The following is a 72,089-nucleotide window of genomic DNA, read 5'->3' on the forward strand; positions in this document are numbered from 1 at the left end:
TACTGTCATCTAGTAATTTTTTTCAAATTACTGAAAATGTAAATTAAAACATAAATTTTAGGAAATATCCCAAAGTTCTATTTCTTTGACCACTAAAACTGACCCTTAAAGAAAGCTGCTTATGAATGAAGTCCAACAGCTGAGTCATTTATTGACTGTACAGAAAGTCCAAACAATAATTACTACTTCAGAGTTCTTATTAACAATCTGGTTTTGGCTGAAATACTTACAAAGTGCATTAGCCTGCTCAGAGAACATGTGTTTATATTTACTTTAAGCAAGATAGGGCTTATATTACATATTCATTTAAGTTGCAAGTACCTGAGATTTATGCTCAATAATTCTCAACTTTCTTAAACAAGCAAATGAGGGAGATGGAGATTAGGTCATTCATAAATTAATTATGAACAAATATAATGCATCAATAACAAACACACAGTTTACATTTTATCTCTGCCTATTTTTATTGTCATATTAAAGACAATGAGAACACACGTGATTTACTGAATACTTTTAACGCATACAAGAGAGTAAACCCACCATTTAAATAGCTGCATTTCACTGTATTTACCAAAAGAAAAAAAAAAAAACAAACCTCCACCCATGTACATCTTTAGAATAATCTTTATTCACAAAAATACCAAGCAGTTCCAGTAGAATTTCCCAAGTTAAAATGAAGTACTTACCAAAAAGAAAGGTTTATGGGCTTTCTCTCTGTTAGGCCCCTACCTGTCTTATACTTACACCTTTAAAACACTGTAGAGCTAGGCTTCTATACAGACAAATCAGTAAGTGGCAATCTCACTGAGATCAAAGAAAATTTAAATTTATTCTGAAATTTCTACTGGGACGTAACAAAATATATATGGCTTTTAAAGCAGTTACTAAATACATTACATTCTCAGTCTTTATCCTGCCAAAAGCTAGGCCAAAAGTATATCTTAGTATCACACTGAAAATACAAAATAATCTGAGAATTAGCTATGTTGAGTTTCACATCAGGTCTTCTCTGCATGAATGATTTAAGAAACACACACAGTGGCACCTTAAGCCTTAAAGCAATAGATTTAGAATCTCTGAATGCAGCCTTACACACTTCTCTTGATTGCTACATAAAGACAAACTGCAGCACAAATTCGTTGATTTTCAAATGCAAGATCATTCCGCAGCCTTCTTTTACTTCATGAGTGCAGAACTTCAGCTTTTTTCTCTATTTTGTTTGTCTCCAACCTTGACCCATGTTCTGAGCACACTGAATATCCAAACAATGCTGAGAAGGAAACACTAAGGTACTTTCCCTTCACAGCAACAGAGTAAGTTTAAACATACTACACAGAAACCATTTAAAGTCTATATTCATTCTGAAAACTGCTCTAGAGGGCTCAAGATTAAAATACTTGCAAATTATTTCATGGCAATGCATGAAAACATCTTCTCTTTCTATTTCTACTTTATATATTAAAATAAAACTAGGTTGTTCAGATGATCCTGCTAAATTATGAAACTTTCCCAAAACTAAGACTGATGTAATTTACAGATTCCAGCAGCATAACAGGTATAAATACCTATGAAAAGGTATTATAAAGATGTTCTTATAACAGTTTTCTCATAATTTAGTTACAGCTTTATAATCTGCAGCTTCTTGCACGTATATCCCAAAGCAGAGTACTGGGGAGGAAAACCATTTACTGGATAATAACTTGGGATAAAAGAAAAACACTTAAAAGAACACAAGCGAAGACCAAATACTTCAAACACTTTCAGGAGTGCTGTTGAAGTTTAACTCAGTATGAATGAATCAGAGACTCGGTTGCAGCTTTCTGAAGCCTCTGTTTTTAAGGGCTACAGACTGACCCCTGCAGCTCCTGTTGAGAGACCATTTCCAAATGCACTCTGGGCAAGCTCACAGAACTCTCTTGCAGCTTTTGTTTTATTAATCACATCTGCATATGCATGCCTAATACCGAGTTAATAACAACCTCCACACACTAACACAGGGATCTAATTCTAGCACATGAAAAATAAAATTTTATCAGCTGAAATCCACTGGAACTTTATTTCCACTCTCTGGTGCAGAGAAGCCTTTCCTTTCACTGACCATTGTAACAACAGGTGGTAAACAATTGGCCAATTCTTTTAATAGTATTTCACTTACCAATTCACAGTGATTGCAACACACAGAACTGGTAACACACATTTCTGAATTTAAATTAGATCTTCTTGCTATTTCTTGTTTTCCTATCTTGTATTATGTCCAAGTACTATGTAACAATGGGTATATGAAATTCATTGTTATCAAATATAAGAGGCCTCCTAGGAGGTGTTGATTCTTTGTCTGCTTTGTGCAACAGTTTAAAAAGTCCTGTACCAATATTCATCGGAATTCCCATGATGATGCACTCAGAAACACCTAGGAAAAAAGACAAACATTTTGAACATCTGAGGAGTAAGGATTTAGAAAGCTATTTTCATTTGCCCGTTCTGTGTGCATTGCCTACGAAATCTCCTTGAACCCTCACACCCTCACATGTAAAGACAAAGGTCTCTTCACTAGATAAATGCTACACGCTTGGTTATCAGATCAGTATGTTATTTAAATTTTAGATGAGAAAAATTCAACCTAACCTAAACACCTCTAGCAATGAAACAGCTTCAGGTTTATTTTTGGAGAAGACACATTCCACTCAGTGCAAACAGCAGAAGCATCAAGGAAAAGTTACTTCATGTTCATTCTCTGACTCGGTGCTAAGACTTCAGTCAAATTTGGCCAAGTTCCCTTGAAACCCCTGCAATTTCCCAGTGAAAGAGGCATACCACTACTTCAGCTATACCACTTTTTGCATTTTTATGATTCAAAAAGTGCTGGAATTGAAAGATTTGGTCTGTCCCAACTATTTTTGATACCTATAGCATTTTGACAGCAATGTACTGACACATTTATATTCCAGATCTATTTTTCTGAAAAATGCTCCACAATAAAAGCAAGTTAAGAGATACCAGTGTTTTTTTCCTTCAGCATACTGTTATGATGCAAATAACACTTTCGCACATTCTCAAAAGTCTAAGAATACAGTCCTTCATGTAAAATTTTAAGAAAATAACAATAAATAGTGGTACCTTTGAATGCACAAAGGATGAAGATTAATTTGCTTAAAATTCTGACAAGATTTGATAGGTAATTTAAATGTATATGAAAGAAGATTCTGTATTTTTGCCCCTTGACCATTGCTGCATTTCTAATATATATCTGCCGACATTATGCACTTAAAAATCTTGTGCAGAATAGAATTTTTAAGAGTTACTGTATATTTAGGCCCACCACTTTGTACAGTCCCTACAGCACGCAGGTTACAATGGATAAAGGAAATATCTTTCTAACACCTAGCAGAATAAAACTTACCTGATTTTGCACAATAACCTTTCAATCTGAGCCAACCACTGAACCATGGAAACTCATTACATTCTGGGAATCCTTCACCGCCTATAATATATCCCTGTATACAACCAGAAGCCCTCCTCCTCACCTCCCTTTTGCCTCAAGGACAGAATAATAGTTTGCAGCATCTGACAGCAGTCATGTATAGCAGGAAGCGTTTGGACATAACATGCTGCTGTAACAATAAAGTGTATGTTATACACGTGCTTAGACTAATGTATGTTAGAGGCCAATGACAATCCCACAGGATGGGTGAAGACAGTGATGCTGTTGGTGGCAGAACTGCCAGGGCAGCACCCTCTGCTCTAATGACCAGCCAAGCCTCCTCCAGTGCAATGTCTTGTAACACCACCCGTTACCATCTAGTGTGGATCTAAGCATCTGGCTGACAGCTATGCACTGCTGCTCTCACTTTCATCTGGAAGCAGCTAGGTAGAGATGAAGCCACTCATACGGACCTTATTGCAGAGTTTATTTCTGACTCTTCCCTTCCAGACTACCTCCTCATAAATGAACGTCTCAGCAGTGATCTGTAGCTCAGTTCCACTCTTAAGCTGGAAATGAGAGTGCAGTTGGCTGCTCTTTGGGTCTCTGGGAAGGGGACAGAAAGGTAAACTGACTGTATCTCTAAGCAATGGCTTGCAGACCGTAGCACTTCCTGCTGATCCTCCTTCCAGCACCCAAAGGATGCTGCTGTAACTGGATATACTCCTCTGCTCTAGTTTCAACCTGCTCTGCCGACTGAAAGATGGCATCACTAATTCTCAAAAGAAAATGCTTGTCTTTATGTAGGTAAAGCATGAACCGGCTGTTCCTCATTTTCCTGTGTGTGTGGGGCGGAGGGGGAGGGCAGAAAAAAGGCATCTTTCAAGACAAAAGGGATTCAAAGGCCACATGGTCTAAAACTACACCCACACATTCAATGCCATTCAGTTCAGCATCTACAGTTGATTCTGGCTACATAATTTTTCTTGGAAACATTTACCATTTTTTCTTGCTCTGGAGATGCAAAACTGTGAGTGTGTAAGAGCCTCTTTTCATAACAATTCAAAGAGATAACTAGTGATGGCTAGGTGAGGCAGTTGCACAGCATTTCTTCATACAAGCAAGCCAGTATCATATCTTCAGTTTTGGAAGACAGACAACAATCTTCTGTTTTGTCCATTCCATTTCCTTATTTCAACTAAAACATTTACATAGAAGGCAACATGAAAAGATCTTTGGTCTCCACATTATTCAAAACAAGATTTTACCAGCTCAGAGGGGTCTTTTTCTTACTGTCAGGGATGGTATCAGACTCCCATAGGATCTTTGCTTTAATCATGGGAAAAAAATAATAAAGAAAAAAAAGAAAGTGCCACTCGTGGAATGCTGGACAGCCAGAAAATGGCAGAGTTCTTAAAATACAAACTAGTGTTTCTAACAGATTCCAGAGATTCAGTAAATATACTGTCCATAAATCACTGTTTAAAACTGACTATGCTTTCTAAGACCACCTACAAATACACACAGACTAGTAAACGTTAACATAATACATTAATATTTTCATACTTCATTAGCACCCAGAAACTCCACATGCACAGTTACAGCTCCAGGATGATATGCCTTACACAAACAGATGATGAAGAGGGTGAAACCTGTTTGACTTCTCTTTTTCTCTGTTTAACCTACTAGATAGAGACTGGTTAACAAATCATTCCAAATAGTATGTAGCTTAAAGGCAAATGAAATCTGGGAGAAATGGGAGCAAAGGTGTTTAAAAAATGCAAAAAATATTTTCAATTCCAATATTAGAGTACATGATAAGTGCAAAATTAAGAGACAAACAGAATGATAAAACTCATCTATTTGAATTTTCTGTTTGGCTGTATGGACATATTCATGTATATATATATATTTTTAAATTTTTATCAGATTCTTTCATAAATTCAGTGAGATGATTCAGTGGATGTTAATGAACTTAACTTTAAAACTGAAAAATGGATACATTTAAAAAAATTTCTCCGGACAGGGATCTTCTCTCTTCTGTTAGAGTACTGCTAAAGACAGCTTCTAATTTAAAAAAATAAACACAATTTTTATCTATTTACATCAGAACTAAACTTAAGAGGTCAAGAATCTTGCCTTTCTGTTTATTGACAAATCTCGTAAGCAATCATTACGCACAGTTTTATATTCACTTATGCTACCTAAATACTGAAGATACACAAACTTTCAGAATTGAAAAAACAGAACTACTAATAGCAGGACAAATTTCCTGGTATTGCACTGTGCTATGTGGCAAGAAGTAAAACCAAATTACTAAAAGTCTATTTTAAGAAACATACAACAAACATCCAATTGATTTAAAGATCTCCGATTCAGATGAGAAGTAGAGAAACATCTATCAAGCTCCTAGGATCAAAAAGTATAAATTCCCCTCAGACCTAAAAATTTTCACAAGTAAGCTGAATAAAAATCTTAACAAGGGCAAGAATCCAGTGCTTTGAAGAGGTTTACAGATACTGGGTAAGGACCACAAACTGCAATAGAATTTGCAATACCTACCACAAACAGAATCCTTCTGTCCAAAGTAGGCAGCATCAAAGAGGTGGTCTGCAGTCTTTTCAAAAGAAGCCAGCATCAACACACTTTCCTTCATTTTTGCCAGTCCAAACCTAGTAATGCCTAGCACTTCACCCTTGATTGATGGAAAAACCCAAAGAAAGACTATCATAATAATGGTGGAGGTCAGCTATATTTGCTAAAGAAGCAAATCAAATGAAGAACAGAAATGTAGTTTGTTAGAATAAAAACAAAGGAAACAAGTAAAAAAAAAATAGCATTGCCGTAATATGGTGCTTTACACATCCTGAAGGTCAATGGTTTGGTAGTAATCAATATTTAAATAAAACAATAAAACACAAATGATTATTCATATACTACAGAAGCTGCTATAAATGGTCAATAGATTTATTTTTATTTTAAGCAAGAATATGGGAAAGAGTGAAAGAAACACGGCCATGAGAAGAACTACAGAATTGTGAACTAGATGGTGAGTCACAAACTTCAATGGGGTCTGAGAGCACTGTGTTGAAGCTACTGCCTATTGTCTACTGATAAATCTGATTTCAGCTGCCAGAAGACGAAAATGTTCTGAAGAGGTGAAACCTTTATTTTTTTAGTTCTCCAGTAATTAGCTTTTTAAACTAAACTAACTTGGTTTATTTCTGCCTCTGTTTCTAATAAACATACTGATTATAACAGACTGTGCACAGAAGCACAAGTCAGAAGTACAGACAAAAGAATGCATGCTAGGAGCCCAACAAGTGCAAAGCACTGCACTCTGATGCCCTCTTCTACCACTGTGTTGCAGCTCTGCACAGCCAGCACTGGGGACTGCCGCAGTACAGTACAACAAAGCCCTACAGTTTTGGGAGAAGTCAGAACTCTTTCATTCATTTTACCCAAATTAAACCCTTGCACTCTGGAAGGCAAAGTGGAAAATCTTACTTCACTAAGTGTACTCATATGTAAAAAAAAATCTATTTGATGTGAAGGAAAAAGTCAATCAAGAAAGAACAATTTTCTACTAACAAGTTCTGGGAGACTGCTCATACTCTACATGTAATCTGATTCTATTTGTAACGTCTGTGTCCTTTGACTCTTACAAACAGTGCAGCTGCTATGAACCACACCCCATGTGGTTTTTCTGCACAGCAAGGCTTGAATTGCATGCATGGTTACCCAAACAGTTGATTTTCATACCGCAATTTTTAGGATTCCTTTTTCCGATACAAAATTATAATCCCCTATTCACTATACCAACTTGTTCTCTGTCAAAATAGAACTTGTCCTCCCTACCCCTAGGAAATAGATTAACTAACCATTTTGTTTGATATACAACAGAATTTGATCATTACGACTTACAATTCTTTAAACCTATAACTGATTTCCATCTCCACAGCTCACCTGTCCTTCTCAAACATGGTAAAATTAATTTGTATTAACAGGACAATGCGATGTTTAAAAAAAGCATAGTACAAACCTTGTAAGTCATCAGATCAGACAGTAACATAACATGTCTCCTGTCAATGCTCATACCATGGTTCACCATCGTATACTGAATTTCATTGATAATGGTCGTCCGAGCAGCTTCAATTCCTAGTGTTTTCTCTACCTACACAAGAAATTATGATAGATCAATGAAGAACCAAACACTCGGAGCGAGTATATTCCTGGAACAAATACCATGTGATGTCAGATAATACTCCATTTCCATTAATATCCTTCTGCATTCCTCATTTTTAAAAATCTTTATACAAAAAGGTTTTTTCTAAGTCAACAGTGCTGCCAGTCAAGTTTTTCTCCTGTGTTAATGGTTTCCCACAACTATTAGTGAAATAAGGCTGGATTAGATCTGAACACAAACCAGCACTTGTAATAAAGATGCTATGGTGAAAAACCCCACTGTGCCATTTGAACATTACCTCGTAAGTGTTGTTAGAGGACGTTTTTGTTCCTTTCACTCCATGAGTAGCCATAACAGCTCGCAGATTATCACCTTCAACTAAAAGTTTATATTTTTCCTTTCCGCTTTGTTCATCAATATGAATGACAGCTCGGGAAACCTCTGGTATACCTTGCACTACAACCTGCACAAAACAAAAATATCTAGTAACTTTGATATGTACAGTAATGCAGTATAAAAGGGTAACCCTTATTGGTGTTCAAACCTATTTAGAAGCTGCAGTCTTTGGAGTAAATGCTCAATCAAAACACATATGAAATAAGATTTCCTGCTCTTAAATACACTGGAGCAAATGTGACATCACACTGTACTATAAATCTCACTCACTACCTACATTTTATACTTCATGCCAGATATCCTCACACTCAGGCCTGGGTCTCTGAATGGTGGTAGATCTACATAACCAAAATGGCATCCTTTCAATAATATGGTTCACTCATCACTATTTCTAAATCCAAAATAGACAGTATTCTCACAGAAAGCTGTAAAAATGCCAGATACTGTAATGTGGTTCAATTCTAGATGCAGCTGAAAGAAGATATAACTATTTCAAACAATGGCTGCCCTCTGAATGCTTCAGTAAATGTTGAAGGAAAGTATCAAGGTGTCAGTTTTATTTATAAAGATTGGTAATGGAGGCTTACTTTCAGCTGTAAAGCAGTAGCATTACAGTCTAAGAGTTATGGATTCAGACTATCTTGACTGTCAAGAATTATTTTGTCTGCCCACTGTAGAACCCCAAATTACTACTACTGATTACTTCCCACAAAAGCATGAGACAGTCTTTATTTTTACCTTTGGTAGCTCTTCCTTCAGGGACTGCAATACATAATACATTGAACTTTTGCTATTTTCACGAGGGGTCACACATACAACGGCTTCTCCATGGACAGCAACATCCCCAGGCTTTACTCTGAGTTTAGATATGCAAATAGAGTAGCGCACAGTCTCCGCATTCACCTGTGGCAAAAGTCAGCCAGCAAATGTCACGGTATCTCTCTTAGCATGTATAAATCTGTTCAAATACATGCATCGGTCTTTCAACAAAATATAAAAAAGTGCAATGCAGAAAAATAAGCAAAAATTGTTACTCTTGTAAGTTGCATGAAACACTCTTTTGTGCTGAGGGTATTGGCCAGACACCAAGAAATGAATGTGTGTTCTCTCATTTCCAGATAAATAAAAATTAATCACTTTCCAGGGGGGGCAAAGAAAAGAGAAGAAAAATCCTGACATAATGTGGCCACAGGACATCCTTCGTTCACTTTCTTTTTTTAACTTTCACTGGTATGATTTCTGTTTCTGAGACAGGATTAAGAGACCCTTTGGAACTTGCCTGAGGCATATTCTGCATAAGAACTGAACAACTCACCTCTAATCTCAGTAGTCTAATGCGCTCTAAAGACAGCTTCACTAGGATAAAGCAATCATCTGGAAGAAATACTTCCTCAATATATTCTGAAATCTGTAAGAGATAAGGACAAAATACTTAGCATGTGAAAATGGTCAAAATGCCCCATAGCAACTGGCTAATGTTTACAATTAAGGCATTAGCCATAATACAATTGTTCTTACCTCTCCTAATAACGTTTTCTCAATTCTTCCTTTAACCAGACGGGCAAAATCAGGATCATCATCTTTGTCCAACTGTGCTGTTATAATAGGGGTGCTACAAAGAACAAACACACACAAAAAAAGTCAGGAAATTGCTCACCTCGATTACAGATGACAACTTGAATTACAGCTTGCCTTATGGAACAAATCCCAACATCTAAAGTAGTAAGTAATAACATCAAGAGACCTTCAGCCTCCTTACATATATTTAAGAAAATTATTGTTCATGTACTTCAGGCTAGTGAAAACGAGCATACACACAAGAGATTATAACCCAACAAACTAGTGACTATCTTCATGGCTTACACTATTCTAGTATTATTTAAGTAAGGCTTCATGGATACCTAGGAATAGGTATGCTTCAAATACTGCTAAACACCAGAAAGTTTCATAATGCATGAGACACACCTAACAATATTAAACTAAGTAACCACTTCATTTGGTTTTCAGAAAAATAAAACTTATCTCTCCTCTGGCCCTAAGCATCACTTAGTTGGATAGACAATAGTTTTTTCTGTGTTTTGGTATTACATGATTTCAATCTTGCCTAGTATATTACTGAGAACAAGGAAACGCTATCGCATATTGCAAATTTACTGGTCAGGTTTCACTTAAGTAAAAGGAAGAAACAAACCAAAACCATTAATACCTAATAGCCTTTGAAGCATTAATGATTTCTTTGATTCTTGGCACACCCAAAGTAATGTTCATTGAAGCAACACCGGCAAAATGGAAAGTCTTCAGAGTCATCTGTGTGCCAGGCTCACCAATACTCTGTGCACAAAGAGCTCCTACTGCAGAACCAGGCTCCATCTGTGCCCTGATAAAGAAATTCTCTCATTAAAAAAGTACAGAAAGAGACATAGAACTCAAAAAGGCATAAAATCTTAAGCAAGCAAAGACAGAAACTAGTCTGGTAGATATATGAGAAGTTTGGGGGTTTTGTGTGTTTTGTTTTTTTTTTTTTTTTTTTTTTTTTTGTTTTGTTTTGTTTTGTTGTTTTTTTTTTTTTTTTTTTAAACAAACATGAGAGGTTAAAAGGTCACCAATACTCAAGACACTGATCTTATGCAAGGCAAGAAGATGCCCAGTATACAGGCATTCCACAGATCCAGTATAACATCCGTAAGAGAAAACTAAACACTTGTCCTCTTCCTCCTAAGCATCAAGCAGTAGATTCAGGATTTTCCATTCAGGGAAATCCCATATGCTAACATTTCCAAAACTCCCCTTTGTATGTTTAAGCATGAGAGATGTTTATTAAGTCTTCTTTAAGAAATTATTATGCATATTACTCTTTAATCAGAATACAACCCAGATATGAATGCCTTCTTGTTTTCATCTTACTCAAAAGCTCTATACTGATGACCTACTTTCCATTCAAGTTATGTATGTAATGGGCTCATTCCCACATTTGCCCCTTTCTAAAATGTATGTACTTTGACAACTGGTTGTACTAATAGCACAAAAAAAAAAAAAAAAATTAAGACTACTACACTACACTCTGAGAGTTCAGAATGAGACGTGAGGGGTGGTTTACATTCTCCCCTACAATGTTGTTCAGATCCTGCAGTTCGCATTCTGCAGCTTGCAGAGTGCAATGTGATCTGCTTTTCTAGAGCAAATACAACCTCTGAACTTCAGGAACAATATCACTTCCTATATCAACCTTACTACAGCAGCTTCTTGCATTTTCTTTGATAAGCTCTTTCCAAGTAACAATGCTGTCTAATAGTGATTTAGCTTGTAACAATAATTCTGGGTGACTGTAAACCAAAATTATTTAAACTGAGGTTATTGTTTTCACTATTATTTGGAGATCTCTTTACATTCATGTCATATCTGTCCTAAAACTGCTGAAATCCCAGCTGAGAGATTTCTCCTGGTAACATGATAATAGTCTATAAAACAGAGTCATCATAGCAGTCAGATCCTTTCCAAGAGTACCCATCTTCCTGTTGTCGGATCAGTGTAATAGCATGCTGAAACAGCCTACTACAGTAAAACAGACAATTAATGTTTAAGAACACTTAAGACAAACTTAAGCAAGTCATCCTAATGACTGAAAGGAAAAACTAGTAATTGCTTTGAAAAAGTTATGTTAAGAATTTAACGTATACATGAATTTTCTAGAGAAAGAAAAAATATTACTAAACAATTGATGCAGGCGAGTGAGGCCACAAAGCAGATGTCACCAATGGCTGCATGCCAATGAATAAATCCAAACAGTCTCGAGTAAATGAAACAACTCTCAACAGATAATAAGAGATGAAAATATCTACACTATCTTATTAAGAGATCAAGAATAACAAAAGCTCCTACAAGTGCGTAACAGATTCAAGAACATGATAGCACCAAGTGTGACATAACTGTGTAGATCAAGAATAACCATCAGAATTTGTATGGATTTGAAACTGATCTATTCAGACACTATTCCACATGGACTCTTTGGAGGTTTAGAACCATCTCCCGCAAGAGGGGGAGGAAGCAAACGTGTCTGCCTTAACAAGCCCACCTGTAGATGGCAATGCTTTTTTCTTTTTGGCATTTGACCTTTGTCTTGCAATGTTTGTATCACTGGGGCCAACTGTTTCTTACTCTTTATCACATTCACAACAGAACCAACATTCATACAGTAAAAAGTCCCAAATATACTCCTAGATTGCAAACAAAGCAATAAATACTGAATTGGGGGCAGGAAGGGGGATAAATTGGGAGAAAACAGGCTAAGCACCTACCTCATGTATTTGTCCCTACAAGTCTCCAGAAACTTCTCTAGTTGTGTTGGAGTAATCCTATCCAACTGATACAAAACTCGTGGCTGGAAAGAGAATAGAACAGTTGGAAAAGTAGTAGCTTATGAAGATTGTAAATAACTACGTAATTACCCCCTTGAAAATATTTACCTCTGTTGTGCCATTGTCATTAATGCCGTATTTGTCCCTAGTTTTTTTAATCTTCTCAGAAACACCTTTGATGAATTTTTTAATTTCCTGAAATTACATCAAAACAACAGTAACCAAAGACATGGTCTTCATACTGAAGTGTTCAGCAGTAAGTTATTTGATTAGAGCTCCAAACTGAACGTTTACAGTAATAAATTAACAATGCACAATATGAGGAGAGGAACATCAAAATTTAGACACACACATACACTAGAATTTAGCAAACCAGATTCACTCTTGTGTAACCACAAATTTGTAGCAATACATGAGGAATATGGTCCATGCTGAATAAAAGCATCCTTCCTGAGCACACACAGAAAACTTAAAACAGATTTGACTTCGGCTGATCCTTCTTTCCTCCCCATCACTTACTGAAACCAGTTCTACCATTAAAAAAAAAAAAAAAAAAAAAAAGAAAAAAAAACAAAACAAAACAAAACAAAACCAAAATCTCAAAATTCTTATTTTCTCTGTTTACTGACACAAACACCTTCTCACTCATTTCTCAGTACACAGAGTAAGTCAAAGCAGAAAGACTGTGGCATGAGAAGGAGTATATAAAGGATACCTGCTGGATAGGTTTCAGAGATTCAAGGTGTACTTTATTTGGGAGAGAAAAAAACCCTCAAAAAACAATATATACACATCAGTCTCTATCTGACACAGTTCAAATAACTTCTCTAGGCTGTGGAGAGGTCTTGCAGAAAATTGCATTTAATATGTCATAGTACCTAAGACTTTCACTCTGTTACCAGGTTTACCCAAAAATAGTTCTAGCAGTCTTCACTGGAACATAAATTGAAACAATATTGTCAGAAAAATATCCAATGTTTCTATTAAAATCATCTGGGCATTATGCTTTGGATATAGTTACATACATTAGAAGTCATGAAATATGAGGTCCACGATTAAACTGTTTTGTAAAAGTGGACTCTGTGAAAATAATTATCATAACACAATCTTATCGAAAACAAAATACAAACAAAAAGCAAGACAAAATCCTTCCCATCTACTTCAACAATGATTTAAGAAAGCCTCTGTGGAGGAGCAAATATTTTGATTTTTACAGTTCTTTTGAAGCCTTTCCACCTCATCAGTCCTGCCTGACAACTAGGATGATGATTACATAGTATCAGCTTTTCTTCACTCAGTGCTGGACTCCTTCCAACCACTGCAGTAGCCGGCACCGAAAATTATTTGTCTTTTTTTTTTTTTTTTTTTTTTTAAAAAAAACAACTGAACTCATAAATCATTATCAAAACACTTCTACTGCAACCTAACACAATCCTCAGATTCTTAAAACAACATTTTTACTGGTATTCAAGGTATTTTCAGACAGTACATTATATTCGGTGCATACTAGAACAAAGTTCAAATGAAAGAACACAGACAACAGAAGTGTGCTGCTGGAATGGATGCTTCAAGTTGTTTCCCCACTTGGATGACAAGAGGATGCATTCATACATTTCTGCCCCTTTTGCCCTGCAGTAAAGTCATAGTAGTTAATGAATTAAATATTTTGCCATTTTAAATGTTTTTGACCCTGAAATCTTTGCATAAAATTGGTGATTTATTTCCTAAATAAGTGTTAAGTAATAATGCATTAGAAAAATTAATCTTTTTATTACAGGTGCATTAAAAAAAAGGAAGATTGCAGGACTTGCAGAAGATCACTTGAACATTTGATCTAGAGGGGAAAAAAAACCCCAACATTCAAGAGAGATTTTACAAGTAATTTTATCTTGAAAGATGCTTTTTCTGTGGAGGAGCAGGAAGGGAGGAGTGGAAGGGGAAGGTGGCAAAACATGTAACACTAACTTCTCCCTCCAGAACACTGAAGACTTAGTTCTTTTAAAAATAAGGTACTCAAATGATACGTTATTCCCACTCACTAGAGTGAAAAAAGGTGAGAAATAAAAGATAAATCTCTGAAGAGACTTTTCATTGTCAAAAGTTTTATTCATGCATAACAACTAAAACAGGAAGTGATCTATTCCCCTCACCTTTAATTTTTCTGTTGGCATTTTATCCAAACTACGGATTAATTTACGCTATAAACAGAAAGAAAACGTAGCTTGCTCTTTGCTGAGTCTGTCAACATGGAAGGATCATCTTCAGTGCAACGCTGTCTTCTATGAGCACAGCTACGTAACTTCCAGAGCGAGCTCAAAAAACCACTGGGTCTTTCACATAGTCTAAACCTATAATGTATTTTAGTCTGGACCTGTTTAACAAAAAGGCACCGAACTGACTCAGTAAGCTCTTGCTTAACATGGGCCTCGTCAGCTCCTGAAAAGCTGATGTTTAGTCAAAACAGCAGTCCAGAGTATAAAGGTTGGTCACTCGGGTGTCTGCACCATGTTTTCCAGCGCTTAAACTAGTGGGATCATTTATACATGTGAAGCACTGCTAATACAAGAATCCTCACAGTTAAGAAGCCCACTGAAATGCAGAGTGGCACAGACAATCCCACAAGATTCAGCAATAATCCAGTCAAGGCAGCCAGGCAGATCCACTAGGTCAGCTCTACATCTGCCAGCACCGACTGGCTGTGCTGAGCCTCTTCCACACTTGCACACCACTCCCCAGTACTCTTATCATCTCAAAAAAACACTGAAAAACAACTTTTTTTTTTAATCTTGTTTTTTGTTTGTTTTTGTTTGTTTGTTTGTTTTTGTTTGTTTGTTTTTTAATTGTGAGGGTTTCTAAGATTTTCCCAGTTTTGCTAATAAAATAAAAATTTCCCTTCACCTGTATCTTGATATACTCAAATACATTAAAATACTAACACAACTGAAACAGTGTCAGCCAACAATCTGCTTTTTCATCAGCTGAATTCCCTCCAGTGAGGTCAGAGTGCTGGCAGAATGAATGCTAGCCTGTTTGAAAACGGTTATTTAGACATACTGTTTTCCGATCAAGATCGGATAAGCCCTTTATAGGAACCTCTTGGTAAAAGAACAGCAATAAGAAATGTCTCTGTTCTTGAAGGGAGAAGTAGGGGAAGGGATAGGAAAACATCAGAAAGACATGCTAATATCCCTAAAGGTTGAAAGAATGAGTTTTGGAAAGGAAAGTCAGGTGCTAAAAGGAAGTCTCCTCAAATTTAACTATGGGGAAGAATTCACACATCATGGCTTTCACCATTAAAAAGGAACTACGTGAATTACTGTGATGAACACCTATAATTTAACAAGCAGTAATGTATATATGCTAATCAGTTACTTTAGCACTATACACACATCTTTAGCTAAAAAGCACTAACATTAATGTTCACACAGTGCACACACATGCTACAATTACCTCATTATACTTTTCATAACCTGTCTCAGTTAATGTCTTCAAGGATGAACAGAAAAAAAAGAAAAGGAAGAAGAAAATGTAATAGGATCTAAAACTTAAACATATTAAGTTAAACTAATTACCATTAAGGTGATGTGGCTATTTTTGTGCTTCTGAAAGTAATAGCAATTATTTAGATTCTCCTGATACAATTAAAAAGATGTACACCTCAAAGAACAGTTTCATCTCCAAACTCTGACATTAGTATATTGCATATTTTTCTCCTTCAGACATGCAATTAAGATTTACAGCATATTTCAAGTATGGATAGAATTATTTTTTCAACTCTGCTCTAGCAAGAGAATTGCAAATCATGTTTATAAACAGCTGCTTACTAGTTTTGTCACCTTCTGCTCTGAAGCATTCTAATCTATTAAAAAAAAACCCCTTCATAGGCAGGCCACTAAATTCATGCTGTTGTCATCACTGCCAGTTATCAGAAGGTTCATCAAGCTTTATGTGTTCACAGGCAGGTTAATTCTACAGCTTTATTCAGTCTCCCCAAGTAGTCTTAAACGTGGCTGCTCTCATTAATATTAAAATTGCTTAATACTCTTTCAAACAAATTGACTTTTACAATTCAAAGTGCAAGCAATCATGTGAACATCCACTCATCCTTAAAAGACAGGTAAGGATTCCCCAGAAGATAAGCCCTGTCCAGCAAAGCACTTCATATAACAGAATCTTTTTGCTGAATTAGTATCAAAAGCAAGCAAGGCAAATAGGCATAAGTGTATAGCTGATGTTTCTATTTCAGGAAAACAAGCAAATGAGTAAAACCAGTTATTCAGAAAGTTGGTAATATCAAAACATATGCATAATAATAAAAGGGTATGAGACTCAGTCCTAGTAGTTTCTTACATAGAGTCAATAAGTATTATTTAATTTCTGACAGCCCAGGGAAAGCACATAAGTACTGTACTATCTTGGTATGGAGAGAAATTCCAGCACGATATATCTCAGATCAGCTGCACCTTCTACTCAAAACAAAAAAATCACTAGATTTTTCTCTCATTTCTAAAGGTCCTGTGGTAAACATGAAAAGCTACCACAATAACAATTAAAATAACTATTCCTGCCTCCCCAACCCCTAAATGTTCAGTAGTATATTTCTGTACAAACTACTACTCCTGCTACTAACACATAGAATTCAGCCATTGCTCCTACAGATTAATAAAGCCATTTTATTTGATTTCCTTGATCTATAAGGAAAAGTTAATCACAGTGTGATAAGGAAGTGAGATAATTACCTGCAGAAAACTGTCTCGGCAGCAAAGAAATTCATTCTTCTTCATGATGGACTCAGATGTTAACACCAATTCATTTTTACTAAGGGCTGGTTCATTTCGGCATGGATATACAGCCTTAAGAGGAAAAAAATTAATTCACATAAAACATACATACAAAACCTTCATTGTAAAGACACAGAATATATATATGTACAGTTGATTAAAAGCATTCTTTAGTTTTGGCTTTTTGATTGTTTTTTGCTAGTTTGGTGGGGTTTTTTTTTGTTTGTTTTACTACATAACACTAGACTATTGTGAAGAGAAGGTCCACATATGCTTCTTACATAAATCTGAAGGTATACACACACACACATTTCTAACTCCATCAGTATATTACACTCACATGACAGAACTCTGCATGGTCATTTCAGCAAAAGGCTTTTCTTTTTGTGGGGTAGCAGGTGGGTATGTTAGGGGGAGGGAGAACAACCAACCAAACCACAAAACCAAAACCAAACATCACCATTCTTTAAACATCCCAGTATGTCCAGAGTTATTCAACAACGCATCAGGCCTCTGACCTGAGAAGCAGTTCAACACAAAGAACATGCATGTCTTGATTTAATAAGGAATTACTTTGTGTAATACAAGTCCAATCTAGCACCCAACTAAGCCAGTAGTAATCTATCTAGTGAGTTGAATATTGGGCCTTAGAACTACGTTTAAGTACAGAACAAAATTGTACTTTTCACAGGTTATACACAGTTTGGTCCTAGTTGCTCTGTTCTAACGTAAAAAAATCTGTAACTCTTAGCTTACACATGCTGAAAGACTGACCAGGACCACTCAAAAAGGGATTTAAAAATAAATTCTTTAACTGAACAATTATCCCTGTAACTTACTACTTCTCCTACATGTTTAATAGTCTTTTCACACTCCCAACAAAGATTTCAGTAATCCTTACTCTGATGTTGTCCAGCACTCGTTTGAATTCCAGTGGTTCATCCTTCCCTTCCATGGCTGCAGGATCCAAGCCATCTCCGCCATAAATAAACTGTATAATGTCACCAGTAGAACTTCTGACTGTCAAATCATACTGTGAGCAAAGATCTTCAAGTGATTTTACCAGCCGTCTCTGAAAGAAAAATAAAAAAAAAAAGGTTCAAGGAAAGTAAATGAGATCTTTTTAAAAATAGAGATTACAAAAAGCATAGGAGCTAGATTCAGGAAATAAATCTGACACAGTGAATATAGGTCTTCATGCCTCCTAATAATATGTTATACGTTATCCCCAGGGCTTTACTGTACATTCCCCAGAACATGAAAGACAATAATAAAATTTAAAGGAACAACACAATTCTCCACATTTATAAATTCCATCATATAGGAAACCTAATGCTAAGCTGCAAGACCGTACTATATTCTGAGGAATTTGACAGCTTTTTAACAGAATATTCATATTCTTCCTATCAGGTTTATTTCTCAAGGGATACAACACTTTTTGCATAAGGAAGTAAAATCAGTCAACAATTATTTTCACTAACAAAAACCAAAGAGCTCATTCATCAAAGCCGGTAGGTGCTATTTTTCGATCAGTGTTAGCTACTTCTCTTAAGATTGACTGACTATATTTGGAATCCCCTTTATTACCATCTTCCTTCCTCCGGCCCCACCAAAAGGCGGCATACTATGACACATTAGTGGTTAATGTTTCTATTGAAATACGACTTAAATATTTTCACTCAAGTCTTATGAATGCTCACAATAGCACGAGGCTTTGCTGGAGGGACATTTATTTTCACAGGAGATACAGCCAAAGACACTGACACTTTACAGAACCTGAAGTCCAACTCCATATGGCCAAGGGGCCTGCTACCTAAAAAAGAGTTTTTAACCATATTTCTATCATCCACACAATCTCTTTTTAAATAACCCAAACCAAACATTTGTGTTTTCTGTTTCTCACTGTTGATATATCATATCCGAAAAAGCACTGACAACTCAAATATACGTTATAATGTACGGACACAACCTCAATTATTCACATGGGTTTTTGGAACAAACACCATGTATAAAGTAGTCCTTGATAATTCCATAGAGCAAGGGCTTTCATCATTCATATTCCAGAGGAAACAGCTTAACACAAACATGTTACTGTACCACTGCCTGAGGTCTGGTTTACAAACCTCACATCTACTGGAGCAGTCTCGTGTATTTCACAGTATAAATTACTGTTACATTAAAAACAAACACACACACATAACACACTTCTTCCCCACCCCTCACCTCAAAAGGTATATAAGAAATATCCTCCTTTTGCAAGGCTGATAAAACCCCCACTCCACTGACCTGCATATATCCAGTTTCAGCTGTTTTTACAGCTGTGTCAACCAGACCTTCTCGACCAGCCATTGTATGGAAAAAAAATTCAGTGGGAGTCAACCCAGAATAGAAGCTATTAGCAACAAAGCCTTTTGCTGCTGGGAGCTACAGAAAAGAGCAGGAAAAAAGGTTAAAATTAAATGTACATTTTGTACGCATGTTACAGAAAAACATGTTGTATGTCATCTAAATTCTTTCAGAGAGTTAGCCAGTACTTACACAAACACAGAGCAATTGGTTCAGCTGCATTTAGCTTCGAAGTTCAATGTTTGTATTTTAGATCTGAAAAAAGACTTCAAAACCCTTGCCTAGTTCTTCCAAACTAATCTAACAGACTGACTTTCTCCTCCTCCAAGCCTCATCACTCTTCTAGTCATTCCTTGCAAATACTACACCAACTTCTAACACTTCTGTCTCCCCTAAAGTTGGAAAGACTGAAAGGGCAGTAAGAATGGACCATTTGCCACAGTATAACAAAGGTATTTGCAGTTCTGAAGACTAAGGACTCCAGAAAAAATACGACTGGATGTATGTACATAACTAACTTCTTCAAATAGCTTGCTCTCACCTCTGAAAAGGGTTCTTGCCAATCAACTTCATGCAGGCATCCCTTTAAGTCATGTAACACCAAACTGCCTCCATGATCACACAGAACAATGTATAGTCTATGAAGAGGTTTATCTTAGAAGATCACTTTTTGCTCTTATTTAAGAGGTTGTTCTTTCTGTATCAGTCAAAAAGCTATAGTTAAATTTTAACTTTTTCCTTCTCATCTAATTCATGAAGTATTTTTTTCTTCTTTAATATGCAAGTGTCATGGCTACTATCCAATACTTGAGTTACTTAACACACTAACAAGATTGATGGCTGGTACATAGAACCTTCTCTACCAATCATTAGATTTCATATAGCCGTTTAAAATAACACTAATATGACTGAATTTTATTAATAAGTGCATGAGACTCCCTATTGCTTCATGTGGAACATAACCCAAACATGGAATGTTCAGAGTAGCCTGTGATATCTATCTATCCTAGTGGTAAAAGAAAAAAAAAAAAAACAAGACTCCAGAATGGTTTGTCTGGCATGTTTCACCTGTCTGAAGATACCAACACACACCCAGCAGTTGTCCTGGAAAGTCTTAGAACAGTGAAACAGAACACAAGAGAGAAACTTTAAGAAATTATTTGTAGGACTCTCAAGAGAGCCAAAAATGTATCATCAGACTTAATTTAATTTTACTAAATTAGAAAGGTCTAAGCAAGGCTTAGCGGGAAAAATTCAAGCTAACTAGACAACCTACGGCAATTCACTGCTGTTAACTCCCAAATAACATTCAAAACATTTTACATTCACCGTATGTGAGCCTTTCCCTTCTCCATATAATGACAACACATCCTATCACATGTCCTTCTTAAAATGGTTTAAGGCAACTTGTTTCACCTTTCTTTATAGTGTACTGTAAACATACAGAATTACCTTAGAATGCTTCTCAAAGTGAGGCAAGGATCTATTCTCAAATCCATCAGGAACTCGGGACCCACTGATAGCCTGCTGACCCACACAAGCAATCATCTGGGATATATTAATGAAGGAGCCTGAAAAGAAAGAAATAAAAATTAAAAATTCTCACTCACAAATGTGGAATATCAGTGCACCTCTGATGAGCTGTCTTCACTTATGTGAAGAACTATTATTTAGCTTCACAATTTGTCAAAATTATTTAGCTTTCTAACTTGTGAAAAATGCATTTAGAATTACAACAGTTAAAAAAGTTTTTCTGCTACTTAGCCTGTACATTTCAGCATTTATGCAGAGACTGGCAATGAAATCTACGATATAGCTACAACTCCTTTTAAATTTTGTTTCTTTGGGTTCTAGACATTCCTGCCACCACTATTTGACTACAGTCCTTACATTATCCTGTTTTGTATTATGGAATGTGTTTTATACAACCCATGATCCTAACCTACATATTTTGCTTCACAATTTCTTCAATAAACATATTTTAACAATATTTTTATGAAGGGTTCCATGTCAACCAAGATTCCTAGAACAAATTAAGGCCCAAAGAAACAGATCGGCAACTCAGAAGTTTTATTTGCTGAACATCTTTGCAAACAAGATATTTGCAAACCCTCCCCCAAATTATACGCTTAATATATCTTCCTCCTTCAATTTCAGTATTTCTTTAGAAATGTCACCCTGAGGCTTTCCACAGTTTATTAGAGACAGATAAAGGCAAAGGGTTAAGTGATTTTCTCAAATTCTCACAGAAAACAAAGGAGAGCTCAGATAAGAGTTTGAATATAAAACAAATATTTACTACACAGGTGGTCCTTCAGAAACAAAGCAGTGAAGATGGCTGAAATATTAGTTCCAATTCTTAATACATCTGTTCCAGTTGATTTTCGTATGTGATATAGATACTTGAAGTTAGAAATGCAACTGAAAACTTTTTACTGATTAATTCAAGTCTTAAGAACATTTGAAGGTCCAAGAGGATGTTTTTTCAACTTGTACTAAAATTCTAAAGATACAAAACCTAGCATATCAGCTTGATTTAAATTAACTATACCCAACCTGTACTTACTGAGAAGTCATGTCAAATCTATACGACATGAATTTAATACTTGAACAACTGACTGTATATAGGCTATAAACACAGAACAATTAATGTTGGGAGCAGTGATGGAGCAAGCAATCTACTTACGAAGCTCAGCTACCCCTACCTTTAGAACCACAGAGAGCCATGATAAGGGGACTGTTGCTCTTGTCCAATTCTCTGAGACAGGCACTGCCAGCATGATCTCTGATAACAGAGAGTTCTTTAAGGATTAAGGCCTGAAATCCAAGATTTCAGAGATTCAGCATTCGTTAAAAATACCATACACAAACAGTACCCCATCACTTGCCAGCAATACCTTCAGTAGTCAAAGGGAATTAAAAATCCAACAAATAGGAAGAAACCTTTGGGTTGCTTCGGGTAAAACGAGTTTAAAGTGCATAACTTCCCAGTTTGCTGTGCAGAAAGTCTTTGTTGGGCCGCTTTTGTCAGCAGCATCAGCTTAAGCTAAACTGAGCACTGAACTATGCTCTAAGTCTTGATGGCTACATGAAAGATTACCACAAAAAAAAAAAAATTTTTTGGACTGCTTTCAGAGCAGTCTGCTTATCAGTTTTCCATGCTGGTATCTCCAACTGTTAAGAACATAACAACTGTATCAAAAACCTTTCCAGGACATACACAGGTAGCTGAAAAGAGGAAGAATGGAAGAGACTGCAAGACCCTTCCTTTCAGCCAGAGCATCACTCCAAATTGGACAACTGTGGCAGTACTTCATCATAGGGTGGGGCTTTCTGGTTGGTTGTTGTTGTTGTATTTTTTTTTCCCCTCCTTCATTCTAGGTTGTGTTTTTTTTAAGGCAAAACCTGAAGACTGACTAGCCAAGACAACAAATGTATAAAACCATTAAAGATAATGAAAACAGTGTTGTTCAGTTGACTTAAGTCCCTGTCTGTAAGCTTTTTGGCAACATTCATTGCTTTTCATCAGAATTTCTACATAAAAAAGAAAAAACCCAGCATAACCAAAGTCCACTTAACTTTTGTCCCAATAAGGGGTGAGAAAACACTTGCATATAAACAGATCTGTAACTAAAGGAATGTTTTGCTTCTTCGAGTAGGTTCTTTACTGTTACTGTTCTTTATTAACTTAGCAAATATTGATAAATAGAATTAACTCTGTTCTGATTACCAATGAAACTTTATTCTCTTGTATGTCACGCCAATACATCCAGACAGGAGGGAGGGAGGATATCAGCTATTTAGTATTTAGCTAACATTTTTAGATGCATACAAGCATCTAAATGTTAAGCCTAGACAGACTCAGCTCAAGTTGCGTGCCTAGGGACCATACTTGTATTTTTAGGTATCAGAAGACAACTTTGAACTTCACAATTTACATGAATATATTAATGAAGTCTCTACTCCCTCTATATAGCGATTTAAATTAAAAATTTTACCTCTAGTGTCTCTTCTGCAGTACAACCAGGCTGCTGCTGTAGCTTGCCAGTGTTCAGAGCTTCAATATACTCATCACATTTCTTATAGCCAGCATGCAGGAGTTCATACTTAGCTTTTAGCAGGCCCTGCCCAGGAGTTACATCACCAATTCCAATTGAAAAGCCACGGTTAGCTATTATTAAAAAAAAAAAGTAAAAAAAAAAAAAAAAAGTATGTATGTATATGAGATTGAGCTATCAATATAAGCAAATACAAATTAAACCCAATAAATATTATGGAACTACTATCATTTGGAACTTTAATTTTTCCTCCCATCATTAGCACTTCGTAAGCACAATCAGTTGTTTCATTGTTTCTGCCAGCTTCACAATTAGCTTATTTTTTAATCAGAGTACATCATATTTGAAGAAAAAAATTTGCATGATTGCTCTGTATTTCTGCTTCAAGATACTATTTTACAAAGAAATATACTTACAAAGATAAACAGGAGCAAGTCTGGCTAGTCGTGACATGGCATCCGCAGCTTCTACCTGTCCCCAATCTCTCAGCAATATGTAGAAAATGTTGTTCTTGGATCCTGAACCTAAGGTTCCTTTGTCCATACTGCCACTCATTAACTCACTGTTTTGAATTGTGACATCTAGAAATAACAAGGCAAAAATAATTCATAATTTTTCTAAAACATTACCTAAACTCTAGCAACCAGTTATGGAGTAGGTTTATAAATAAAAGCTCTGTTCATGAAAATAACAAAACTCAAAGACATACATTTAGTGTATTTGTAGAAGTGCATGAGTAAGTATGTAAGGGGAACAGCCTACAACCTGACCTTCCCAAATGATGTTAAAATTTATTTTCCTTCCTCCTTACAAAGGCAACTTTATCCAACTGAAGACTTGTGAGAAACACTATGAAAATCTAAAAATAAACTGTGCTTCATTAACCAGAATAAAATCTTCAATCAATCTGCTCTGTCCAGAAATAAAGTCCTCAATCATGCATGATAAAGCAATGTTATTCTGATACAGTTCAACTCAACCACCTCTGGAAGCATGGCTTAAATTGAAAAGATACTGGACTCAGACGTCTCTCTAATTACAAGCGTATCATAATGACATCTATCTTGCCTGTAGGCCTGTACACACTGCCTCTTTTAGCTTACTTTCTTTTGTTTCATCAAGGAACCTTCCATTTCAGGCACTGAATCTTCCTTATCAGCTTTAGCCTTTAACCAATTAAAAACTGTCTTCTGTACATGAACTTTAGACGTATCTTCTGTGAGAACAGTACAACATATGTTTATCGTCAACTTCCTTATACATCTTACAATGAAGAATTGGCATATGTAGATGGATCCAAATCAAAGAATTTTATGCAGAACACTGTAGATGTTTGCACACTGTACTCTATGCTCAATATTTTCAATGTGAATTGAGGTAATCATCTGCTTGAACCAGAAGTCACTGCTCCATCCCTTACTATATACAATCAAAATATGGTATCAGGATTTCTTGAAATTTTGGAGAATTTGCGGAGAACTTCCTGAAGAGAATTAGTGTTGCTTCAGAAATAAATTTTTTTCAGTGAACTGAACAGAGCCACCAATGAAATCCAAGAGTCCTCTGCATCACCTGATACTGCTGAACTCAGAAAATATAAATTCTTCCCATACTTTCTAAAATGAAAAGACACAGAGGAAATAAGATGGCCTACATTCACATAAGTGTGAACCAAATTGCTTTGTTGCCTTTCACCCCACATTCCTTGGAGGCCGAAAAAAACTGTGCCACCATGTTTATTAACCAGCTTCACAACCACAGAACGGTTCTGTCTTCTAAAGAAATCACTCAGAGTCTGGTGTAGAGTAGATTTCAGTCCTAATTGGTAAATTCTTTCTCACATCAACACCGCGTAACAGAATTACTGTAAAACGATGGTTCCTTCCCAGGTTCCTTAACTCACACCTCTGAGCAGCAAGGAACCAAGCCAGTCCTGCCTGCTCAAGTTCTTTTCCAGGTGTTACCACATGAATGTTAAATTAGTAGCAAAGCCTTGCTCATCTCCTACAGCCTCTTCAATCCTGATGCTCTGCATTCCATCTGCCACTCTGACTTCTCTAGCTGGAAGGATACAGATGGTTTGATATCCTAGGGATTCCCATCTTACCTACGTATCCTAACGCCTTTCACTGTTTAACTTCTAATCCTTGTATCACTACCTCCACTCAAGATAATAAATTCTTCCCTTTGCCCTCTATACAACTACTTCCTAAGCTTCTTTGCTTTTAGATCTCTCTCACATTAAAATATGTTAGTATCATGACAAGCCTAGTACCATACAAAAGAAATTTTATTACAAGAAAACACCCAAGTTTCTTCTTTGGTGTTCAGCATGACTTCAACTTTTGAGAAAAACGGCGTCATTTTATTTTTCACTTCAAGATTACTTAAGTGAAGTACTGCTTTAACTCCTACAGTGAGCTCAACAGCAATGAACTCAACAAAGCAACAGCCACAACTTCTCTAAAGACTTGCAAAACGCAGTTTTAGAAGTGTCACTCACAAGAATCATTGTAACACAGGTCTTCCCCTCTGCCACAGTACTGTTTGCCCTTGGTTCGTAGATTCGCTTTCACAGGACAGTCATCACTGGGTTTGAGAATCAGGCTGAAAACCTGTTTTCCTGTCCAGAGTGTTACAGGCTTAGAGAAACAAAAGGACAAGAATTAGAGTTTATGCTACAACGACAGTAAAAGAGGAAGCAAAAACTTAATTGTATAATTGTTTTCTATACAGAACCTTTCTATACTTAACTATAGTTGTAGAATTGCATAGTAGCACCCCTTTGAGTAGGGAAGAATTAATGCACTTTCACAGATACAGAATCACTGACCGCTGAATGGTTATCCTTTACATAAGGGTATGTGCATGTGTTTAATAGAAAGAAGCTCTATTGCTCCCTCTTATTGTCATGTTTCCTTTTCCAATTAGAAAAGGGAAAGGAAAAAAAAAAAAAAGATGCTGCTGCTGTCATTTCATTTCTCAAAGAGGTTGCGACATTTACAATTCCTTCTTTATATAGTGCCTTTGGTTTAAATTTTTAGGGGGTTAAAGATTCATATAATTATGTACTCCCTTCAGCTCTAATTAAACATAAGCAACTGTCACAGCTAGTGCTAAAATTAATCACTTGAAGTGACAGAAGCAGAGAAAGAATCACTGCTCTTGGCTATTAGCAGAAGTTATAAAATTCACATTCGATACTGCCCATAAACGCTCTGACCTTGTTTGAAATTAGTATTATTCACTGGTATTTCAATTTCACTTTCTGAATTTCCTTAATATTACAATTAATATTTTGAAATTAAATAAAGGATATAAACCCCCCCACACACATACACCCACACTCACTATGTACTTAACAAATTTTAAAATGTACCAAAGTCTCTCCAAACAATTGTTTGCCTCAAATACAAAATCCAGACACCCTTACACGTATACGAAGGCTTACAAAAACCTAATCTAATAAATAATACATTTCTCTTCAAAGTTTGTGACAAATAGACAAAGACTCTGCCCTTCATAATAAATATTCTGTTTATATGATTTAACAAACAAAAAACCCAAGAAAAAACAAAACAAAACAAAACAAAACAAACCCAATAATCACATAGCACTCATCCTCCTTAATCTTGAGCACATTGCCAGGTTAACAACTAAAGCATACTATTTCCCAGGTTTAATATCTCCTAAATTTGGAATGCTGAAACTTAGGACTGTTGAGCATTTCAGAATATTACTTGAGGGCACCCAAGGAATAACAGTTTCTTCACTTGGCGCCATATTAGTCTGCTCAGCTAGTAATAGTGAGGTTACTAAGTACAATGTATCTTCTACTGACTGCCACTAGCCAAGTGGTCTGTCTCTCGGCAGCAGGATAGCATCAAAGCTATGTTTGAGCCCTAAAGGAACCCTGCATCTGCACTGCACCATGCAAGGTCCGACCCCGTTTAGCATCAAGAACTATCAAGTAACTGCTGCATAGCTTTGACCCTGTATTTTGATCCTTGCACTTTACACTTTATAAGTACAAAATCTTGTACAAAAATCCTGTCAGAGAAAAGAAGAGCTGTCTCTGATGAGAACATCACCATGGGTCAAGAGCACACGACAGAGAAAGTCTTAACAACATTAAAAAAACAGTTTGACACACCTTCAGAATTGCTGGAGGTGGAAGACGAACTTTAATCTTTTCATCCTTGCCAACCAGGATAGAAGCAATAATTTGACAGGCTTTGGCTCGATCAAAAAAGGTATCTTTTAATGTTAGAAGATAGGCACCTAGAATGTAAAATATTATTAATGTGACAGACTTAAATGAGATTAAATTTAAAAGCTATTGCATATTCAGTACCAATGATTTAATTCTAATACTAGTTAGCTACTTACTATGTAAAATGACAGTATTTTGGACAGCATCAATTGTAAATCCTTTCCAGAATTGTTTTTTTTTATTTGCTCCACACTCCAATTTCTAAAAATCAGAACCAGGGCATTTCTATAATCTGTTCTCTCTCTCAGACTCTATTCCATAGGTCAAAATTAGGCCTTGGCATTAATTTCTGTACACTCTCCTCCTTACATTCATCGGACATTTCCCAAAGAATTAAGGAAACTTGAAGGTCCTCACTGTAGGTTAAAACTATTTTTTGACTGATGAACTCCTCTATCATATTCATAAGCAGTTTACATGGTCTACCTAGCACGTACAAAGATCCCATTCATTTTCTCTGTTAGAGAAACACAGCAAAATACATGCAAAGGTAATAACAACTGCACCTACAAAGGTAGACAGTATCAGAAGAGATTCTGAGGACATCATTGTATTTCAGACTAACAATGGCCTTACTTTCATAATGGCACTTTGACTTGTGAAAGAAGAGATTTTTTTTTAATTAATACAGCAAAATTCTGGAAAAGAGAAAAGCAATTCTGGAGGAACAACTGTTAAATCACACAGCTCTAAATTAAGCTTATATACACACCTGTGAGGAAATCCTGAATAGCAGCAATAAGAGGTTCTCCGTTTCTTGGTGTTACCAAGTTTGCTTTAGTCTATATGATACAGGAAACAAAAAAATTATGCATCTGAAGACACTGATATGCCTTTTGTTATTCAGAAGGAAACTTACCACTTAAGACAACTATTTTAGCAAACATGGTAAAAGCTTAGTCTAAATCGAAATACAACTTTCTTCAAAAAGATAGAAAAAATAAACTAGACGTTTCAGTTCACTACAGTCCATGCAAATCTACTGATAGTTAAGGAATAATTTGAGAACAGTTACTGGAAATTACATATTCCGTTTCCAAAGCAGAAGTTGCAATCAACTTGATGAGTTTGGTAGTTTACTGTTCAAAGGGGACAGGGAAGGGACACAAGCTAGCTTTGAGTACCTGAGAAGGGACAAGAGAGGTTACTCTCCTTACAGGGAGCTACTGAAATATTGCAAGTTGTGCGGTCCCTACCAATATGTAATAATCAAGCTAGCCACTTCCACTAGCCCCATTTTCTTATGTCTTACTCAGACTTAATCACCCCCACCTATGCAGCACAATTTTGCCTGAAGTGTTCACAGGCCCACACAAACCCAAATCACACGCTTGCAGGGGGAGGTGGTGTTGGTTTATTTTTAAGCTTGCAAATCAGTTCAGCAAGCCAAAACATGCTGCAGCCAACAGCTGAGTTGGTACATCTGAGGTAGCAGCAGCATTCAGTCACCCTAAAGGAGCAGTGTACTGGAAAAATGCTCAGATTGATGCTACTGACTCTACTTTCACTCTACAGATCAATGCCTGAAACCATCAGATCCCTCTTTATCTACCCTCTTTTCTCCCTTTTATCCCTGCCCTAAGAGCCTACTGTCTACTGCCTTCCCTGGTAAACTGCCTTCTCCAGTACAAGCACACTACTGCTGCCTCATTTCCAGTAGGTCTGACCATCTGCAATTGCTGGGCTGTCAGACCAGAAGGCAAAGTGCGTGTCTGTTTAGTAACAGAGCCACCCTATTTTGGTAGCAATCAGTAAGGACAGTCAGGCAGAAACACACTAATTCTATCTACTTACTTAAAACCACTGAGTTTTCCATGGATGCTAAATATAAGTCTATTAGACTACAACTGCCTAACAGTCCTCATTTATTCTAAATTCCCTTTTGCAGAGTTTTCAGACAGCTTCACAGCTGCACATTAACCATACCCAGAAATCTTTATATTTCAGATTTCACATGCAAGTTAAGAAATAGAGGGCTTAGCCCATCTGTCACTAGCAAAATCCCAACTCCAACATTATCTACCTACCCCCATTAAAACAAGCGCTTCTGCTTTTGCTTCTTCTGTCTGAGGAAGGTGAAGGTTCATCTCATCTCCATCAAAGTCTGCATTGTATGGTGTACAGACACATTCATTAAATCGGAATGTCCTATGAGGTTTTACTCTAGCCTGGGAAAAAGAAAAAAAAAAAAAAATTATGCACATGCATTCATGCATGCTGAAAGATGAAAAGCTGTGCCCAAGTGCTTCATTGCAGACTTTATCCTTCTCTTTTATTACAGACACAAGTCCAAATTTCTGATTATAACATTTAACTCAACCAGGAACTGACAGAAATTGTACTCAGGTTATGTTATACAAATGTAGCTAATAACTTCCATTATGAAGAATATGTAAAAAGCACAGAACACATCATGCTTTGCAGAGATCACATCAACTCTACAAAAATGAAACGCTTATGCAAGAACAGATACGGAGGTCACTTTTGGCTATTAACAGAATTGTTTAGACAGCACACTGCAAAGTTACATGTTGCCTCCTGTGCAAAAGCAGAACTGCACTGTATTCATGCTTGTCCCCACGCAGTGTTTCAGAAGAAACTGTTTATTTTTGTGTGTGTAAGAGTTAAACACTAGCAGAGGTAAAGCATCTAATATACAGGGATGCAGCACCTGTGTGTTAGGCTGTGTGCACACTTACAATGTGAGCCATGATGCTCAGCTTATGGAGAGAGGGTTGTCGGTTGAACAGGACTATGTCACCATCTATAAGATGTCGCTCCACGATATCACCAAACTTCAGCTCCTGGGCCATCTTTTCTCGGTTTCCGTATTTCAAAAACCTTATAGTAACACATAACAATGGAGTCAGAAATAGTCAGAAAGATGTAAAACCAATCAAAAATAAATTCCGTGTTTATAATGCAAGTTCTTCCATTAAATGTTGGAGTATTTGTATTACAACAACTAGAGAACAAAACTCATGTGGATTGCATCATTAAAAACCAGCCCTGTTGCTATTTTAAATAATTAATGTATTTGTGACATGAGTCAACAAAGCTACAGTTACTAGTACAAGTAAGAAAAAAGTCTACTTATAAAAATAATTTGTTTCAGTTGTATCAGGGAGTATAGGGAGTTTCATTCATATACTATCACTTCTAACTACCTGTAAACTGACTGCAGATTAGCTCTCGTATGAAAACAGCTAGTACAAGGCGCCCAAAACTGACTGCTTTCATTTACCTCTGTACAACACCCCCCATTTCAAGTCAGAGAGACTTGATTGTAAAAAAAAAAAATTAAGTCATCAGTATTTACACTTGTTTAAATCCAACAGACTATATAAAAAGAAATTGTATACTAAACCTGAAGAGATAACGACATTTTTTTTATTAATGCTCTTTATGAAAGATTCTAAAAATAAATTTTAATCTCTGCAGATACAACTGTTTCCACACAGCAGTAAGAACAAGTTGATGTGCAAAAACAAAAAGTGAATAATTACAGATAAGCATGATACCTTTTCATCTGTGTGTGCCTTTGCTGTATGAAGTTGGCTCCAGGATGAACATCAGGACCATTACGGACAAGTTTCCTCATAAAATTAATATTTGCTTTGTTCACCTGTTGCATAAAGACTTTAATCAGAAACAAATGAAACATATTTCAGGACCTCTTGTTTTTGCTGGTGGCTTTTGTGTTTTCAAATTTCAGGCTCAACTGATAATCCCCCTCACAGCCCCCAGCTGCTGAAGGGAACAGGCAGGAAGGAACAGAGGAGGAAAATATAAGGCAATTTTAGAGCAGAACATTAAAGTGAAATTAAATTAAAACTCTGGGAACTAAGTTCAGAAATAAAAATACCCAACCACTCCTTTGACAGATACACCAACAAACATGAAACTATGCATGAGTTTAAAAAATATCAAGCAAAACTCTTCTCTCCTGGTATGTCACTCCTTACACCATATGCCTTCACAGTACTTTTTGGATACCTCTGATACTGCAACCTTCATTTACCAGAAGCAACAGAACTAGCAAAACATCACTGAATGACATTTTGAACATGATGCAATATATTCACTCCCTTTTAGATGGACGAAACTGAGGTCTGGGAAAAAAAAAAAAAAGGAGGGGGGCAGGGGGAAAGGCATAGGAAAAGTTTTTGTTGTACACTACTTACCTTTTCAGGAAAAGTTAGTATTTTAGCAACATGAATAGGCACTGCTACTTCATCTATTCTTAAGTTTGGATCAGGTGAAATGACTGTTCTGCCAGAGAAATCCACTCTCTTTCCAGACAGATTGCCTCTAAACCGACCTAACAAAATAAGCAAGTGAAAACTCCTTCATAAAAAATGTGACCTGTTAAGACAGCACATTAGAATATCTTTCAAGGTACATCACTGAAGTGTAACAGAATAGTAGCAAAGAGATGCTTTGAAACAGCAAATATTTGTGGCTTAATTAAAAAAAATATATAGCTAAAACCAACTTTGTAGACAAACCTTGCTTTCCCTTAAGTCTCTGAACAAAACCTCTGGTCCATTTTTTAGGTGCCATGTTGAGAGGAATTCCTGAGAGCTCACTATTAATATACAGGGCACACTGCAGTTGAAGAAAATCCCAGTCTTCCATGATCATCTGTGTTTTGGCTCCTGATATCCTATGCTAAACAAAATAGGCATCCAGCTTCAGAAAATAAATATAACTACACATATTAAAAGTAGCAAAGAATTTTTTTGATATGAACACAACTCGTATTTCAAAAGTAACATTAAAAGAACCTTCATATATTGGAATGAAAAAAGGCAAGATAATTTTATGCCTATAGCTTAAGGCCATTCACAAGAGATCCCAGCAAAATTTCTTTTGACTAGCATTGGCTTTAGATAAATGCTGACAAAACTATGTTTTTGTTTATATTTTTCCCAAGCCACTGAACATAAGCTAACGTAACTTCACAGTCAGAAGAATTACCAGTAGTTAATAATTTTTTAATCACGGGAGAGTTAGTGCTCACTTGACTTTGTTTGCCTGACAAAAGACCAGTTTTAAAAAGTCTGAAAAGTTTTAGTCTAGTAGAACTGCTCTTCTAAAGAAATGATAAATTGTCAAATTTACTTTTAGTCTCAATTTGATAACCATGCTAACTGAAGCCTGATTTGTTAAGACCAGCTGGTGGAATAAAGAAGGGATAAACATGTAGTAAAAAAAGCGGAAGGTCTACATGGAAAAAAAAAATAGGTATAATGTTTTCATTTTAAGTGACCACTCAAGAAGTGTCATAGTCATGAGAGGGAAAAAGAGTGCGAGAGTGCACAAAAAGAGCGGGGGAGGGGAAAAAGAGAAGAGTTTATGGACCAGAACTCAAACAAAAAACCATTTCCCATGATCCACCAGCAGATCTTCAACAGGTCCTATACTGCAAGCAGCCAGTCAGCCAGCTCCATTTGAAGTAAGTTTCTCTCGGTCTTTCAATAAAATGCCAAATGACAAGGCAATAAAGTACAAACTGCTTGCTAGACTGTAAGCAGTAAGACAAGTAAAACCACTTGCTATATTCAGTTCTAACCAAATCCTTTCAAAGGCAACAGACTCTGAGAGCTTGAAGGATGACTTACCTTTTTTATTACATCATTGAGGAAAATTATCTCTGTCAGTTTCATTGTCAAGTCATCTTCATTGGTGCCAGACTTCAAGTCACTCACAACAGAGGGTCTGATACACAGTGGAGGCACTAGGAGTCGTGTGAGGATCAAATCTGAAGGTTTACCAGCTTCTGGGTTCATCAGAAGCAGAGGGATGTCTTCTGCTGGGATTCTTTTAAAGATGTTCAATACTACCAAAGGGTTCAAGTTTTCCTACAAAAATCCATTGACGAATGGGGAGAACCAGCTGTCATGTAACAGTTTCAGTGCTTCCCTCCTCCCCTCATTTACTGACTGTTCTAAAATTAAGTATTTTAAAACGACAAATAGAGAAAAACTGTTCATGCAAACAAAACTGTTTTGGTCTATTTATCCCGAGCCAATGCTTTTAGCATATCAGATACTAACTTGCTATATTCTTTCCTTTCTTTTTTTCCTTATACATCAGTGTTTATTTCTCATCATGTTACTCTCTTTTCTAAGAAGTTAACTGAGAGTATTTCACATTTATTTGACAAAGCAGCTCAATAAACCTCTCACAGCAAATTCAGAGTACATTGCATTCATTTTATTAGTAGAAACTCACATGAATTACAGTACTTTCTAGACTATTTTTTAAAACTTCCTTTTTCTCTTAGTACAGCTACTGATGTAGTATAAGAAACTCCAGGTATTCACTACTTTTTCTGTCCAAATATGTCCCCTGAATCTTCTCAGCTTGCAAAGAGCCCAAGGAAACAAAACTGCACACAACGCAAAGCTGAGTGAAACAAAAAGGTTAGATAATTAAGTCTCCTCTCTCCTTCTCAACATTAAGTTCTTCAGAAGAAAAAAAATAATTCTGTGTATTGTAACCATCTGGGAGTTACAATACGTCTATATGTACATGCAGCATTTTTATGGGCCTGTATTTCTTCTCCCTTTTCTAGCTTATGGACGTAAAACACAACAAGAACATCCCCCCTCTTTACAGACAGAAAGCCATATATGAGAACATATAAGTAAACTAAGTTTCTCATTTTAGCATAGTTAACCTTACTGCAATAAATACAAACATTCTTCAAGTGTTTTCTGGTATATGAAAATCTTGGACCATCACAATGCTAAAGCTGCTACACTGAAAACCTTTGAGAAGTTTTATTTCATGCACAAAAACCAGCATAAAAGTTGTCATAATAGAATTCACCTGAGCTCTTCCCAGTAATGGTTCTACTTCTTTGTTATGTTCTATGGCAGTTTCAAAGGACTGGAGAAAAGTAGACACTATTGGATCCATGACTTTCTTATTCGTCTTGTACTTTTCATGTATTATTTTCAACAAACCACACTTCTTCACAGTTCCTGCAAGCAAATAAATGGGGGTTGTTTAGTTTCTTTTTTTAAAAAAAAAACCAAAACCACTAAGCTAAACTAGTTCTCACACTAAAAAGAGGACTAAGATGTGCCATTTATATATCATCCACTGTCATCTAAAGTAATTCTGGAAATTAATGGTCAGAAAAATCTGAGAAATATTTTTGTGTCATGCAGGTAACATTATTCATAAAACTTCCACAGACTAGTACAAATGCTTTCTAAACTCAATTCTTTTTACTGAAGTATGCTGACCTACCACTTAATTTTGTAAATGCCTATTGTTTGTTCCCCCTATATGTATATGTGACACATACAATGAAACAGCTCTCTATTTATCCAGGCTGTTGATCATTATAACAAACAACTCCTAACTTTCAGGAGTCAAAAACCTGAAGTTTTAAGTTCTGAATGAACCATCCATTATGAATTTCTAACATTGAAAGTGCTCTAACAGCAGTATCACTTGAACAGTATACAAGAAGAAAAAAAAAGTACTTTGAATAACAAATGCGAAAATCTGAAGATACTCTGCCCTGAAGAACAAATTCCAGTGTAACCCACAATCACCACAGCTTGAATAGTGCCAAACTGCAGAACATACCCTCTTAGAGGATGACAAGCACATCTAATCCTTAGAAAGATAATTTAATACAATGATGAAAAATTAAGGTAATTCAAAATTACAGTCTACCAGTGCTTCTATGTTAAGATACTGATCACTGACAGTAGCTCCCAATATTTTGTTAAGCAGAGGGATTTTTGCAATTATTCAAGTATCAAATATTGGTTACTGCCACAAAGAGGTACCACATGAAATAAACCATGCAACTAGGACAATGTCTATATCCACATAAATGAAATGTGATCAAGCACGGGCTTGGCATCAAGAAGGTAATTACCAGATTCTTTATAAGGGCCAGAGAGAATACTCATTAGTTGTGGATCGAACATGGACACTCAAGACTTCAGTGCCTATCACAGCCACCAAAGTAAAAACCATTACAGCAGATAGCCATCACTAACTGCTAATGTCAACACTCACCATTAAAGGCACCACAGTAAGGACAAGTGTTTTTCTTTCGGCACTTTTCAGACACTTTCTTTTTTAATCCTCTCTTCTGAAGGTATGTAAGGCCAGGTCGCTTCAGGTAATCCAAAAACTGTTTTTTTTCTTCCACCGACAGCATGATACGGCAACAGGTTTTGCAAATCATCTTAAATGTAAACACATATAAACGCAGTTGTTTAACAGACACATTCAGCCATGTAACGTCTTCTACTGTAACTTAAGTTCTTCAACAGAATGTAGTTCTTGGAATGAAATACAATGGTCTTAGTTGAAAGACCAATTCATATTCTGTAATACACAAAAAAACGTAGATAAAAAAAAAATACAGTCAGTGAGGCAAACCCTTATCTAGGCTCTCCAGGATCTTGAAGAACCATGTAGAGCAAAGAGAACTTTGATTTACTGGGATGTCCTAAACAGCAATTTATACTGCATACATTTAATTCAAACTACTGCAGAAAAAGAATGGATTGAATTAATCAGTCTGAGATTACATAAAACAAAATGGATATACTTATCTCACTAAGACTCGTATACAAATACTTTTATTTCACAGAATACATGATGCATAAAGATAAAATTTATAATACAACTTTATTTTGGTCTTCTCAATTACTCTTTGAAGCATCACCTTTCCTGATTTCCTTTTTCTAGACCATAAACTGACAACAAATCATAATTTTGTTTACCTGTAAGATGCCTATCACAGCTTTGAAATATCCAACATGAAAACAGGGCAGTTCCAAGTCAATGTACCCATAATGTCCTAAACAATCAGCTAAATTTTTTCCACAAGTTTCACAGGGACGGTCTTTTTCACTGGTTCCCTTTGGGAAGAGGGCAACACACACACAGAAAAACATTTTAGCTGTAATCAATTGAATACATAGAAAATACAACAATTCTTAAGCTAGTCAGCTATCTCGACAGCAGACCCTCAGCACTTACTCCTTTTTCCCAGCATAAGAAGCATGTCAACAGCATTACATTCACTCCCATTCTTAAGAAAAGCGTCTTTCACATGCAGGCCCTAGTGATACCAGTGACATTAACTCATACAGCTTCTGCAGCTGATCTACAGCCAGCTAACCTGCAGTATGTTATTTAGTAGAGGGATGTCTCTGGATCTCCCAACAACCAGGCAGAAATAACTTATCTCCTGCCTCCAAAGAATGCTTTCCTGAAATACCCAAAATCATGAAAAAAGTAGCTGTCACTGCAGCTGACAATCTATGCAATTCAAGAAGAGACACATTTGCATGTATTTTGAAAGAGCTGTAAATTTCAGTCACCTCAGCTAATTTTTAACCACTTCAGTTAATTCAAAAAAAAAGTCAGAAAAAAACCCCTCACAAACAGTTCTCACCATGCGATGGTCAAGTACTCCATACTGCAGTGGTGAATGATGGTTGTCTTGACTATACAAGTTTTTGCTCACCACTTGAATGTGAGCTTGCTGACGCATCTCCTCTGGAGATTTCATGCCAAAACAGATGTGGCTTCTAGAATGGAAATTTCACACGTATGTACGCACGCAAATATATGCAGAAATACTTGTAACTACAGACATACAAACACATATGTATTTAAAAGCAATGCAAAGGTGGCCAAGGTGGTTCACAGTATTGCTGAAGCAGGTTCTTCTTGGATAACTACCAAAAGCAGAGCAGCGAGTCGGTGGTTCGTGTATGGGGGATCTATCGACGTTCTTAGGCAAGCCTACAGCTGCCCCATCCCCCGCGGGCCGCCCGCAGCCTGAGCCGAGCCCAGCACGGCTGGGGAGGGCGCCTCCGACACCAGCGCTTTTAACCGTGAACGAGCCGCCTCATCACCCACCCTCCGGTCCCCTGGCCACCAGACTTCTTCCTAGACTCCTCCGTAGGGGCTGCGCCACAGCCTGGGATTTCGGCTGCTCGTCGCCACCACCGCCGCCGGCTGATCTCAGCGCGGGGCGCCGCCACAGCCCCGCCGTGCCGGCCGGCAGCGGAGCGGTCGCCCAGAAGCCTCCCGACCGACCCACTCACATTTTTTTGGCCACATCCGTCTCCCTGAACTGCTCCTTCACCATGATGGCGGTGGCGGCCCCTCAGCGCCCGGCGGCAGTACGCGCGGCGGCGCCCGCCTGCAGCGCCCCCTGCTGGCGCACAAGCAGGGGCCCTCCTCCCCGCCGGGGCCGCCGCAGCCGTGCCGGCAGCCCCGCCTCCGCCCGGCCGCCTCTCACACCGGCTCACGGCGCTCCCCGTGGCCGGCCGCGACACTGTTACAAGCCAACCACCACCCCTCCCCTAGATGCGCCGCCGCGCCCACCACACGGCTCCGCAGTTGGTTTCCCCGCAGGAGCGGGCGCTGGCCACCAGCAGCGGGTCGCGCCTCCCCGCGCTCACGGCTTCTCAGGCACAACTAAGGCACCCCGGCTCCGAAACGGGCAGCCCTACGCGCAGCTCCACCCCCAACACGAAGGCCCCCTGCGCCGCCTTATGATTGGTAGCGGCAGCTTGCATCTTCCTTTTCTGCGCTGGCTGGCCGGGAACCCGCCGCCGCCATGGTGAGTGTCCGGTGCCGCGGCATTGCCATCCACCCTGTGGCACCGCCATCCCGCCCCCGCCAGGCCTCGGAGCTCCCCAGCCCCCCTGGGGAGGCGTGCCTGTAGCGGCTCGCGGGGGTATGGCGGGAGCTGAGTGAGGGTTTCTCTCCTCTCCTCGCTCCGCGCCGCGACCCCAGCGGCCTGGCGGCGGTGCGGCTGTCAGGGGCGAGCCCCGCGGGCTGGCGGGAGCGGCCCTCGGCTTCGGTGGTAGCGTAATACCGCCTTTCTCATGGGGGCCTAAAGCGGCGCCGTAGGTTATGCCCGTCTGTTAGTCTGGTGGCTCTTCTTGCCTGGGACCATTAAGGGAGCAGCAGCGCGTGAGTTAAGGAGATTCGTCCTGTTGTAGTGCTTGGGCTTGTAACCAAGGCATTTCGTTAAAAGTTGCTTCGGCTTCTCCGAATGGCGGAGCTCTGGAGGCGGTCGTGTTTGGAGGCGGTCGTCAGTTGATGTGTATTCAAGAGTGCATATCGCAGTGTGCTTCAGAGGGGTACCACGCTGGTTAGGGTGTGACTTCGTTGTCAGCATTGGAGGAGCTGTTGACTGTTGTTGCACTGTGTGTTAATTTGAACTGTACGTGTCATCATTGCTGTGTCTTTCTATTTTTTCTTGCAGAATGACACGGTGACCATCAGAACGAGGAAGTTCATGACAAACAGACTGCTTCAGCGCAAGCAGATGGTAAAAGGATACAGAAAATTGCCTTTAGCGACTTGTCTCTTAGTTCTGGGCTGCAGTGTTCCTTAGCCACCATAAGGAAGGGGCCCTTAAAATCTCAGATTTTTTTACTGTAAGATCTTACAAGCTTAAATGTATTGATGCATGCTGAAGGTCAGTCTTGATGGTGAGGTATTGAGCTATTTTGTCTTTTGAAGCAGGAAACTGTTATGACCACTTTTGTATCGAACTAATAATACTTTCTGCTGCTAAGGTGGGTTGGTTTCAGTGTTAAGCTCACGTTAAGAACTGTAGCACCTGACTTGCACTGGATATTGACCTTTTGTTGCTCTTATACAACTTATGAAAATTCTTTCTTAGGTGATAGATGTTCTTCATCCTGGGAAGGCCACAGTCCCCAAAACAGAAATCAGGGAAAAGCTGGCAAAAATGTACAAGACGACCCCTGATGTAATTTTCGTCTTTGGCTTCAGAACTCACTTTGGTGGTGGCAAGACAACAGGTTTCGGCATGATCTATGATTCTCTGGACTATGCAAAGAAAAACGAACCAAAGCACAGGCTTGCCAGGGTAGGGTGTTTTCTGCTAACTTGAAAGCAATTAGTATGTATTTGAAGTATTTAGTGGTTCATGATTTACATGTATAAAAGTTTTGTGAAGGTACTGTTGGTTTACTCAGTTATATATGAGGTCTTAAAATAGTATAGGCTAACTTTTGCATTTGCTAAAAGGTTGTTTTTTATTGTTGATTATAGGGGAATTACGAAGACAAAATTGATGTTGCCAGCGATATTCAGCAGTAATAGATAACTAACCACAATTAAAAGTCTTGAGGAATTATAATAAATGAGACTGGTACATGGATTACTTAAGTGCTTATATTCTGTCTTGTATCATGTATTAAGTAGTGAACTTGTTTCACTACTTAGTTAGTATTTCAAATTTACATGGTATTTGAAGAGTCCAGATATACTAAAATTCAGAAGTGACTGAGTGAAGCAAAGTTAAATGCAATTTTAACTGTTTTTTAATAGCATGGCTTGTATGAAAAGAAGAAGACTTCTAGGAAGCAGCGAAAGGAGCGTAAGAACAGAATGAAGAAAGTGAGGGGCACAGCCAAGGCAAATGTTGGTGCTGGCAAAAAGGTAGGATGATAATATATGAAAGCTAGAGTGAGCATGTTGCCTTTCAAATGCTGAATAGAAATTTTTCAACAGAATAACAATGTTTTTTTTCCATTTCCTTCACCTCTTCTACTGGATAACAGAAGGTAATCTGTGGTGTTGTATAGCTTGTTACCAGCTCTGTAGCTTAGTTTTGCTCCTCACTGCTGCAAGCTGAGCTGATACAACATGAAACAATGCTTCTTAAATGTTTTTTTCCTACATATCACCTGAGCTAAAGTTAAACATCGGTAAATCTAACAGTATTGCTCTAATCTCAAAACTCACCCTTTGCAATATACAAACTAGGTAGTCTTAACACTTGTTACTCAGATTGCCTAAATACCTTATGCTCCACCAAGTTAGTGGTACTTATGATGTTATTTATAGAGGAGATTTTGATAAGGACATGTGGTGGTGTAGGCGTTGAGGACAGTGTGTAAATAGAAATAAGGTAGAATGCCTGCTTTATCCTGGTTTTAAGTGACTGACTTCCAAGATACTTTTTTTGTTTGCTCTGGTGGGAGCTTCTTATGCTGTGGCTAGAACTTGATACAGGCTTGTCAGGTGTGCAGCTTACAGGGAGACAGAGTTCCTCTATCATTTAAAAAAAAAAAAAAAAAAAAAAACCAAAAAAAAAAACACCACCAAAACTGGAATAGCCTGGGTGTGAAGACAAGTTACCTTCTCTAGCAGCTTTTTGTCCTCTGAAAAATGTTGAGTAAGCTGTTCAGTAAAGTGGGTTTTTTCAAGTGTTTTAACAAGGAGAGGTAGGGTGATGGGTTTTGATGCTTAGCTCTGTAGCTGCTTGAGTGCTTTGATATCTTGAACTTTAGTAATCTTCACTTTTGCTTTTTTCTATTTTCTTGGAATTCTCCATCAGAAATGAAGTATCTAGAAGGTACTGAAAATGAGCATGAATGTGGTGACTGAATTATACATCAGTGAAACACGTCTGTCCTTTTAATGAAGCACTGTACTGCTTTGCATGCGTGCATGTTGGTTTTAAACTTGCTTCTGTCCTATAAAGGTTTAGATAACTAAATAATGAACTTTATTCAATACAACTTAGAATTAAAATTTGGCTAATAGCAAACGAGATTTTTGTAACTAGTAAAACAACATTAAAATAAGGAAATCCAAATAAGAAATGAAATAAACTCAGTGCTGTTGATTTGAGGCACTGGCTCGAAACATCCCGGGTTCTGATTCAAAGTAGTACAGTGCAATTGCATGTGTAACTTCACCTTTGTGTGAAAGTAGTTGTGCATCTTCATGAAAACCAAGTCATATCGCAGCTGTGCATTTGAGAGAGTGGTTGGAAACAATACAGTTCTCAGCATGAAACTGTATTTAACTATTGACCTGCACTATTCCAAGTTACAACACAAACCACAGTGATTGCTCCATGAAATTAGATTCTTCACTTACTGTGTAAGTGAAGTTCTTGCTGTTGTTGGATAGAAATAAACCAGTGTTGCTACGAACTACTAGATAAGATGTGGAACCCTTCTTTCTGCTTTAATTCTGTTTTAGTAGTGAAGTCTTACAATTGTTTACAGTAGAACAGCACAAATTCTCATTTGGTATAGTAGAAACACTAACATAAAACTTGTTGTCAGTGTCAAGGTAATGGTTTAGTGTTGCACCAGTAGTATGGATGAGCTGCTTCTCTTAAAGAATTTTGTGCTTTAAGGTAGCTATTACTGAGTGTTCATACCAAATGGTTAAATGATTGTCACTTGAATTACTAAAGCTGTCCATCCAGTTCATAGAAATTCTCTTAAAGTGTATAAACACTCCACAAATCAAGACCAGGATTGTGTGCTGCGATAATTCTATAGCAGATGCGACTTCTGTATCGAGTGTTTCTCAAACTAGCACACAATCTCAGTAGTAGGTGAACTGGTTTGGATTCGAGGTTTTCTTATGTCTTTTAAAATGATCTTTTAGTTGATAAGTATGCATGTTTTAGATCTTATTTGTTCACCAGTTTTGTTAATCTTTGTCCTCACATTAGTCTTAAACTAACTAAAACCAAATTAATATATGTGCTTTCTGGAAAACTTAGTTTAGAGCAGTTCTGTGCTCCATCGCAGAGGAAAAAGCTTGTGGCATTCATTTGTGTCTTAAAGGTTTGTCTTGAAACATGCATGTTTAAACATAATGGTCTGGCATGGTTCAACATCCATTATCACAGCCTTGTGGAGGAATTTTTAGTAGGGGTCTTGGAATATGTTTTAGAGTCCACCCACACAACCTGTGAAACCTGTTTATCTCAGAAATGTGTAGGCACTTGATTCTGAAACGTTTTCAGTCAAGTCTGTATTGTTCTAAGAGTTATGTACCATGTGGTCATGAAAACTATTGAAATAGTGCCTCATGCTAGTTCTTATTGAACTTTTAAGTCAGACATCAACTGTGCTGATGTCTGACTTAAAGTTTTGGTGCTTCCTTTTACTTGTCAGTTCTTCAGAATTCCCATTCTATTTTCCCTTCAGTTTCAAGAAGAAAGCACTTTAGTTTGTGTTACGTAATATATTCTGTACCTGTGTAGTTTGAGCTCATGTCCCTCACCTAGTGTTTGCATTCAGAGAAGTGACTCATATAACTGGGGATATTGAAATGCAAAAACCCCACCCTACCCGTTAATGTAACGACTGTAGTTGGGACAGCATTTGACATGTGAGCCTTCTGAATAGAAATGTTTTTTTTAAAAAACTGGATCATAGAGAAGTGTGTGTGGATAGGCACTTTAAGCCATTCGTAGCCTGTAGGTATAATTGAACATGCAGTTGTATTACAAGTATTACTTAAGCTCTATCAGCTATTGTCAGGTCCCATTTTGAGTTTGAGAGAATGTGAAATGTAACTCTTCAGCCTCTAAAGTAGTCAAAACTTTTAGGTTTTCCTATTACATTTCACTGTGGTAATTGAGAAAAGCATATTGTGCTAGTAAAAAGTCTCAAAGCTCCATCTACAGTAGTAGAATTTTGATAAAACTGTTTTCTTATCAATTAATGTTTTTATTTTTCAGTAACTAAACATGCTTCAGATGGAAAATGGATAACAGGTATGACTTAATGCTTCATAAGGTAGACATTCAGTGGTCTGTATTCATTATGATGACATAGGTCTCATGTTGATTTGCACAAAGACCATGGTGCTTGTACTGATGCAGAACCCAGTGCAAGAGTTTAAGACTATGACAGACTTGAAATGTTTATAAATCAGTTATGCTTACTACTCAGTTGATAATTTGTGTGATTTCCACTTAAGTGAAATGCTTGATTAGTAAAAAGACTGAAATAATAAATGAGGCAGTTCAGAATTACTGTTGCTAGAACTGTTGATTACTTAGTCTTACAGTAAGCAAGGCTTGTATTTTCCTTTCGTAGGTATGTTAAGGAGAGAATAGTACACCTTGCTTTTTATTGTCCTAAATAGATTGAAGTAGTATGATTCCTGTTTTGAGGACAAATCTTTGTTTTCTTACAGATACTTATTTCAAGTAAATTCCTTATAAGCAAACCTATACGCTTTTAGACAAGTCCTAGAATGTGTTTATATCTTTGCTGCTGAAACATAAATGAGTTGGATGTGCTGTGGGCAGTAAGTGTTACAGACAAAAATCTGGTTTTATTACAAATGGCTTGAATGAGTCAGTTGCTTTCAACTTAAACAGTCTGTCTGGGAGCTGATGTAGTGAGTATAACGTCTTACATAGAAAGCTGGCAGAGCAACTGTAGTTTGTTGACATCTTCAACAGAAGTGATGTGATCTAGGCTCTCATTCTTCTGACAGTACCGTGAAATTTTGAACGGTATGTTTTTTGAAGAAAGGCAGTGTGGTTCACCTGACTTGTTTGGGAATCAATTTTTCAGGCTCTATAAAGGTATGAGTGTAAAAACTGTTTTAATTGTGTGGCACTGATCTATCTTTTCCTTTACAGACTATGTTATTCTATGAAGAAGTGTAGAAAGAATTATTCTGGAAAGAAGCTGCTCATCTGGCTTTAACATCAAATAAACTATGTCAATAAAATGCTGGTTTTCCCTTTAGTTTTGATTTGAAAGCTACCATTTTGTAAAATTTTAGAAATTCCGGATTGGTGCACTGTTTGCACTGTATTAAAATCTTTTCATAATTAAACAATTCTTGTTTTGAGTATCAGTTTGAAGTGAATTGGAGCTTTATACAGGTAGTAGTATAACCTAATTCCAAGCAGGCAACATTAGTTCATGGAGGTAGGTATGCTTTTGCCATCTAGTGTTCTAACTGTGATTTGGGAAGTCCTTTTAAGATGTGCTTGTTTGACTGCTTATGCTATATAGACCTGTAGAATACAGCTGAAGGGAAAATAGAACATGTAGGCAGAGGTATTCAGAGCTTCGTACTACTGCAGTTAAGGTTTTTGTTAATGAAGGAGTCGGGCATCACTTACCTTTTCCCGAGTTGTCAGGGCAGGCTCTGGGGTCTGACTCTGGTCTGCAAACTGCAGTAGACGGCTAACTTTTCAGCTGGTAGTGTTAAAGGAGTCATTTAAGTTTGGATCAGTGGCTGGATGAGGCATACTGTACGCTAGGAATGTGGGCATTCTGATGCAGGTGTTTCATGTAGGTGTTTCAAAACAGAAGTTTTATACCTTAAATAGAACTGAAATAGAGTGGGCAGCTCTAGCGGCTGTGCTGATGAATGCTCTGACTTAATTATTTAACTACAGTATTTTTTAATTGTACTACCTTTGTTCTGAGGCAGCATATAATAACACAGGTAAGGCATTTTTAGTGCTTGGGGGCAAACCCATCAACCCTATAGTCAGAGTTGTTAAAGTGGTTGCAAGGGGGATAGCATTGTCGTAAACTTCCATACAAGATCTGGTAAGTATAGATAAAGCACTTAAAGCCTCTTCTAGTATCTTCAGTTTGAGTCTGGGAACTAGTTTTTAGCTGTACAGTAAATTTTCTGTACCTCATGCTGTAGTGTTTCTGCCTTTATTGATGTTATTCGGGATTAGTAGGCAGTTGCCCTGGTGAAAGGATAGATTCTTCTAAACAGTTTCTTCTAAACATAGGTGACTAAGGTGGACTAAGGGCATGGTGAAACAGTAATTGCTTGTAAAATAGTTTTAATTCTGAAGTTGTGTGGAAGTTAAAAGGCTTTTTTACTTGGTAGCCAGACCTTCAAAGGTAAGTAGCTATTGGATATTCTTGCCAAAGTTTGGAAGTATATTAAATTCTGAAGAACTGCTATAGGGGTATTAAAAGTCGTATTTGTGTACTTTGATGCAGTATGTGCACTGAACTCTAGAGTCTGTAGATAGGTTTTGAATAAGTAACAGTAAATTCCTGACAGTCAAAGATTCAAAGGGATATGGAGCAAATGTTAAGTGCATAAGGCTTAGAGTTAGAACCCAAATGTGTTTTTAAAGGTAATACCTGCAGTATATTCTTCCTGTATATCGTGTTCAACATCAGAGGTGTAATGCTTTTAAGTATGATTGAACAGTCACTAGGGGGTGGTGTGAATATAGCAATACGAATACAAGGAAGACTTCCACAGCAATTTTTCATGGAACAGGCTGAAAAGGAGGCTGAATTGTCCTCTTACAAAGAGGTCAACTTTGAAAATACGCTGTAAAAATAATTGTATTTAGGATCTGAGGCTATAACTAATGTTTTTGTATCACTGATTCTTTTTTGAATTCAGTGGAAACCATCAGTTTCAATGAGGACCATACAGTTAGTGTTTTCCAAATATTTACTACTTTAAAGGTCTAGAGTGCTGGCACAAATTCTAGTTGCTCTTTTCAGAAGCCTCCTTACCTTTGTTTTAAGCAATCAACAGAGAATGCATAAATAATTGCTGGCATAAAGATAAAATAATTGCATAGTCTCGATGTTTTGACTTTATAAACAGTACTGTTCCAGGAGGCACATACCTCTTGAAGCAAAACTTAGTTTTCAGGTTGAAGTAATAAAGGTTCCCTCTTCCATTTTGTGATATCTTACATGCTATCCATTACAGTGCATTTATGAGGTACAGTAACTTTTCAAAGCAGACTGATGGAAATAGGCTGTCTTATTACTTGGTGCCATAAGTTGATATTTGATGCCCCATTTTGATTATTTAAGATGGAAAGCAAAAGGTGTGTAGTGAATCCCTAGAACAATTGACTGTTTTCTTGTGTGGTTAGGTTATCCCCACATATCCACAAGTTGTACTCATGCCTTGCAATATGAGGCATTAAGCATAAAGAATGGGAAAGAGGACGGGATGACATTGTGAGCTGGAGTTAACTGATCAGATGAGATAACCTGTTTGAGTTTTTCAGTTCTGCTACATTCTGTGACGTGGCTGTCCTTTTCTCCTACCATTCCACTTGGAAAATGGCAAGGAACTGAATAGCTGTCATCTGAAATCTTGGTTTTTCAATGGTGGAGACATAAGCAGCCCTTCATGTTAGTTCCTGTTCTGCCAACATTTTGCCTTCATACACTACAGTCTAAGCAATGTGTAGCACATGTTCTGTAATTCAGAAGTTTAATGCACATGTCAGGCTGTGAAGACTAGGTTAATCCCCTTTCCTGTGGGAGGTAAAGCAATTAAGTGAAAAGGGTTGATGAACAGGAATTTTCACTTCTTACCCTACTGTGTGCTGAAGGTACCCTTGTATTTCCTGCTGATCTTGGCACATCCTGTCATCTATAGGTTGTAGTTTTTGTCACTTTTGCCTGCTTCTAGACTTTGGCCTGGCCCTCATATTTAAAGATCAGAAGTATTTTATTGATTTGACCAGTCTAGAGCCCAAATTAGACTCAAGGATTTTTGGAGAGGGAACTTCTAAATTAAACCATTGATGAGTAATATCAACGTACATGGGAAGACTTTCATTAACTCTTTACAATTTTACCATAGCACTTGAGTTGTATATTTTTGTTTTGTTGTTTTTTTTGTTTGGTTGGTTTTTTTCACGAGGGATATAACTAACATAGAAAATGGTTGGCTCTTTTTGTAGAAAGGACTCAAAATTTTTTAGGCTGACAAGAATAAATGAAGTCTTTCTGTGCAATACTTGAAAAGCTGTGCAGAAGCCTCAGGGCTTGACTTAATTGAAACTGGATCAAGTACTCCAACATCCTGCTGAGGTTCCACCTCTGTTCAGTGGGCTATATAAGGCACAGCCAGGTCATGGTGGCTTCTGTCTGAAAGAGGTTGTAGTCTACAAGGCAAAGGACAAACTACAGCAGATCAAAGGAGGGTTTACCAGGGAAGCAGAGTGTTGGCATCATACAAGAAAATAACTGATCCAGATGAAAGATGGTGAAATATGACATAGCTTGGGCAATGAGGTTGTTTTGTCTAGGGAGCAGCTTGTAACAGGCTTGAGAACAAATGTTGAGGGGAAAAAATGAAGCTGATAACATCAACAGGTTGAAATAAATGAGGCATAGTATGCTATGAGCAGACTGCAGTACCAGTAAGCAGAGGGATAGAAGGGTGATACGGGTTTTATTCATAGAAAATGTGTCATTTGAGGAATAAAGTATGCAGGTCACTATTAAATCTATTTGCAACAGTCACAAAAAATGAACTTGTCTGTATCCTAGTCAGTTCTGGTAAAAAATTAATGTCATTAGTTTCCTGCACAGGAAATACAGCATTGTCCTGTAGCAGCTGTTGATACTAAATTCATACAGTAAGTTGAAAATTCTAGTTGTGAATGCTCACTAATAATATGCTTCTATTTGAGTGAAACTAAGCATGTTGAGCCTTTTTTTGGATGGATATTTTGGTGGTGCTAAGAGACCAGATGAGAACAATTAGTATTTTTGCTCTGAATGCTGGTAAAGTTTCATCTGAGCAGCAGAACTTTCCAGTATAGGTGGCAAATGTTTCTTTTGTTCATTGTGTTCCTAACACAGTAGCCATAAGACTGAGTTACTTCTATGAACACATTTGTTAAAATGTCTCGAAGATATAAAATGGAAAGGTTTAAGGTTTAACAAGTCAGTGTTAGGAGTAGGCACGTTCTAGTACATTAATCCTTTTGGACTCTTTTGCTTTAAAGGGAATAAGTGGAAACTTAATCTTATGTTTGTTGCTAACATTTGTGTACTCTAGTTATGTCTTAAAATTCCACAGTGGGTTTTTTATCCTCATCTGGAATTCAGTAAGGTTCCTTACTTAAATTTAGTCTTTGCTCTCTGTAAAAGCTGTGGCTAATGAAACAGCTCCAGAAGTGGCTAAAAGACATCCTGTGTGCTAGAAGATCACTGTGTTTTTTCCAATTTTATTGGCCATTGGCAACCAGTACTACTAATAAAGCTCCATAACTGTTGTTCGTACACAGAGATCTTAAATAAGGTCAAATAGTGTGCTGAGGCAGGAGGATGTTCAGAGCATCTGTGGCTTCTGTTAGCACAGGAGATACACACCCAGCAAAAACTGAGTGCAACGCTTCACTGGGGCAGATGATAACGGTTTGTACTTGTGTTCATTGGGTTAAAATACAGTTTGTTATCTAATGAAGCTGGCCAGACAGCAAACTGACCTGCATTAGGAGAAACATGCTTCACTGCCTTTCATGATGATCTGATTTGATTGTACTGGAGCTGCTACCCTGCTATCATTTTCTGTCAATTTTTGCTAGCCTGTTTGTTAAGCCAGGCATCATTTGTGTTGATTTGATAACAGGTTTCATTCACTGATAATAAAACTTTTCTGCAACAAATGACCTCAGGTCCGTAGCTCTTGCACAGTGTTGGCTGTAAGTAGAAAATTGGGACTGACACTTTCCTTTTTCAATGCTTTCTATCTGGTTTAACAGCCAATGTCAAAATCATAACGGAAGGGGCTTGATATCTTTAAATTAAATGGGTGAAGATGTCTGTTAAAATGTTTGTCAATAGTTTTTGCATAGTTTGTTTCACTGTTTATAGTTTGATGGATCGTGCTACAGATAAGTGGAATTAAGACATTTTATTTTTTTAAAGGCAGCAAGAGGGGTGTTATAAAAATCAAGATCTGTCAGAACTCATGTTTTTAAGTATTTAATTGATCAGTTCTGGTTATTGAAGACAGATTGATATAGGCCCTACTTCAGGGCTTTGCAAAAGTAAAGGCTAATGTAAGGACCTAGGATTGGAAGAAATTGCTTCGTATTCATACACTAATATTGAACTTTAATATTTTTGAGGAGTTAAATAAAATGAGAGTATATTTTGCCTAGCTCTGAATTCTGTAGTGTTTGTTCAAACAAATCCTGAAGCACAGTACTAATGCACAAAACAGAAAACATGGTGAAATTGAATTGTCCAGACTCAAAGAAATACTGAAAAGTAAACATCTGGCATTAAACATGGAGTAAGTGCAATATGCACCAAGATTTTTTCTTGTTTTTATTAAATGTGAAAATTTCACAGGTGTAAATATCTGCTAGTTGTCTTTTGTGACTGACTTGTGCTTTTGGGGAAAAAAAAAAATCTTCAAGTGTGGTAAACAATTGCTTTAAAATTTCTTTAAATAGTGTTCTTTTGGCTCCTGGCAATACTTCTTTGTTATGGCATGTCTGGTGACCTGGCTGAAAGGTTCGGTGTAGGACTAAGCTACTGTCCCAGAAGCTCTAACGCAGTGCTACACAGACTGAACCTTTGAGAGTCTCCTCAGGAAAACCTGTGCCAGTATTGAAGGCAAGTGCAGGTCCCAGCAGGATGTTAACAGAAAACCTTATAAGTCTCTATGAGGCTGGAATGTTCCAATAGTCCCATTTCACAGACAAACCACAGAAGGATAAAGTACAAAAATATTTTAAGTACCTGAGTTTCAAAAGCACCTGTACAAATGTACTTGTGTAGAAATAAGTAGAATAGACTATTTCAGTTGAATGGGACTTAAAATGATCCATTAGTCGAATGGCCTGGCCCATTCAGGGCTGACCAGGTTCAGCCATGTTAAGGGCATCGTCCAAGCGCTTTTTAAAACATTTTGGGCCTGGGGCATTGATGACTTCTCTAGGAAGCCTATTCAGTGTTTGACTACCCTTTTGGCAAAGAAATTCTTCCTTATGTCCAGTCTAAATTTGCCCTGGTGCAACTTTGAACCTCCTGTTAGTATAACAGTGCCTCCTGCAGTAGTGGCTTCTCCCCAGGTCGGAGAACAAGCAGATGTGCTGGGGAATTGAACTCCAGCATCAAGGTGTAACGCTCCTGTGAACTGCTGGACCAGCTTTCTTCTCAGCAAACCAGAGGTGGGACGTGCTTCTGTGGAAATAGTGAGAGGCTCAGTGCACACAAAGCACCGAAGGCAACTAACCCTCAACCAGCTCCACTCCACCGTAATGGTTTTCTACAGCACGGTGTTAGGGTCGATAGCTGTGCAACCCTTGGACTCACCAGTGGGTTGAAGTTCATTTGATGTTTCGTCCAGTGCTGTCAGCCAGATTCAGTGCCCCTGCCTATGAGTGGGTAACTGTTTCTGCTGGGTTCAGATAGCTTGTGAGATGACCTTCTTTGCTTCCTTTAAAAGCTGTTTTTGGAGGTGGTGAGGCTAGTTGGCAGTATTTTAACCATTTCTCCTACGGAGCAACTCCTATGTATCAGATGTTTTGAAAACAGATTTTCATGTCTCAGAAATACCTGCCCAATGGCTCATGTAGGGATTAACTTTTACTTTTGTCAGTGATGGTAGACCGACTTACTTTTGCACCCTTTAAGTCTCACAACTCAGCTGTACCCATAACTGGGTGCTTAACTAGGGGCACTCTGGTTTGCAACTCATTCAGAATGTATGTCCCTTTTTTCATTAACGAAGTTCATTACTGCATAACATAAACATCTTGGACTTTACAGTAACTACTTTGTCCGATCACTACTGATTTTAATATTTTAAGAGGTGAGGGAAGGTAGTTCTTCCATCTTTTGCTGTCCCCTTAAAGAAGCCTGAGTTTTGTTTAACTCACTAGTCTCTGCTTAGCCAAGAGAATAGCTTGTCATCATTCAAGCTGCCTGTTGCATATGGACCATGCTTCTTTCTGGGACGTGTCCTTTCCACTCACTTTTAGGAGATGCTACCTTTGTATGACTGTTGCACTGATACATGTCTCAAAGCATAGATCCTGAGTAGATATTCTCTCCATGTTTCTAGCGTTTCTACTCTGCATCCCTTCCCTTTCCATCCCAAGGAGGTGTCTGTTTCTTAGATTTGTTCTGTTCACAGATGATTCTTCTAGCTTTACTTCCCATAGATTGTGTAGAAATGAACCATAATTGCATAGCTTATATAAATCAATTTATCAGTCTCTTTCCTAGTGGTTGATCAGTGCTTCACTGGCACTTTTGTGGTTACAAGTGCCAAAAAAACCCTGGAGGAACCTGAACTTGTCTCCAGAGTTGAGGGAAGGTTGTAGAGCATTTTGTATTGCTGCTGTTCTGTGGGTGAAAGGAGGTACATGTCCCAGATATATGGAGATGCTACCCTCCTTCAGTCCTACAGTAACTCTGTTTAGTAAAGATACAAAATAATTTCTGGAGGGTTTCTCAATTAAAAACAAACAACCCCAACAAAAAAAGCAAACTAACTAACAAAACCACCCAAACAAAGAACAAACAACACAAAAAAAAAAACCCAACCCCCCCAAAATGACAAAACAAACCTTTCAGTGCCTCACTTATAAATAGTAAGGAGAAATAGAAGAACAGTACAGCAGACACTTACTAAGTAAACACTATGTGCAGGGTACTTCGGAGGTCCGTTCTCTAATTAATACTTCTTAAAAACTTCAGTGACACTTACGGCAACACTGCAACAAGAACAGATACTCCACTCTCGGATAGGATGATGCTTCTCTCGATTTTCAGCTTAGTTCTCCAAGTACATACCACACCCCAGGCTTTTTTTTTTTTTTTTTTAAAAAAAGTTGTTTTACTATTTAAATAGCTGTCTTGGCATATGAAGTGCAGTATCATGTGTAAAATACTTCTCATGAATCTTCCTGAGCAATCAAAATGTTTTTATCTACCCATTTTCAATCTACACAAACTTCAAGAGCAAATATCTTGCTTTCCAGTAAAGATGCTTACAAGAAAACAGCTTAAGATTCTGAAAGAGGTTGTGCAAAGTAATCCTTCAGCCAGCAGAGGACTGTAGAACCACATATCACACAGTTACTGATGCAAAAATGTTCAATCACTGAAAGGGGAAAACCCACGTAGCAAACTATGTAATCAAGACAGTCTCTTAAACATGGTAAAATACTGAAAGGGAAGGGCTCTTTTCTTTGTTTCTCATTAAAGAATTTAATTTGCCCCAGGTTCCCTTTGTCAGTGAAGATCTATGGGAATTTTGTTTACATTTTGAAGCGCATTGCCAAGGCAAGTACTTCATATGGCAAGTATACTGAACCTTTTGGGGGAATGACAACACTACAGAAATGGTGGCGCATTCCCTAAAGGAAAACATACTTCATTTGTAATGAACATTATGTCTGCAGAAACTAATGGCACAACCTCCTATTCAGTTTATGTAAAATAAAACAGGCCCATATGTTGCTGCTTTTAGAGTTCGGGTGTTTAAATTAAATGTTGTTTAATGAATATTCAAGCCCATTTGCTCAAAAGTTGTGCTCGGTGTAGCATCTTTTTCCGCTGTCTTCGATCTTACCTCGAGTATTAAGCCATTACAAGAGGGTGCTAAAGCTGAAGCATCTGTTTCTGACTAAAACTTGGATATTAAAATGCCAGCACAGATGAGAAGGTAAATAAAGACATACAGTAAGAGGATCATATTATTTTTTGTTTTGTAATTAAGACTGAGAAAGGTTCGATATGCATGACACCCTTTAAGAAACAGGAACATTCACTGTGTTGTTACAGCAGCTGCAGTTTGGGAACATTATGGTGGCATATTCACTCCACTCCCCATTTCATATAGGAGTTAATTGAGCTTTTCCAGTATGTGTAGCTCAGATTCCTGTGGTGGGATGCCTCAGCAGACTGCTTTCTAGAGACATTTACATCTCTTTGGGGCTGTAAGAAACTTCTAGATCTTTGCAGCTGGGTGTGGGCAGGTTGACTAGAGGCACTACGTAAAAGCTGGGATTCACATGCTGCCAGTAACAAGGTTTTACCTTTTATCATCTGTCCCCAGCTTAAAGTCAAGTAGAAATATTACTAGGCTGGAAAAAAACCTCTGAAAGCCAGATATGTCGTATTGACTGCTCTATTGAATGGTCTAGACCGTTTAGACCTGAAATGCATTGGGCATTTGTCATCAGAGGTCAGTAACTGCACAGTGAGAGGCTGTTTTGAGTTGGAAAGGAACCCATGACTACAAATAGGTGGTTGAATTGAGTCTCATTGTGCATTCACTTGCATTTATTACATCTAGTTTTTAATTCAAGAAAGTACTCCTGTGTATGTTTAAGTCCATATCTTTTCAGGAAAGTTTTCAGGAAACAAGACAAAACCTGAAATATACACTTAAATGTTTTCATGAACTTTATCTCTGAATTCAGAAATTGGTGGCACTATCCTCTTTTTTTAATGATATGGAAAAAAATCTCATTAGAAGACAGCTGGAATGTAAACACAAATCACAATAATTGGCTTTTACGTATTTTCATGAGGGCTCTTCAGATGCTTGTTTTTACAGCACAAGTGCAATATTGTAGATATACAGTGAAGCTCTCTTCAGAGAATAATTGATACATGGATAAAATACTTAAAAACATTTTCTAATGCTGTAAATCTAAATGAAGGGCAAGACTATTACATGAGAAAAACAAATATAGAAACCCTCAAATTCTTTAAAATTCTGTTACATGCTAGAGCCTCCCTGGCCTAACTAATTTCACTGTCTCTACTGAGCTGGGTTGTTAAGCATCCATTAGTGCAAGAACAGAACAAGAAATTGCCTACCCAACGAGGTGTCACCTGAAGATAGTTAACCTGTTCTGGGCATGCCTTTAGACATAAAAATTTACCATTTAGAGTATTTGTTAGGGATCTCCAATTAGAAAATAAATCTCTACGTACAAAAAAAAACAGTGAAGCTAACAATACCATCACCTGTCTGCAATGTGAACTTCTGGGATGAACCACACCTTAATTTCTTCAACAGGAAATTACACTGTTCTGGCTATTGTACAATAAGCAGTGATAGACAGTCCTACCCTGAAATACTGATTTTACTTTACATCTCAATTCTGAGCTTCTAAAACTTGCAATATATAGAAAAATATTTTTTTTCTTTTAAAAGCTTAATATGATTGAGAAAGCCTTGTCAGGATAATTATTTTGGTTTTTATATGTAGCTCTATGTTAAACTTATTTCTTATACAATCCTCTGTGTATATTCAGTGAGTATATTTACTCACTGTAGTGAAACAATTCTTTCTGGTTTTAGCATTTATTATTTCTATGGAGCCAGCCCAGATGACAAAGGGAAATGAACTGTCCCTTGTGTGTCATCAGTGGGACTGTTCAGTGGTTTCCATCAGCTACTGTTTACTAAATCCTCCATGTGCACAGGGGTGACAAAAAAAAAAACAAAAAAAAAAAACAAACAACAAAATGTTGGGATATTTTTGGAGTCAAACTGCACTACAAGTGTGTATATGTGTGTGTGCTGATTTTGCAGATAATCTGCTCCTTACTGGATAAATACAGTCTGAACAATTTTATGTTATGTCGGTAGAATGACTAAAGTATTGGTGGCTTGAAATCACTAGCAAATGGCTTCCCAAGTTGCCAGTGTCTGTTTGACTTCAGTTTCTCAAGCTGCCCCTCAGACAGTATCCTGGCCAGTCCAGCATTCAGAATTTAGCCCGCAATTCCCATTTTGTTTCCTTACATCCATTCTTTTGCAGGACTCCCAGCCTTCACTAGTTACAATCTATTTAAATTGTAGAGAGCAAACTATTCTCCAACCACAAGGAAAATATGAAATATTATCTTTTTTTTTTTTTTTTTTTTCCTATCATGCTTTAAAACACACTAGTTCTTTCTTCCTCACCTTTCTTCTTGTCAGCTATAACAAACACAAACTGTCCCTAAGGAGAAAACAAACACTTGCTGTGGTATGCAAACACTCTATGAATTCATGACATCAGTGCTAACATGGCTTGTTTCAGCACCAATTTAAAATCCATTCTCCTGCACCTTATGTCATCTCTTTCTGGCTATCTATCCAGCTTCTTCCAGGTTTGTCATATTAATCTGGCATCCACCCTTTCGAATGCTAAAATGTGTTATCCCCCCTTTCTACAGTGGTATGCATGTTGAAACATTGAAATATTTTTGCATCCTCCTTAATGCTATACAGGAAAGATGAAAGAGGCTGTGGAGAACAATTGTACATCATGGATCTAGCCCTCAGGATAGGAATGATACTGATGACAACCTGTCGAAACGCTGAACTTGTGTTGTTGTTTGGATGAAAGAGAGAATGCAAATGAAGGATAAGGAGAAAATAAAAGCTTCAAGATGGGCAAGGGGGATTTTCCAGCAAACGTTGTCGGAGCACTTGTGATTACAAGTCATATAGCCCTCCAATGTTGGGAGCCAGAAATGTCTCTCTCATTTACACTCCTTCCCAACAACATTATAATGCCTGAAAGAAAATAAATCTAGACAGATTCCACAAGCTACAGAAGAAATCTTTGTTTTATTAAAGTCTCAGAAAAGATTCTTGGACTCTGTGTACTGTCTGCCAGGAGGTATCTGTGTGTACACTATGAAAGTTAATGCATTTCCATGACATTTTGGGTTTGTATATATGGCAAATTCACATCATTAAAAAAAAAAAAAAAAGATGAGTTGGTTAAGAGACATAACTCCTTTATGTAGATGTTCTCACCTGGTTTCAGTTAATCTTCTAACACGTAATCTTAGCTTGATTAAACATTTAAATCAACACTGTTTCCTGTTATAACTGAGACCTTTAGGACTGTATCTAACTACTGACATTAGGTGTAAGGCTGCAGTTGACTACTTTGGGGGAATAAGAGATATAATAATGCCTAAGTTTGTGGGATGTATTTCCATGCTTTACTGTAGACAAAAAAACAATGTGCTGTAAAACCTATACTTTTTTCAAGATGACAGACTTATTAGGCTATGTATGAAGAAGCCTATTCCCAGAACTCACAAGTTTTTAGGAGAGAAGAAATCTGTTTTTCACCCAGCTTTTAGGCAACACAGTGCAAATACAATCAAAAAAGGGTAACAGCACTAGGCAGAATCGCTACAAAGAGGAAAGCTGATTCTCTCCAGTCCTGTCTTTCTGTGCTATCCCTCCCCCTTGCTTCCCCTTACTGCCTTGCAGGTAGGACATTTAGAAGTTGTATACGAGGAACTCAGAGTAATCGGAGCACAGCAGTCTTTCTTGATTTATTGCTTCATTCATTAATCCATGTATAAAATGCAATTTAGGACAAGTCTCAGAAATCCTCACTCTGACATGTTCTCACATATTTGATAAATGATTCCACTGGAAGAGGCTTGTAGAGCATCTGCAGTAAATTCTGCCGAGACCTATTTCTCAAAACATTTTTACACTTTCATATCAAATTAGAGGATATCCAGTAGGCAAGGGTAAGTGATAGAATTTCTGTCACTTGGATGCATGTGGAGGAGTACAAGCAACCAGCACCATGAGAATGCCACAGCTTCAGGACGGTCCCCTTGAAAATAATTCTCAGACTTTTCCTTTCAGCCCAAAGTTGTTTGTAGTCATTGAGATGTTTGAAGACATTGATATAAATATTGTTTTGTGTAACTATTCAAAGGAAGAAGCACTGTGATATATGGATTCCATTTGAGTTAGGCAGTCAGAACATGGATTCTTGATGTTAATTTGGGGGAGGTGAACATAATTTTAGTATGGCAGTCACACAATCTCCACATACAGGACCAGGATACCAGCAAAACTTTGTAAATATGGAAACTGTATCCCTTTTATTAAGCTAGCGAGGGGCAGTGAAAACTTTTGGAGAAATTTCCTCTTTCTCCAAACTGTCTCCAGAACTTACACACATCACTGCACTGTCTTTAGGCTTTCCTCTCCCCTTCCACCTTATTTTTGATACTCTTATTTTCTCTTTCTCATTTCTATACATAAGATTCTCTTCTCCTCATTTCTTTCATTCTTCCCTAAGGCTTTTGTCAGGGTACCCCTCCAATTCATGCCATGTCAGAAGTAGTGATGAAAAGGAATGTCACTAGCAGGAATCCGTGGAAGTGACTAAATGGGAAGGTGTTTACTTCTCATATGACTGCATGTGAGAAGTAGATTCACCCAATCAAGGTAACTATTGTCATCTTCCGCCTTGCTTTATCAAGCAAGGATATGATGTGGGGAAAAAAAAATTTGCTGACCTTGATTCTTCTTTCACCTTGCTATGATTTGTGTGCTCATTCTATGGTAATATTCACATACATGTAGAGGCATGTATACAAGTGCACTCCTGTTCCTGCTGTTTGAGTGGCAAACAGGTCAGACAATTCCCAAGCTCTCATCAATATATCAGAAAAAGGGGTATAAGCAGTCATTGCCCTTCTGTTCTATTCTGTGCTCTGCTAAACTACTCCTTCAAACTAGAGAAACAGATTAGAGAAAAAGTCTGCACTCAGAAACTGTTCATTTACAGCTATAGTAGAGACCTACTGTCATCAGTGACACTTTGTGACAGGGTGAATGAAGCTTTAGTGCTTTATTTTTCAGAGAAAAATTCCAAATCAGCAAGTTTTGTTTTGAAAGAAAAAATTTTAGCTCAGAGCTAATGAGCTGAATTGCTATCTCTTTAAAATCTCAACTTTAAAAAACATGATTACATTGATCTTCTAGGTAGAGAAGACCTAGAAGATCAATTTTCTCCCTTTTATTTGGATTATATTTTGTTGAGAAAGTAGCAAATAAATTAGACTGAATTCTATGACGGCTTCTTTCTTTCATTCCTGCCAACCCTTTAGTTCAAGCACATTTTGTCCATTTCTCAAAAAAATTTAGTACAAAATATCTTCCTGAAGACCAGATGTGAATTCAGGGATGCTGGTTTCTATTAGAAACTTAGCTGCAACATTACCTCTACATCTGCAGTGAACATCGTATGCTGCAGATCTCAATCATATATTTAAATTCTCTGTGGACATATAGATTATTGCTGCTGTGCAAAGGAAATCTTTCTGCTACCCTTGAGTAATATCCTCTAGCCTTATTCAGCCTGAAAGTATTTATCAGAAAGTCATTACAGCTGTTTTGTTTGCATATAGCTTTCATTCCTCATATTTTAATGTCTGGATGGCATTAGCTCAATTTGTCTAATGAACAAGTAGGTCTTCTAATATTTACTATCTAATTAGTGTATTGGCCTAGATGTAATGTGCTAGGTCTAGCTGTGCAACGTGTCTAGCCAAGACTGTTCCAAAGAAAGTTGTGGTCTATTTCTTTGATGTTTTAGCCCAGTGCTTTTTGGAAGAGAAAGAATGGGCTAAGTTCTGTATCTGTTTTCCTAAAGATTTTCAAAGCAATAAAGCATACTAGAAAAGATAATACACTTGCCCTATTAAACTCCCAAACAGAAAACTCTGAATTCCTTCTATCTTGGGCACTCTGGGTGAACTGAATAGCACCTGAGAGAGAGACTAAAATAAAGGGCCATATTTTAATCTCCAGCTGACATATAGCAACAGAAATGGAGGACAACACAGTGTAATATATACCAAAGATCATGAAATACTCTCTTATATGCTCTCCTTTCTCCAAAGGGAATAAAAGAACAAATGCATAACAGATGTTAGTTGTATTGCTTATTAAGCTACTTGAAAGTGCTGAAATCTTACCAAGAAAAGCTCATCTCAAAATATACAGGTATTCTATGAATGAAAACGATGAGAACAGTGGTACGTATAACTAAAGTAGCTCAGACTGTTTCTTACAAAGTAGAACAAGAAATTCAGTTATACGTTTCCCTCCCCCCCCCGTTTATTCTATGAGAAAAAAGAGAGATCATTTATCAAAAGACTCCTCCTAGCAGCTTGAACATCCTTACAGGTTGATCGCCATCAGCTCTACCATGAAGGGTTGTTTCTAAACCCAGGTGCAGGTACTGATGCTGTACTGGGCCCAGCTGATGCTCGTTGCGGGTGCAGCAGGGAGGGCAGGTGGGGGTAACACAGCTGCTCCTCATCAGAGCTGGGGGGGCAGGGAGCTCCAGCCGGGGGCTTAGGCTCCCTACCCAGAGTCTGAAGGCCCGGAGAAAGGAGGATATGGCTGAACCTTCACAGGCTTGCTTCCTCCAGATATGAAGGTGGAAGAGCAGCTGCTTAACTGAGGTGTGTCTGAATGCTTTGGGGATTATTATCTTAAACTGAATGTTGAGGAGAGTGGCCTTACAAAGTCTTGAACTCAGGTAAAGATAGGAAAATTCTGGGGTTTTTGTAGGGGTTTTACTGCTTTTATTCAACAACTGGAAATGCTTAAAAGAAAGAACAAAGAGTTAAGTGTGTGACTTAAATAGTGTCTGAATTTTTAAGTAAAAAAAAAATATGGCAGTTTGACTTGTCTCTAAATCTGAAGTTGTCCTTTGATGTGTCAAAAACAAACAGAAGAGAATATAGGAAAGTAAAATGAGTATATTGTTTAATGGATAAATTAGAAAGAAATATCTAGCAATGAGGTCTCTTGTAAATACTTTCACTTATTACCCCTTTAGGTTTTGGCCCAAAAGGAGGCTTTATAAAAAGGTGTTTTCTAGTTCACTCAGTACTTCCAGCTAGGCTTGAAACAAAAAAAATGGAGTTACAAGTAGCATTTCTTGTTTGCTCAGTCTCTGTTAATTCCACATGGTATATCCCACAATTTGAGGCTGTATAGCTTTGTTTCTTTTAAACTGTGCTTTAACTTGGTGACCCTATGAACAGTTGTAGGGCATAGAATGAAAATGTGTAAGACTCTATAGCTTAGTGTATATGTGGTTGTAAAGTTACTGGTTGCATCCCTTTTTCAGATCTATTTGTCAGTGTTACAAGGAATGTTGTGAATCCTAAGGCCTTCCTGAGGTTTATGATAAGATATCTGTATTTCTGACTGTAAGAATTTGCATCAAAGGAAACTTATACTGCCTTCTAGTCCCAGTTTACTCAAATGATGACAGATACCAAAGGCTTCCAAAAATGGACATTGGATCATCTCTTTAATGTAATATTGTTGTCATGGGGGTTAAAGTTATGGTTAGGAACTGTAATGTATACAGGAGTCTGTCCACAGAGCTTGAAAGTGTGGTCTGAATGGTAATTTGAGCATGGGGTGCACCGGATATTTTTCTCTTGAAACACTTGCTGGGGCAGTTTACTGATCCACCTGTAAGATGAAAAGGACACAATGGGCTATTTTAGTTTTAGGGCCTTTTCCTTCTGTACAGCAGTATCACTGATAATGGTGTTGAATGTGTCATTGTCATCCCAGATAACTAACTACTGGAAGTTAAAGCAATTTGTGAAGCATCTTAGAAATGTTTGTGGAAGCCCTGGGTAGATGTGGAAATAAATATGAAAGAAGTGGCCTCTCAGTATTTCATATATTATTTACATTCATAGTATATGAAAATGATTAGTGTGGTGTCAGAATCACTTTTGCGTGTCACGTATGTTAACTGAAAAAATGTGTAACTGCAATGCAAGGATGGGAGGTGGTGCTTGGGTAGCAGTTTTGCTTCCTGGCTTTCAGGAAGCTATTTACATTTGGGCAGGAGAAAGTAATTATTTTGGATTAAGTCAGTTCTCTGATTCTCTACCTTGCTAACTTCTGCTGTATTTCACAAAGATGGATAATATATAGTGGATGCCCCTGCTGTCATGGGCGATAGTAAAACGCTTGTTACTACCGTTCAAATAATCATCGCTATGCTTCAGGATTAACAAACCATATTATTGTAAATGGTTTAAAAAAACAAAACAAAAAAACCCTAAAACCATTTTGAAGTATCCTTGTATCATTTCAAGGAACCAACTCTATCCTGATTCACTGTTTGAAGGTTCAACCAGTGAACTGAATCCTTGTAAACAATTATCTATCAGAGGGAAAGTTTTGTCCTGATAACAAAAATTCCTTAAGGTGTATAATTTCCTAAAAATGCCAGTCTGTATTGTTAAGCACTTCTAATACCTTTGAAAGTCTGATACCATATTCCGTTGTTGTAGAAATAACCACTTGTATGATGTACCAGGGTGTCAGCCTACGGGAAAGCTGTTCTGATTGCTCTGCTGGTAGTATCGATTGACTATGATCAATAACAGTACCGTCAAAAATAGCACAAGCACTTCTTACCTTTCAGTTTTGGATCTCACTTTTTGCAAAATGGGAATATTTCAGTTTCTGAAATTGCCTTCAATTCTCATCTAATGCTGCTGCTTTTCTCCTCGGTGGAGTTATATGTAAGCTATGATGATGCACCTCTAAAACTAGTTTGAATCCTACTTTGCACACATTTATATATGTTTATAAATTGGTCCCAACATATCCTGTTATCTTATCTCTGAGCTCTGAGTGTTAATAGAGTAATTTCTGATTCCTTCTACTTCATCAATATACATTCACATAAATTCATGTGGCAGTTTAGAGCCAATTAAAATTTATAAGCCACAAGTAGTGAGTGAAAGTCTAAGGATTAATTTACTCACTGGAGTATTAATCTGTGTAATGTAGTAGGTTATCCTTCAGTAAACTTGGCTATATGGAGATAGGGAGATACATTTCCTTGCATGTTTTACTGTAAATGCAGTAATTGGTCCCACTGGGCTGTTGAGCTTGAATGGTTACAGCCAGCAGTACCATTGCAGCCTTGGTATGAACCCTGGGAAAAAGAACCAAATCAGCAATATGAAATCCAGTTCTGTTTATCTAGCAGGATCCATTTTGTTTTTCAATCCCTGCTCAGCACTTGAGATCAGGAAAGAAAAAGTGAAATAAATAAAATTAATTAAAATTAAAAAAGACCACCCTTGCTGCAAATATCAGAAAGCATAACTTATGTTCTCTACCTCTCCATTTAAAGAAGCAATTGAGAAGCTATGGGGAAAGGGAGAGAGTGAACAGAAATTACTTAATACATTTGACAGAAGGAGCTTCTTCTTTAAGGCTTATGAGTTAGGATCTTTTTACACTTGGAAAATCTAATTGATCAAACCTAGTAAATCTGACTTTTGTTAATGGGTTTTTAACTATCATTTATTCAGCTAATGATCTTGCTGATGGGGAGCAGGGACAGAAGGAGGATGTGGCTCATGAAGGGCCGCAGGAAAAGCTGGTGCCTGATACAGTGTTTGGATTTAGGTTCTTTCCTCTCTGCTTGAAGATGTGCTTCCTTTCACCAACTTCTGCCTTGCCCCTAAGTTATTGTCTGTGAGCTTGTAGTAAACCCACTAGAATTCACATGCATTAAAAAAAAAAAAAAAAAAAAAAAAAAGTAAAGCTAGAAAAAAACCTAAGGCGTCAGGGGAGTCTGGAAGGATGAAATATTTTCAGGGTTTTCTCTGGAAAAACCCAGCCAGGACAAGCAAATGAATAAACAAATATGCTGGAGAAACTTGTGTCTTGGGAGCACTGATGTTTCAGGATGAAGAGTTGCAGTAAGAATTCCTCTCCTAAAGAAGCTAAATCTGCTGTTCACTGTTTGTTCAGTTCTGTTGCTGGCCATGAGTTGGAAGGGCCAGCATCCTTGTTATCTCACATTATTGAATTTATCTATCATAATCCCTCTGACAGGGATAATACTGAAAGGCCAAAACCTGCTGAATTGGCTTTATCTGGGTGACATGTGAATTATCCCTGTCCAACCTCCTAGTTCTAATTCTTGTGTTTGTCAATTGATGTGAAGCAGAAATACAGGTGTAAAAAAATGGTAAAAAGGCTTTTTGCAGGTAATTCCTTGTCAGTTGGGAGCAGAACACAAGTTCTCCTCCTTGGTGAGTCCTGCCCTGCCTCCTAGGCTGTTCCTCCTTCCAAACCTTTCTTCCCAGTCCCCAAAGGTCAGGTCCTCAGGGAGCTGTTTGGCCCTTGGACAACTTTGATCCCGAAGATGGTTGTGGCTTTGCAGGCTGGTATCTGGCAGTGAAAAGTAGGCAGAAATCATGGTATGGCTACTGGGCTTACCAGTCACGGATGGCCAGCTGCATGTGATGTGAGGCTGTGCGTGAAGAACCTGTTAGCTCCTTATTTCAAGGAAGTGGGGAAGAACTGGCTGGTTTCTGATCTAGTCATAAAACTGACACTGGAACAGAGACCAGAATGCAGATGTAGGGTTTATGGGTTCAGCTGGAAATCATGCAGTGTGCACTCAAGTATGCAGTTAGGCTAAAAGACCCTTATTAAGGATCGCCAACTCTAAAAACTATTAAAAATTGTGTAAATAGGGTTATATATAACACAGGTGCTTTTTTGGGGAAAAAAAGAAACCCCCAGCTTGAAAGAATCTGCTGTCAGGACTCGAAATTACCTTTTGGGTTTCATATATCTGACAGAAAGAGTAACTTCTGTCTCAGTCAAATTCAAATGCACTTTATCTAGTTTAAAATGATACTTCATTTCATACACAGGTATGTACTCTGAAGAAAAGAAAACAAAAAGCTATGTGGTACATTTTAAGATAATACATGAGGGAATGCTACCTCATTTCATACCGTATTATTTCTAAATTGCTAACACTAATTCTTTCTTCCAACTTCTCTCTCTCTAATTATTGAAGCTTGCATATGTTCTGTTTTTGTGTTCACTGTTTTCTAATTATCTTCTATAAGGAGTTACTACTATATCCCTACAGATAATAGCAGAAGTCAGTAGTGATTCATAAAATACATTAAAAACCCTCTAATGGATATGTGAATGTGGGGGAAAACAGTGATTTTCTTTTTGTTCTAGCTTTTTAGATGTCTGCCTCTATTCAAACAGTGGCGTTCAGGAGATGGAGATTTGATTAGTGTAGTTTCATTCTATGATGGTTTTTTTGGCAGGGAAGGGAGGAAAGGGGAGAGGGAGAGTCTGGTAAGAGTTATCTTCCATAAAGGTTCCCATCATAAACACTAATGCTTGTCATTTGTTTTTGCAATTCTCCATAATTTTTTTGTCCTATTTTTTTGTTACTCATTCTCAGTCACTTCTGTTTGGTTTGTTTTTTTTTTTTTTTTTTTTTAAATATTGAGGAGCTGAAAAGGATCCTCACCTGTTTGAAATAAAAATGGCATGAAATTGTAAGTATCCAAGTGTAATTGTGAATATTATGGACTTTATAACATAATTTACCCTTGCAATTACTACAGTCACTTTGTATTTAAATGAATAATAGTTTTTTTTTCCATGACCTGAACGCAAATATTCCCTTGCCAAGGATTTACTAAGATTTTACTCTATATAAACAGAACTATAAAATAAATTACCATGAAATTAAGATTCTTGCACTTCTAACATTGGGCCTGAACAATTGGTTGGGTTCTCCTTTGGGGAAGTAACTTGATTTTCATTGGGCTTAGACGGGAGAGGCTTTCACTTGGGTGTAGCAAGGCCAGCTTTCAACTAAGAGAGCGTGGTTTTGGCTGGCCTTTAAGCCCTCTAAGGGGGCTGAACAGTGCGGTCACAGCTGTAGCAGTGTCTGGCCCGTTCCTCACTGGCACCAGGCTGTCCCCGTTCCCAGGGAGGTGCCAGGGTTGGGGCTGCCCTGTTCTGTCTCTGGAGGGGTGGGACAGGCCGTGCCCTGTCCGTGCTGGGGAGCGCTGGCAGTGCCTGGGCTGTGCCTGAGGGTCTAAGCCTGAACCCAGTGTGACTTCGGTTTGGTAGTTGTAATCAGGGTGAATAGAACAATAAGCAGCTTTTAATTGAATGGCGAGAGCTGGCTTAATTAGGCTTTGGATCAGCACTTCAGAGACTTGATCCTTTTTTCTAACACAGAAAAACTGAAGCAGGGACCTTATTTGCCTGAATACCTGGATTTGTAAACTGCTGTAGGGTAAGGAGCTGATAGTATTGCCTGTGAAATGCGTGCACACAGTCTATGCTCCAGTCTGATACAAAGAATATCTAGAACAGTGCATGTACTCAGCTGGCAGGGTTGATTTGAAACTTGTTCAAAGCACTGGGAGGATAAAGCCTTTTCTGATTGATTTCAAATCTGGATTTATATCAAGAAAAGTGATAAGATTGTAGACAGATGGGGTGTTTTAAGCAGATCAGTTAGAGTTGCAGGATTGCTGTGTTGTGTTTTTTTTTTTTTTTTTTTTTTTTTTTTTTTTTTTTCCTTAGCCTTATGCTGTGGTCCTTTTTGAGATATAATGGCAAAATTATGCGTTGAGTTATTTGGTTGGTTTTGGTCCTTAAATGACCTGTACACATTCATGTAAAACTGTTTGATTTAACTGCCTGTAATATATTTGAACTACTAATTCTTATAAATTTTCTTTGAGACCACTGTGAAGCAATACTCTTTCTCTTCCACCCCAGTGCCACCGATGTTTGACTATCTCTCTGCTACTGTATTATTTCACATCCCACAATGTGCCCTGCTCTTTCATGGAGAAAGTATCGAGTTCTGTGATCTACACCTTACTGAACTTCTGCAGTGTCTCTCTGTTTTCTGTAGGTCTCTAGTTTGATCTTTCTTTCTGCCTGTTTTAAGTTAGAGCTGAAAAAGCTATTCTCTGGTGATTAAAATGCGGAATGAACTGGCTGGCATTGCTCTTGGCAAAGATTGCCCTAGTCACTGGGGTGGGGAACACATGGAATGATGAGCTTTAATCCTTGTTAATAATATATATGAAACATACAGGCCAGAAAGCCTCAGTTGTTAGAAGACCCTGATTTTACCAAACCTTACCTCTTTGGAAAGAAGTGATGAGGATTGAGCACTGTTTTGTATCCACTGATGTTTACTTCCCATTTATTTTGTTCTTGATCTTTGTTCCTCATGAACTTCATCACGGGTTAGCAGACCTTCTTGTGGTCTCTTGCATGTTAAAGTACTGGCTTGCCAGTTTTTGTTTTCTTTATGTGTTTGTTTTTTTTTTTTTTTTTTTTTCTTTTTTTAATGGTGTAATTCCTGTTTGTGCACTGAATCTAAGTCTGTGCTTAAATTTGTGTGAGGAGGCATTTTGTGCAGGTATCAGCCTCTGGGGTTGTGTGTGACCATGTGTTGAGGAAAGTGACACAGCTAGTGTCTGTGGCATGAGCCGTGTGCTCATTCTACATGTGGAAAACCCTGGGATGCAGGTGCTTGCCTATAGCTGTTGGTCTGTGGAAGCTGTTATCCCAGGCTGAGAAGCCCTGCCGGGGTTGTGGAAGAAAGAGCATAATTTACAAATTTTATATATGTTCTGTTTTTGACAAGAGAGTTGCAATAGATAATGTAGGGCCCCTTCACCTTGCCCCAGGCCTCATTGCAGCTGGCTGGTGCCCACCAGCCTCCCAGACTGCAGGCTGGTGTCGGAGGAGCAGAGGTAGAACGTACCAATGCCCGAAGCTGTGACAGTAAATTATCATCATGTTGCTTTTTCTACCATGTCCTCTGTTGCCCTGGGAGGGGGGAAGATGCTGCATTAACCAGCTGTTTGGGGTCCTCTCCTGTCCCCTGGCTCTGCCTTGCTCAGCTGCTGCAGGATTGCTGAGGTGTGGGAGAGAAACCTCCCGCAGGGCTGTTGGACAGCACGTGGTTCACATTCCTGCCATCCTGTGTAGGACACAAATGAGGGGGATCATACAGCCCTTTGCACTGTGATAACAAACGACTTCCAGTGCTTCACATCTATGGAAGTAATTTAAGTGTGTTCACATGAGAAAATGTATTTTATTGGAGTTTCCAGGCAGTATCCATATAATGATCTTGATAAAAATGTTTTTTAAAAGTCTTTTAAATGTGTTTTTTCTAATAACTTTGAAGTAGTCAAGCATGGGGATCTTGAGCTTTTCCAAATGGACTCCACAAAACAATATGCTTCGGTACCAAACTAGTAGTGAAGGGGATGGGAGGCCAGCTTTGTTTTTAGCACTTCTTTCTCAAGCTAGAGCTGCTTCTATTTATATCCACTGAAGGGCTTAAAGGTGGTCTTATTTTACAGGCTGGGTCATGAACTGCTCTGCTAGATACACCCATAGCTGCTTCTATTGGTGATATTCCCCAGGTCCTAGTTTCCTGTATCATAGAAAGATCTAGCTTTCTTTATGCTTTTCCCAATTGTCTAGGTGACTTCTATTATTAAAAAAACAAAGCCCCTAAAGCTGGTTTAGGAAAAAAGAAGCTTCAGAAAGAATGAACTTTTGAAACTTTTTTTTTTTTGGATGAATGATTATTGAATTGTATATTTAACGTGAACAAATTACTTGGATTTGCTGCTCTGAGTCTGCATAAGGTGAAGAAATGAATATATTGCTGTGAGATTACTTCAAAAATTATGCTTCAAAAAAAAAAAAAAAAATGAAAAAACAAAAACAAAAAACCCCCGAACAAACAAAAACCCAAAAAACCCTAACTTTTATGCACCAATGAGTGTACTGTAACTTCTACCACAAGGCCTATATAAGGTCTTTAGAAGTTGTTTTTTTTTTTTTTTTTTTTTAAACATTGTTAACTTGTGTAACTTGTGTTAGATATTGACAGGATACACTGACTTTTTTTTTTTTTTTTTTTTTAGTTCCTGTACTGCACTTAAAGTAAAAGTACAGATTATATGGCTACCTTAGAATGGTAGGCTACTTTGTCTTCTGCAGCAACTCAGGTACATAGCTGCTGTCAGCTTATCTCTGTCTTTTAAGAAGAATGGTGCCATAAGCGTCTGGCACCTAGATACATACAGAATTCACAACTGCACATAATAGCCTCAGACTCATATATCTTGTAATTGTAACAGTTTATAAATATATTTGCTTTGGTATGGGTATGTCTGAGGGAGGAACAAAGAATTTATTTATTTTTGAATTTTTTTTTTTTTTTAAATGAGGAGATGCTGGAGGGGCACAACGGCAAAGTGGTGAAAGCATTTTCCCACGGAAAACCAGGTACATATGTAGATCTTTTTCCAGGCTCATTGTGAAGGCTAAACCTTGATCAACCTGATGGCCACAAGCTAGCAATACTAACTTGCCAGTGGGCTGCTGGCACAAGATTTTTCTTGGAGCTGTAGGTAACATGCTATGGCAAGCCTTAGCCATGCCAGCTCTCTGATCCAGTTGGCTCAGGAGAAATCACATATTTGGTAAGAAGAATATGTGTACACTGTGGAGAGACACAAACACAGACAGTGAAGTCTCTGGGACGGTTTAAGCTGGTGGTTTTCAGCAGCATTAAGTGTTATCAGTCAGTAGCTTCTATGTTTGCATGACTATTTACATATATGAGCTAATGTCTTTACACTTGATCAGGTCTTAATCTTCACTGCGCAGTACTGGTATTATGAATATGCATGAGCTATACTGGTGGGGAAAGGTATGAAGGTTGCAGAGTTTCACACAACTATGTACCTTGTAGTCTTGACATGCTCTCCACAAATAGCAACACATTTGAGTTTTGTACAAAACTTTATCTTCTTCACTGGTTATTACATGTAACTCTCAAGGAGGCCTATATGCAACACAGGAGTACTGTACCACTCAGTCCTTGAATCTGTAGTCCCAGTTGAGAAAAATCCACAAAGATAATCTGGCGTTCACCTCTTACTGAATCATTAAACACTGAAAGCTTGAACCCTATGCATCAAAATTGCTGTTCCTTGTGCAGTATAGTTATTGGTGAAGCTTAGGTGCAGTTTGAGTTTGCAAAGCAAGTTACAGCGTTTCCTGCACTATCTGTTGTGTCTCCCAGTGCTAGTCATGATTTCTTTGTTAGATCTTCTGTGGATAGAATCACAACCCCCATCTGCTCTTCAAGCCGTGTCTATTTTTAGGTTCATGCTGTACTTGGACCCCTTCATCTGCAGCAGCAACACACCTTGCCTCTCTGACAGAATCTTAAAATAAGAGAATGTTGATACTGGTTCATACCAGGCAATGGTGACATTGCTTCTTTCTCTCACTACTCCATATGTTTTGGTAGCCTGAAAAACCACCTTGCTCTGACAAAATAATTGTATGCTCACATATAGATTATGCTAAATGATTTGTTTGATCCTTATTTGGGGAAACCCAAATTCCCATCAGTCAGAAAGGTTTAATTTTTGCTTAAACATTTTCAAACCCCCTGTTGTGAGCAGCCATCAGTGGGCAACTTGAAATCCATTAGAAAAATTCATTCATTTTTTTTTTTACTCTTGATATATTGCCAAATTGCAGGATCATATTTGTCTGCCTGCTTAATTCACTTTTGTAAACAGTGAGCACAGTATTCTGCTCTGCTCAAGCTATAGATTGTGTTACATAAAGAAATAAATATGAATATTTTGAAGCATAAGGATTTGTCATGTTTAGGAGTCAAGCAATTGTCCAGTGTTTATCTCCGTGTGTGTGTATACACATTAAAAAAAAAAAAAAAAGATTCCTGTAGTCATAATTCTTGGATTTATTATTGTTTTGGCAATATTAAAGAGGGGCTAAACCATTTTTTAGAACAACTTTAAGGAGAATGCAGTTTATATGTTAATAGTTTTTAATTCTACATTATGTGGTTTGTTAACATTAATATTTAATTTAATGGAGTCAAAAGATTAATGCCAGTGTTTATTTCTAAAAAAGGCAAAGATGCTGCAGGACAGCATTTAGCTTTGCTGTATTTTACAAAATATTGCTGAAGAAAATATTCATGCTGCAATCGTACAAACATTCCTTTCCTTCCCCTTGCCACTCTTTAAATCTCTCCATTCTCTCATTCCTTATTCCTAAAAATAAGCCATAGGGTTTTAATGGGGACACTGATTAAATATTCTGCTCTGTAATTTATGCAAAAGTGAATCCCAACAGGAATCAGGGACTCTGAAAATCTGTTGTGAAATAATTATCCTGAATGACATTGTAGAAATGGTCCATGAGGATGTTGTCAATAATACATTACATAAAATCTGTTTGAAATAAACCTTGAAAATTACATGATATTCATGGGAACCTGAAAGAATTATCAGTAAACAAATTTAATCAGCTTGATGTTATGCATACCACTCAACCTCTTATTATCTGATCATCTAGGTTTTAGAATGCTATGGGGAATTGAATGACAATTAATACCAAGATAGAGCTGTAGGAACTCATGTGGTGGCTGCAAGACTACCTGATTCTCTTAATTTTTGCTCATCTCTCTTCATTTGCATTCATTTCTTGCTGCCACAGTGTCTTCCGCGACACCCACTGATAGTAACCTGGCTGTTTGTTGTTACAGCCATTCCCTTAACGAGAAGGCACTTGTTAATAAAGAATGAACCTGCTTGACAAGGAAATCATTCCAATTCTTCCCACATACTATGAAATGGTTATACGAACACCTAGATACTTCTGGTTGTGATATCCAAACTGCATTGTGACAGTGGAAGACAAATCAAGTGCAGCATAAAGTAAACACTAAATTGCGTACAGATTTATTGATGCTTCTTGCAGTAAAAGGCAGGACCATGGTGAACTCAAGTCCAAGAAAGTTCAGAAAACGTGGTACCTACTTCTGATTCACTGAAGTCAGTAGAAATTATGCTACTGAGCTCACAAGGAGAAACAGGATTGGAATTTCATTCATCTGAAATACATTTTTTCAGGCTATTGGTTACCATATATCTACTGAGAAAGTCTTATATATGGCAAAAAATACACAAGAGGACTTGCTGGGAGCTTCAAAACTTCAGTTTTGTAAATAGGAAAAGAGTACAGACTTCATTGATATGCCTGTCTTATTTGAGGTCATTGGTCACTCATATGGTAGCATCTAGGACTTAACCTTAATATACACTTTCATTTCTACATGTGCATTGATTACAGTGATTTGCTGCTATGTGAATGTATTTGGAGGATATCACTTGATATTAGAACTGTGCAATGATGGCTTGGTCAACGTATTGCTTCATTCACTAGTTTTGAATATTCAGGTAAGAATGCTGCTAAGGAAAGCAGTGCCCTTTCACAGTGAAGCAAAGCCGTAAGTTTCATTAAAAATGATTTCTTCAGGCTGGTTTATGTTAAGAGGGCATAAATGCAGTCAGATGCATTTTGAAAGGGGGGGGGGAGAGTCAGAATTGGCTATTATGCAATAAATTTATAGGTTTACCCACAGATTCTGTCTAATCTTTAAGCAAGTCACAATAAAAATTACTTCAGCAGCTGTAAATGATGGATATATAATGATTTCTGAAATAAAGGGCAAGTACTTTATTCCTGATAATAGCAAGATGTGTTCTAATAATTCTTTGGGGTCTCAAAGAATTTAGAAGAGTGATATAACCTTTTGAAATAATACTTTCTTGATGGTAGGCTTGTGAAGGGACTTAGAATGGAAAGAGAAATACATTTTTCTGTGATATTTAAGTGTGTTGAAACAGGATGTTGAATGGGGCACCTGTCCATACTACATTTCAATATGTACTAGTCTGGATGAATACAGATTGAAACAATACCTGTTTTACAAACACTTTCAGATCTTTTATACAGTTTCCTTTTCTCATTTTCCAAGGTCAATGGTTTTAGATAAGCCATGGTAACTTAAAATTAAAGTTAAATACTCAAGCAGGGTACATATTTTCCTGTTCTTATAAGAAGAGCGCTAAAAAATTAATGGCATTTTATTGATTTAAAAAAAAAAAACAAACAAAACTTCAGGCTGGGAATAAATGAAA

At 37.6% G+C, this 72,089-nt stretch overlaps 2 protein-coding genes across 7 annotated transcripts; one reads left to right on the forward strand and one right to left on the reverse strand.

The window, feature by feature from the left end:
• Window positions 1–439: 439 nt before the first annotated feature.
• POLR3A (RNA polymerase III subunit A) lies at window positions 440–38,274 on the reverse strand. 3 transcript variants are annotated; one of them, XM_032982149.2, is made up of 32 exons: window positions 37,917–38,274; window positions 37,259–37,394; window positions 36,582–36,719; window positions 35,866–36,037; window positions 34,654–34,808; window positions 33,441–33,680; window positions 32,325–32,487; window positions 32,001–32,137; window positions 31,338–31,441; window positions 30,516–30,657; window positions 29,844–29,984; window positions 28,529–28,598; window positions 27,697–27,824; window positions 26,047–26,185; window positions 23,960–24,124; window positions 23,484–23,656; window positions 22,191–22,302; window positions 20,938–21,056; window positions 19,426–19,563; window positions 18,041–18,211; window positions 17,098–17,211; window positions 15,809–15,844; window positions 12,467–12,553; window positions 12,299–12,381; window positions 10,210–10,380; window positions 9,522–9,615; window positions 9,319–9,411; window positions 8,742–8,906; window positions 7,906–8,070; window positions 7,464–7,595; window positions 5,984–6,116; window positions 440–2,410 (listed from the first exon to the last, which is right to left on the reverse strand). In XM_032982149.2, the coding sequence occupies exons 1-32, from the start codon at window positions 37,958–37,960 to the stop codon at window positions 2,262–2,264; spliced, it is 4,209 nt and encodes a 1,402-aa protein (XP_032838040.2). In that variant the 5' UTR covers window positions 37,961–38,274; the 3' UTR covers window positions 440–2,261. The 3 variants fall into 3 exon arrangements, with proteins under 3 accessions (XP_032838040.2, XP_032838041.2, XP_042642521.1); XM_032982150.2 differs by lacking the exon at window positions 15,809–15,844; XM_042786587.1 differs by lacking the exon at window positions 440–2,410 and having other exon boundaries at window positions 6,114–6,179.
• A 95-nt stretch (window positions 38,275–38,369) lies between these two features.
• On the forward strand, window positions 38,370–44,358 carry RPS24 (ribosomal protein S24). Of its 4 annotated transcripts, XM_032982169.2 has the most exons (8): window positions 38,370–38,437; window positions 39,089–39,154; window positions 39,512–39,721; window positions 40,186–40,296; window positions 40,419–40,421; window positions 41,198–41,215; window positions 43,352–43,387; window positions 44,267–44,358. In XM_032982169.2, exons 1-6 carry the CDS (start codon window positions 38,435–38,437, stop codon window positions 41,201–41,203), a joined length of 399 nt encoding a protein of 132 aa, XP_032838060.1. In that variant the 5' UTR covers window positions 38,370–38,434; the 3' UTR covers window positions 41,204–41,215; window positions 43,352–43,387; window positions 44,267–44,358. The 4 variants fall into 4 exon arrangements, with proteins under 4 accessions (XP_032838060.1, XP_042642726.1, XP_032838061.1 ...); XM_042786792.1 differs by lacking the exon at window positions 41,198–41,215; XM_032982170.2 differs by lacking the exon at window positions 40,419–40,421.
• The last annotated feature ends 27,731 nt before the right edge of the window (window positions 44,359–72,089 follow it).

The sequence above is a fragment of the Tyto alba genome, unplaced genomic scaffold, assembly GCF_018691265.1.
Source record: "Tyto alba isolate M040663 unplaced genomic scaffold, T.alba_DEE_v4.0 Super-Scaffold_1, whole genome shotgun sequence".
Taxonomy (NCBI): Eukaryota; Metazoa; Chordata; class Aves; order Strigiformes; family Tytonidae; genus Tyto; species Tyto alba.

Excerpts from the sequence above, each read along its gene's own strand:
- RPS24 (XM_032982169.2), top strand. Across the intron at positions 39,155-39,511 it reads TGCTTCAGCGCAAGCAGATG|GTGATAGATGTTCTTCATCC; the intron begins GTAAAAGGATAC and ends ATTCTTTCTTAG. Across the intron at positions 39,722-40,185 it reads CAAAGCACAGGCTTGCCAGG|CATGGCTTGTATGAAAAGAA; the intron begins GTAGGGTGTTTT and ends GTTTTTTAATAG.
- POLR3A (XM_032982149.2), bottom strand. The coding sequence starts at position 37,960 with ATGGTGAAGGAGCAGTTCAGGGAGACGGATGTGGCCAAAAAAAT. Across the intron at positions 34,809-35,865 it reads TTACTGTGGTGCCTTTAATG|GAACTGTGAAGAAGTGTGGT; the intron begins GTGAGTGTTGAC and ends ATTTGCTTGCAG. Across the intron at positions 28,599-29,843 it reads AAGCGCTTGTTTTAATGGGG|ACTAAAGCAAACTTGGTAAC; the intron begins GTAGGTAGATAA and ends TGTATCATATAG.